Source organism: Aegilops tauschii, chromosome 4 (assembly GCF_002575655.3).
Source record: "Aegilops tauschii subsp. strangulata cultivar AL8/78 chromosome 4, Aet v6.0, whole genome shotgun sequence".
Classification (NCBI taxonomy): Eukaryota; Viridiplantae; Streptophyta; class Magnoliopsida; order Poales; family Poaceae; genus Aegilops; species Aegilops tauschii.
This window is the reverse complement of record NC_053038.3, coordinates 356,142,331-356,214,419: the sequence shown is the minus strand read 5'-3', so window position 1 is coordinate 356,214,419 and position 72,089 is coordinate 356,142,331. Positions and strand designations below refer to the sequence as shown.

Below are 72,089 nucleotides of genomic sequence, written 5' to 3'. Positions count from 1 at the left end.
TGCTCAAGAGCGTCATCAGCAAGATCGTCGTCACTTGACAGATCAATGGTGTCATTCTCGTTCCTCAGAACAGTAGCAGGGGTCAGAGCTGGACCAGTGGTGTGCATAGGCTTCTTTTTCTTCTTCTCAGACTTGGAGATGCATGAGTGATCTTCAGACTGCACACTTGGTGCAGGAGGAGCAGTGGCCAGAGGCTTCACTCGCGAAGCTTTTGGTGCAGGGGAAGGCCTTGAAGCTTTAGGTTTCTTCAGCTTCTTTGGCTTCGGTGGTGCAGGCGCTTCTTCAGAATCAGCGTCATCTGCAGGTTCATCCACGGCTGTCCCTTGAACCATAATATGAGTGATGAGACCTTCAAGGTTGTAGAATGGCCCAACAAGATTGGGTTCAGCTTCGCGTGTGCCATCGGCACGAGGAGCAGAGGGGCCTGGATTGAAGTCTAATCCCCGCGACTTCTTGTTTTCTTTGGCCGAGTTCTTGGCAAACTGGAAGTTGCGCTTGAACAGATTGTCGTCACGACACCGTAGCAATGAAGATGGGTCGGCATCTGCAGGCTGTGGTCCACGGACCATGCAAGGGTAGAAACCTTGTTCAATGGCTTCAGCTCTGGACCTGGGTGGAAGATTTTTGTAAGAGATGTCTCCCCAGGGTCGCTTGATGGCATTGTTCTCAGCATATTCCTGGGTCACGAACATGTACTTGTACCATTGTTCTGCCCAATATCTTTGAATCCATTGGATTCGGGTTTTTCGCTGATTGTAGTCCTCCTCTGGATCTGTCTTGTACAGCTCATAGAGGTCAGGAGGCAAATCTCTTGAGGTGTTCCCACGGAGCTGTCTGCCACCCTTCCTTGTAGACTTCTCTGTTGCCATCAGGTTCGGACTGAATGGCTTCAACACTGTCAAAGGCTTCCGTCTGCTGGTCAGACAGGAACTGGCTTCGGGAGAGTTGATGTGATGCTGTAAAAATTCTGCAAATGAATGCAGACTATGAGAACCAAGGGATTCTCCCACGGACATGTACATATGACAGCATTAGAGATGCGAGGGAAGGAGAAGAGGTCATATGCATTCTCAGAAGATTTTGAAGATAAATCAGTTTAGAAGACATTGACCTCATAGCGCGAAGACATTCACTTATATGTTGAGAGTTGGTTCCAGATTTGTACAAATCCAAGAATAAGTACAAGTGAGGAATCTAACTATGTGTGAAGCATAAGGGAATATACTGGGCATTATATGAGATGCATACAGGATAGATCCAAATTTGTGGAGGCAGAAACCACTTTTGGTAGAAAGGATGAATCTATAGGATCAAAAAGACGGTAAAAAGAGGGTTTTAATTTACCACACGATGAACTGCTAGACGAAGAAGAAGAGATCTTCCGTGCCCTAACTTGGCGACGAAGAACACCTACGGCGGCGGCGGAGAAGACGATGTCCGCGGCCGGCGTGAAGACGACGTCGGAGAGGTCGCGGCAGCTAAGCGCTTCGTCGCCGGCGTCGTTGAGAGCTAGCGGTGGCGCTAGGGTTTGTCGAGTTGGAGAGGTGGAAGAAGGATTTTGACCGCGATTGGACGGGTATTTATAGGGAAAGGGACGGCACAGCGCAATTACGCAGGTGCCCCTGGCGGTTCACATCTGAGGGACACGTGGCGAACATGCAACACTTCGGGAGTTGTCCCACGTTCCCACGCCCGCCTGGTCTGTCGGATGGTCGTTCCGGCTTCTCCGGATTTCAGGCAATAAGAATTGAACATTTAAAACAGATTTAATGTTTGTCTCTGTATCTTCTACTGACAAGGATGTAGAGAAGACATTCGACAGATTCAACAGAATGCATATGATTTGGATAGATAGAGTTTGAGATAGAAAGCATAGAGAGGTTAGGGTCCGATCACATTCACTTAGTTCAAAAGATTCAAACGAGAAGGCATAGCGATAAGTGAATGCTGTAGAGGATAAAGCACTAATATATGTATATATCAGAATACAACCAAATCAACATAGTGAAGATAAACATGAAGACAAGTTGAATTTGAAGACAAACCAAATGCGAAGACATAGCAAATGTAACGCCATGAGAAAACACTTCAAACAGAAGAATTTGGTGGTGGCGTTACCCACCGTATAGGAAGTATTAGACCCAGACACGATGCACAATTATCGTGGCGCTCCGAAGTCAAACTCCGCGTTAATGTATTCATACTTAGAATGTAAGTCTTCATTGATTGAAGATATACTTTACTTCGTGTGTTGCACATCTAAGTCATCAACATGCATAAGTGTTAGGATGTGTGCCTGATCACGGGACATTTGAGGATTCCAAGATATTTAGCTCACACCGCAACTTGCAAAACCTTTTCTCATACAAGGGCTTTGTGAAGATATCTGCCAGTTGCTCTTCAGTGTTGACGTGTATGAAATCAATATCTTCCTTCATGACATGATCTCTGAGAAAGTGATGACGAATTTCAATGTGCTTTGTCTTCGAGTGCTGAACTGGGTTGTTGGCAATCTTGATAGCGCTTTCGTTGTCGCAGTAGAGTGGTACTTGTTTCAGATGGATGCCATAGTCCTTGAGTGTTTGCTTCATCCATAGAAGCTGAGTGCAGCAAGATCCAGCAGCAATGTATTCAGATTCAGCAGTGGAGAGTGATACACAATTCTGTTTCTTTGAAGACCAACAAACAAGTGATCGTCCCAGAAAGTGACATGTGCTTGCGATCCACCTTGTAACCAGCATAATCAGCATCCGAGAATCCAACTAGATCAAATTCTGAGCCCTTTGGATACCATAATCCTAATGTTGTGGTGTAAGCCAAATATCAAAGAATTCGCTTCACAGCTAAGTGATGCGATTCCTTTGGTGCCGCTTGGAATCGAGCACACATGCAAACACTAAGCATAATATTTGGCCTAGATGCACATAAATAAAGTAAAGAACCAATCATAGAGCGGTATACCTTTTGATCAAACTCTTTACCATTGGCGTCAGGACCCAGATGACTCTTGGTTGGCATTGGCGTCGTGTAACCTTTGCAGTCTTGCATTCCAAACTTCTTCAGGCAATCTTTGAGGTATTTCTCTTGAGATATGAAGATGCCATTTCTTTGCTGACGAATTTTAAGACCAAGGAAGAACTTCAGCTCACCCATCATGGACATCTGATATTGCTCTTGCATCATGTGTCCAAACTCATCACTGTATTTCTGGTTGGTGCAGCCGAAGATAATGTCATCCACATATATTTGGCACACAAACAGTTCACCATCATATGTCTTCGTGAAGAGTGTGGGATCCAGGGAACCAGGTTTGAAGCCTTTGCTCTTCAGGAAGTCTTTGAGTGTGTCATACCAAGCGCAAGAGGCTTGTTTGAGGCCATACAGTGCCTTGTTTAGCTTGTACACCATATCAGGATGTTTTGGATCTTCAAAGCCAGGAGGTTGTGCAACATACACTTCTTCTTCAATCTTGCCATTGAGAAATGCACTCTTCACATACATTTGATACAGCAAGATGTTGTGATGGTTTGCATAGGCTAGCAATATGCGAATGGCTTCAAGCCTAGCCACAGGAGAAAATGTTTCATTGAAGTCAATCCCTTCAATTTGAGTGTATCCTTGAGCAACGAGACGAGCTTTGTTTCTGACAACTTGACCATGCTCATCTGGTTTGTTGCTATATATCCATTTTGTGCTTATTATGTTGTGCTTGCGGGGGTCAGGACGCTTGACAAGTTCCCAGACATTGTTCAGCTTGAACTGTTGAAGCTCTTCTTGCATAGCTTGAATCCATTCAGGTTCCATGAAGGCTTCAGCAACTTTCTTCGGTTCAGATATCGAGACGAAAGCAAAGTGCCCACAGAAAATTGCTAGTTGTGTTGCTCTTGAACGAGTGAGTGGACCAGGCGCATTGATGCTATCAATTATCTTCTCAATCTGGACTTCATTTGCAACACGAGGATGAACTGGACGAAGATTTTTCTCTTGCTGATCATTGTCATCGTTGGGAGGATTGTCTTCGGCTGAGCATTGTCTTCAGGTTGATGAGCTGCAGAAATGATAAGTTCCTCTTCGGGCTGTGCTTCAGACGGTATGATTTCTCCAGTTCCCATTAGCTTGATGGATTCACTGGGTGGAACTTCATCTAGCACACTTGGCAGGGGCTCTCTTTGCGAGCCGTTAGTCTCATCAAACCGCACATCCACAGTTTCAACCACTTTATAGTGAAAGAGGTTGAAGACTCTGTAGGAGTGCGAGTCCTTTCCATAACCGAGCATAAAACCTTCATGTGCTTTCGGTGCAAATTTTGAAGTGTGATGTGGATCCTTGATCCAGCACCTAGCACCAAATACTCTGAAGTAGCTGACATTTGGCTTCTTACCAGTGAGGAGTTCATAGGATGTTTTCTTCAGAAGCTTGTGAAGATAAACACGGTTGATGACATGGCATGCAGTATCAATAGCTTTAGGCCAGAACTTTCTTGGCGTCTTGTATTCATCGAGCATCGTCCGAGCCATCTCCATGAGTGTTCTGTTCTTGCGCTCCATGATGCCATTCTGCTGAGGGGTGTACGGAGCTGAGAACTCATGATTGATACCTAATGTATCCAAGTACAGATCGAGGCCAGTTTTCTTGAACTCTGTGCCGTTGTCACTCCTGATATGCTTGATCTTGACGCCATAGTTGTTCATGGCACGGTTGGCGAAGCGTCTGAAGACATCCTGCATTCACTCTTGTAGAGAATTATGTGAACCCATGTATATCTTGAATAATCATCAACAATGACGAAGCCATAGAGACAGGCAGTAGTAGTGAGAGTAGAGTAGTGACTAGGGCCAAATAAGTTCATGTGTAGCAGCTCGAAGGGTTGAGATGTCGTCATGATTGTCTTCGAGGGATGCTTGGCCCTAGTCATCTTTCCAGCTTCGCAGGCACCACACAAGTGATCCTTCTTGAACTTGACGCCCTCGATGCCTATGACATGCTTCTTCTTTGCGAGAGTGTGTAAGTTCCTCATGCCAGCATGCCCTAGCCTCCGATGCCAAAGCCAGCACTCTGAAGCTTTTGCAAGAAGGCATACGGCAAGCTGTGGCCCTGCTGAGAAATCTACCATGTATAGATCATCTTTCCGGTACCCTTCAAAGACTAGAGACTTGTCAGATTCCATTAGTACAAGGCAACAATATTTTCCAAATATCACAATCATGTTCAAGTCACAAAGCATTGAGACAGACATTAAGTTGAAACCAAGGGATTCAGCAAGCATCACTTTATCCATGTGCTGATCCTTTGAGATTGCAACTCTACCTAGACCCAATACCTTGCTTTTACCAGTGTCAGCAAATGTGATGTGACTCTTGTCAGATGGACGTAAGGTTGAGTCCATGAGAAGACTTCGATCACCGGTCATATGATTAGTGCATCTACTGTCCAATCCATTCTGAAGCATGAGGTGTCATACCCTACAGTACAGTTAGGGGGATAGGCTTCACCAAGAGTATTGTGAAGCATAAACATTTGACGGGCAAGAGATTATCAAAGCTCAGATCAAGATTAGGACTGATAGGGTGATTGGCAAACGATTCAGGAACAAAATACATAGTGAGACCATTTGGGCATTTGATCTTGCGCCCTACAAGATGTTTTAGGTCCCCTAGCAATAGCATCAGACGCCTTTGATTTCCGGCTGGAGACCTTTCCCTACAAAAGAAAGGTAATTCTTCTTAACCACCCACATCTTCAGGGGTGGCTTAGAAGCTATGAGTCTAAGTGCAGCATCTGAGAACTTCGGCTTTGGATCCCTAGCAAATAGCCTTGCAGGAGATGAATGATACTCATATGAATAAGCAGAAAAGTTCTTAGTCTTATGAACATAGCGGTTTGAAGAAACACGCTCATATTCATAAGTCTGAGTATGGTTTCCCTGCAAAACATTGGCGTTAGGGTGACTCGGGTGAGTCCTCTGTCTGTATGAAGCCTTTGGGCCATATGAAGCCTTTGGTCTGGGATTTTTCTTCTTCCCAGGTGGTGTCATGATGACATTCACAGGAAGATTCTCAAGACAACTTTTGGGAACCCAGATCTTCTTCATAGGTGGCCCATTCCTGCAGTTAGTAACAATATACCTGGCAAAAACTTCACCATTCTGATTCTTAAACAGTTTATAGTTTGCATCAAAGGATTCATCAATGATAATAGGATTAGCACAAGTGAAGCCAGATAAGGTGGATGGATCCACTGAAGGTCCCTTTGCAGCAACCCATGTGGTTTTGGGATACGGATCAGGCTTCCAGTAGGAGCCATCAACATTCCTTTTCCTCTCGAACCCAACACCCTCTTTCCTAGGGTTTCGGTTCAGAATCTGCTTTTTGAGGACATCGCACAGTGTCTGATGCCCGTTAGACTTTTGTACATCCCTGTTTCAAGCAATGTCTTCAACCTAGCATTTTCATCAGCAATAGTAGTGGTAACCTCAGCAGAGGGGTTAGTTACCACATCAGCAGTTGAAGATATTGCAACAGTAGCAGCAGTAGAACATTCAGCAACAGAAGTAGCGTTATCACGCTCAAGGCATTTTAGACATGGTGGTTCAAATCCTTCCTGAGCGGAACTGATCTGTTGAGCGCGAAGTGACTTATTCTCTTTTTGAAGATCTTCATGAGCCGCTCTCAATTTCTCAAGCTCTTGCATCCTTTGAAGATAATCATAGGAGAGCTTTTCATGAGTGGTTGAGAGCATTTCATGAGGACTTTCAAGTTCCTGGTACTTAACATGAAGATTTTTTATGCCTTCAATTAAGGACTGAGAACGGGTCATTTCAGTGTCCAACAGGTCATCGCTTTTGTCTAACAGTTTTTGAGTATGTTCCATAGCTTTCTATTGTTCAGTTGCAATTTTAGCAAGTGTTTTGTAGCTGGGTTTGGATTCACAATCAGAGTCATCTTCACTTGATGTTTGAAAGTAAGCATCGCGTGATTTTACCTTGGCACTACGTGCCATGAAGCAGTAAGTGGGAGCAGAGTCGTCCTTGTCATTAGCTTCAGCGTTGGTGGGGGAGCCATTGTCTTCAGTGTTGAAGATGGACTTGCCAACGTAGGTTGTAGCTAGAGCCAGACTTGCAACGCCAGGGTTAGACTCCTCCTCAGACTCCACTTCCGCCTCCTCAGAAGCAGACTCCTCCTCTGAATCCATCTCCTTGCCAACAAAAGCACGAGCCTTGCCAGATGAACTCTTCTCACGAGATGAAGATTTGGATGAGGACTTGGAAGAAGACTTTGAGGATTTCTTCTTCTTCTTGTCATCAGAATCATATTCCTTGCTCTTCTTCTTCTTCTTCTTGTTCTCATTGTCCCACTGTGGACACTCAGAGATGTAGTGTCCAGGTTTCTTGCACTTGTGACATGTTCTCTTCTTGTAGTCATGAGTGGAAGCTTCATCATTTCTTGAGCTGGATCGTGAAGACTTTCTGAAGCCCTTCTTCTTAGTGAACTTCTGGAACTTCTTCACAAGCATAGCAAGTTCCTTTCCAATGTCTTCAGGATCATCAGAACTACAATCAGATTCTTCTTCAGATGAGGAAACAGCTTTTGCCTTCAAAGCACGAGTTCGGCCGTAGTTGGGACCATAGATATCTCTTTTCTCAGATAGCTGGAACTCATGTGTGTTGAGCCTCTCAAGTATATTAGACGGATCGAGTGTCTTGAAGTCTGGGCGTTCTTGTATCACGAGGGCAAGGGTGTCGAACGAGCTGTCAAGTGATCTTAGTAGTGTCTTGACGATTTCATGCTTGGTGATCTCAGTGGCGCCGAGAGCACGAAGCTCATTTGTGATGTCAGTGAGGCGATCAAACGTGAGCTGGACATTCTCATTGTCGTTTCTCTTGAAGCGGTTGAAGAGGTTGCGAAGAACACTGATCCTTTGATCTCTCTGGGTTGAGACGCCTTCGTTGACCTTGGAGAGCCAGTCCCAGACTAGCTTCGACGTTTCCAGAGCACTCACACGGCCATACTGTCCTTTGGTCAGATGACCAAAGATGATGTTCTTGGCAGTAGAATCTAGTTGAACGAACTTCTTGACATCAGCAGGGGTGACACCTTCACCAGTCTTGGGAACACCATTCTTGACGACATACCAGAGGTCGACATCAATGGCTTCAAGATGCATGGGCATCTTATTCTTCCAGTAGGGATATTCAGTTCCATCGAAGATGGGGCAAGCAGCAGAGACTTTGATTATCCATGCAGTCGACATAGCTAAAACTCCAGGTGGTTAAACCGAATCACACAGAACAAGGGAGTACCTTGCTCTGATACCAACTGAAAGTGCTAGTTATCGACTAAAGGGGGGTGAATAGGCGATTTTTATGAAAGTCTTCAAAACATGAGAGTTCGAAGACAAACAATAGAAATGAACCTATTGATATGCAGCGGAAGGTAAACTACACTAAGCAACCCATAGTCAAGTATGCAATGAAGTGAAAGCACGAAGACTGATAGCAGCTAGGTAGTAAGGATCAGGATGGAAGATGGTATGAAGCCAAACAATGATAGTAGTCACACAGTGAAGACAAATAGGTAAAGCAAACAGGCAATGACTTCACGAAGACAAACTGTAAGTAAGGAGAGGGAGAGGATAGAGCCAGTCACTTGTTGAGGACACGGGATTTGCTGGACCAGTTCTAGTTGTTGTGACAACTGTACGTCTGGTTAGGGAGGCTGAGATTCAACTCAGAAGACTGCGTCTTCACCTTATTCCCCTTGAGCTAAGTACACCCAGTCCTCGCCCAATCACTCTGGTAAGTCTCCAAGGTAGACTTCCAAACCTTCACAGACTTCGTTCACCGGCGATCCACAATGACTCTTGGATGCTCAGAACGCGACGCCTAACCGGCTGGAGGATTCACAGTCCTCAAGTTTAACAAGTCTTCAGGTCACGCGGACAGAAAGACTTTAGTGATGCCTAACACTCTTTGGCTCTGGGTGTTGGGCTTTGTCCTCGCAAGGATTTCTCTCTCTCAAAAGCTTCGGAGGTGGGTTGCTCTCAAACGACAAAAGCCGTGCACTAACTCTAAGTAGCCACCAATTTATGGTGTAGGGGGAGGGCTATTTATAGCTACTAGGCAACCCGGCCTGATTTGTCCGAAATGACCCTGGGTCACTAAGGAACTGACACGTGTTCCAACGGTCAGATTTCAAACACACGCGGTAGCTTGACTTGGGCTACAAGTAAAGCTGACTCATCCAACTCCGGATAAGATTTGCTCTCATTGTCTTCGCTCGAAGACATAGGATTTGGTTGAGCATCACTTCAGTCACTCTGACTTTGTTCACTGGGACCCCACTTAACAGTACGGTGGTTCCTATGACTCAACAAAGAAGAAAAGGAAACAACGAAACAACTAAGTCTTCGCGCTCCATAGTCTTCATGCAATGTCTTCTCTTGTCATAGTCTTCAATGTGAATATCTTCACAGACCACCATTGCCTTGAATGTCTTCATACATTTTTAGGGGTCATCTCCGGTAGGTAAACCGAATCAATGAGGGACTATTACCTGTGTTATCCTGCAATTCTCACAAACACATTAGTCCCTCAACCAGGTTTGTCGACAATACTCCAAAACCAACTAGGGGTGGCATTAGATGCACTTACAAGTGGCTTAGAAGCAATGAGTCTAAGTGCAGCATCTGAGAACTTCGGCTTTGAAGCCCTAGCAAATAGCCTTGCAGGAGGTGAATAGTACTCATATGAATAAGCAGAAAAGTTCTTAGTTTTATGAACATAGCGGTTTGAAGAAACACGCTCATATTCATAAGTCTGAGTATGATTTCCCTGCAAAACATTGGCATTAGGGTGACTCAGGTGAGCCTCTGTCTGTATGAAGCCTTTGGACCATATGAAGCCTTTGGTCTGGGATTTGTCTTCTTCCCAGGCGGTGGCATGATGACATTCACAGGAAGATTCTCAAGACAACTTTTGGGAACCCAGATCTTCTTCATAGGTGGCCCATTCCTGCAGTTAGTAACAATATACCTGGCAAACACCTCACCATTCTGATTCTTAAACAGTTTATAGTTTGCATCAAAGGATTCATCAATGATAATAGGGTTAGCACAAGTGAAGCCAGATAAGGTGGATGGATCCACTGAAGGTCCCTTTGCAGCAACCCATGTGGTTTTGGGGTACTACTCAGGCTTCCAGTAGGAGCCATCAACATTCCTTTTCCTCTCGAACCCAACACCCTCTTTCCTAGGGTTTCGGTTCAAAATCTGCTTTTTGAGGACATCGCACAGTGTCTGATGCCCTTTGAGACTTTTGTACATCCCTGTTTCAAGCAATGTCTTCAACCTAGCATTTTCATCAGCAATAGTAGTGGTATCCTCAGCAGAGGGGTTAGTTACCACATCAATAGTTGAAGATGTTGCAACAGTAGCAGCAGTAGAACATTCAGCAACAGAAGTAGCGTTATCACGCTCAAGGCATTTTAGACATGGTGGTTCAAGTCCTTCCTAAGTGGGACTGGTCTGTTGAGCGCGAAGTGACTCATTCCCTTTTTGAAGATCTTCATGAGCCGCTCTCAATTTCTCAAGCTCTTGCTTCCTTTGAAGATAATCATAGGAAAGCTTTTCATGAGTGGTTGAGAGCGTTTCATGAGGACTTTCAAGTTCCTGGTACTTAACATGAAGATTTTTTATGTCTTCAATTAAGGACTGAGAACGGGTCATTTCCGCGTCCAACAGGTCATCGCTTTTTTCTAACAGTTTTTGAGTATGTTCCATAGCTTTCTGTTGTTCAGTTGCAATTTTAGCAAGTGTTTTGTAGCTGGGTTTGGATTCACAATCAGAGTCATCTTCACTTGATGTTTGAAAGTAAGCATCGCGTGATTTTACCTTGGCACCATGTGCGATGAAGCAGTAGGTGGGAGCAGAGTCGTCCTTGTCATTAGCATCGGCGTTGGTGACGGGGCCATTGTCTTCAGTGTGGAAGATAGACTTGGCAACGTAGGTTGTAGCTAGAGCCATACTTGCAACGCCAGGGTCGGACTCCTCCTCAGACTCCACCTCCGCCTCCTCAGAAGCAGACTCCTCCTCTGAATCCATCTCCTTGCCAACAAAAGCACGAGCCTTGCCAGATGAGCTCTTCTTATGAGATGAAGACTTGGATGAGGACTTGGAAGAAGCTTTGAGGATTTCATCTTCTTCTTGTCATCAGAATCATATTCCTTGTTCTTCTTCTTCTTCTTGTTCTCATTGTCCCACTGTGGACACTCAGAGATGTAGTGTCCAGGTTTCTTGCACTTGTGACATGTTCTCTTGTTGTAGTCAGGAGTGGAAGCTTCATCATTTCTTGAGCTGGATCGTGAAGACTTTCTGAAGTCCTTCTTCTTAGTGAACTTCCGGATCCAATGATGTGTTGCCATCCTATGATGTTTTGAGTAGATTTCCTTTGTCTTTTGGGTTGATTGATGATCTAGATTGGTTTAAGTTGTATGTTTTATTTCGTGCTGTCCTATGGTGCCCTCCATGTCGCGCACACGTGTGGGATTCCCGCTGTAGGGTGTTGCAATACGTTCATGATTTGCTTATAGTGGGTTGCTAGAGTGACAGAAGCTTAAACCCGAGTAAGGGGGTTATTGCGTATGGGATAAAGGGGACTTGATACTTTAATGCTATGGTTAGGTTTTACCTTAATGATCTTTAGTAGTTGCGGATGCTTGCTAGAGTTCCAATCATAAGTGCATATGATCCAAGGAGAGAAAGTATGTTAGCTTATGCCTCTTCCTCATATAAAATTGCAATGACGACTACCGATCTTGTTAACAATTGCCTAGGACAATTCCGCACACCGATCCATCATTATTCCACACTCGTTGTTTATAATATATAGTAATATATTCTAACTTTATGTTAACAGCACCTTTTTATATTTTAGATCTCCGATATCATGCAAAGTTATCCTCTTCATACCCACAACATAGTTTATTTCTCGTTTCTAGATGGAAGCAAACGTTCGGTGTACGTAGAGTCGTATCAGTGGCACATAGGACTTGAGAGAATATTGATCTTACCTTTAGCTCCTTGTGGGTTCGACACTCCATACTTGTCACTTCCACGTTTGGAAATTGCTACGATGATTCCTTGCACTTGGGGATTATCAAGCTCTTTTTCCGGCGCCGTTGCCGGGGAGCAATAGAGTGGGATTGATATTCTTGTTTGTGCTTGTTTGCTTTCTTCACTAAGTAGATTTTTGTTTTCCCTTTTGTTTTTGTTTTCTTTAGTTGTGGGTGAAACAAACAAAAAATTTACTTGCCCCTTATGCCTAAAAAGTTTTTCAAAAAGAGAAGTGATTGGAAAGTTATGCATTGGAGAAGTGAGGGTCGACCTTGAACACTTGTGTTCATGCTCATGGAAACAATGTAGAATTTTTCATGGAAGTTTCTCAAAAATAATTATCCCCTTGTATATATCCATTGTATTATAAAAATAATACGCCAAGATTTGGTTTTAGGATGCCTAGATTGCTTGTTTGCTATGTGCGGTGCATAAACAGAAACTTTTGCTGTAGCACGTGAATTTACATTTTTTACTGGTATATGCAAAAATTCTGAAATTTTTACACAGTACTTCTATGCAAAAAAAATAGGTTGTCCTAATTTTTTTAGAATATTTGGAGTTACAGAAGTATACGAAGTTTCCAGATTACTACAGACTGTCCTGTTTTGGACAGGTTCTGTTTTCTAGGTGTTGTTCGCTTATTTCGATGAATCTATGGGTAGTATCGGGGGGTATGAAGCATGGTGAAGTTGGAATACAATAGATATAATGCTAATATGAAATTGGAATGAGTTCACAACAGTACCTAAAGGTAGTGATTTGCTTTATTATACTAACGGATCTCACAAGATTTTTTTTTAGTTTTGTGTGGATGAAGTGTTCGAAGATCGAGGAGTTATCGATATGAGAAGAATAAGGAGAGGCAAGAGTTCAATCTTGGGGATGCCCAAGGCACCCCAAGTAAATATTTCAAGGTTACTCAAGCATCTAAGCTTGGGGATGCCCCGGTTGGCAACCCATCTTTCTTCTTCAACAATTATCGGTATACCTCGGTTTTTGTTTTGTTCACATGATATGCATCTTTTGTGTTTTGTTATTTTCCTTTATGCACCATGCTAGTATGAGATAGTCCTTCATTGATTTATAGAATGCTTCATGCGCTTGACTTAAATATTTTGAGTATGGCTTTATAGAATGCTCTTTGTGCTTCACTTAAATCTTTTGAGTATGGCTTTATAGAATGCTCTTTGTGCTTCACTTAAATCTTTTGAGTATGGATTTATAGAATGCTTCGTGTGCTTCACTTATATATTTTGAGCTTGGATATTGGTAAATATATATTAATTGTAGAGTGCTCCATGAACTTCACTTATATCTTTAGGAGTATGAGTAAAATTATCATTGGAATTGGGCTTGGAAGAGTATCATTAAAATATCATGCCTAGCTAAAAAGGCATTAAAGAAAAGCGCTTGTAGGGAGACAACCCAATATTTACCCCTACTATTTTTGTGTGTTATCATGACTATGCTACTGTAGTAATCATATTTTATAGCTTTTGGTTCAATAAAGTGCCAAGTAAGACCTTTGGGATGATCTCTGGTGGTAGTTGATTTGATCTTGCTGAAAACAGAAACTTTTGTGCTCATTGCCAGAATTTAAAAAATGACAAAAGCGTGCTTTTGATCTGAATTTTTTACAGAAGATTGATATACAAATTTGCTATGTTGTCCTAATTTTCTGAATTTTTGGAGTAGCAGAAGTATGGTTCTTATTCAAATCATTACAAACTGTTCTGTTTTTGGCAGATTCTATTTTCAATGCATAGTTTGCTTGTTTTCTAGTTTTTATGGCTTATATTTCTTAATATAAATTGTAGAAATGATATGGTACAGTAGGTATTGTGTGAGAAAAATTATGAATCTTATCTTGACAGTACCAAAGTGAATGATTTACTCTTTATCATACTGACCCATCTCACGAAGTTCCGTTAAGTTTTGTGTGATTGTAGTTTTCAAGTTTTGGGTGAGATATCGATATGAGGAGAATAAGGAGTGGAAATACCCTAAGCTTGGGGATGCCCAAGGCACCCCAAGGTAATATTCAAGGAAGACTCTAGCGCCTAAGCTTGGGGATGCCCCGGAAGGCATCCCCTCTTTCGTCTTCAAAACCAACGGTATACCTTACTCAGAGCTATATTTTTATTCGTCACATGATATGTGTTTTGCTTGGAGCGTATTTTCATTTTACTTGCTGTTTGAATAAAATCATTGGATCTGAAATCTTCAATGAGAAAGAGAGTCCTCCCATGGCTAGTTAATTATTTGACTACTCATTGATCTTCACTTATATCCTTTTGAAGTAGTTTTGTCATTTACTCTCGTGCTTCACTTGTATCCTATGAGCAAATAGTTGAATGAATTGAATATCATAAATCTAAAATTATATATGCTTCATATGCTTATCCCATGGGGAGTAATGAATTCACATATAAGAAGTATAGGTGGTAAAATTTATTGAAAGTTAGCAAACACAACATTGGTCACTTGAACAATTCATGAAAGAATATTGAAGGAAGAGAGATTTCACATATAAATATACTATATTGGACATCTTCTATGATTGTGAGCCCCATTAATTATTTTCAAACTTGAGCAAATTAGTTGAAGTTGGACAAGGAAGACAACGTAATGAGTTATGCTTGGGTATATTTGCATAGAAGTTATATTGTTATGGATCCTCTAACATGTGGTGCTTGCTTAGGATCTTTTGCTAGCCAAAATTTTGTACTAAGTAGAGATACTACTTGTGCATCCAAAACCCTTAAACCCCGTTTCATGCCATGAGTGTCCACCATATCTACCTATGGATTGAATAAGATCCTTCAAGTAAGTTGTCATCGGTGCAAAAAGCAATAAAAATTGCTCCTAAATATGTATGATCTTTTATTGTAAGGGAAAATAAGCGTTGTACGAACTTGTGATGGTAAAGAAATAAAAGCGACGAACTGCATAATAAAGGTTGCTATCACAAAGGGCAATACAACATGACGTTCCTTTGCATTAAGGGTTTGCAACGCATGAAACCTCTGCTTCCCTCTACGAAGGGCATATCTTTTACTTTCATGTATTTACTTTTATGCAAGAGTCAATAGTATTCCTTCTTATTTAAACCTCGATTATTCTTTAGTTGGCAAGCATCATGTGGTGGGGAATGATCCAAGCATATATAGCCATTCAAATATATTTGATCATGAATTATTATTGTTGACAATTATCTTTACAGTAAATAAGTTGGGAGGCGAAACATTAAACCCCTATCTTTCTCTGTGTTTGATGGATCCTATTTGTTCTCAAAATATGCTTTGAGTGTTAGCAATCATGGAATACTATATGATAGTTGAGTATGTGAAATTTGCTAAATCAAAGCTCTTACATAGACCCTTCCTGAAAATAAGATGAATTGCAATTGTTTGGTGACTGAAAGCCTAGTTTGTTAGTTTTCAAGAAACTTTATGGTCTATACTTTAACATGTGAATAGCTTGTTACTTGATCATGAGAAGTTTTATGAGATGAGATACTATTTATGATAAAGAATAATGCTAGAAAAAGTGTTTGGAACTATCATTGATCAAATTTATGCACTATGCTAGCATTCACACTTCATAAATTATTTCTTTTATCATTTACCTACTCGAGGACGAGCAGGAATTAAGCTTGGGGATGCAGATACGTCTCTGACGTATCTATAATTTATGAAGTAACCATGCCATGTTTACAACAATTTTATATGGTTTTGGTATGATTTTATTAGAACTAACTCAGACTGACGTTGTTCTCAGCATAACTACCCTGGTGTCGTTTTTTGTGCAGAAATAAAAGTTCTCGGGATGGGCTGAAAATTTACGATGACTTTTTATGGACCAAAAGAGAATCCCAAAGCACAAGAGTTGGACCAGAAGAGTCCCCAGGCGACGACAAGGTAGGGGGCGCACCCTATCCCCCAGGAGGGTGCTCCTACCTTGTCGCTGCCTCCTGGACCCCCTTGACATGAGACCGACGCCAAAAATTCCTATAAATACCGAAACCCCCAGAAATAAACCTAGATCGATAGTTCCACCTCCGCAAGCCTCCGTAGCCACGAAAATCAATCTAGGCCCTCTCCGGCACCCTGCCGGAGGGGGCCATCATCACTGGAGGCCATGGAGGAGGATCCCGTAGGGGGTGATGGTAGCTGGAACTACGTCGGTATTTCCCCGGAGAGGGAGGGATGATGTAGCACAGTGACGGTAGAGTATTTCCCTCAGTTATGAAACCAAGGTATCGAACCAGTAGGAGAAACAAGCAACACAACGTAAACAACACCTGCACGCAAATAACAACACCTCGCAACCCGACGTGTTAAAGGGGTTGTCAATCCCTTTCGGGTAACGGCGCCAGAAATTGGCAAGTTGACGGGAAAGAGTTGTAATAGATCGCAAATAAAATAAAGTGCAGCAAAGTATTTTTGGTTTAATATATCTGAACAAAAAGGCAAAGGAAAAGTAGATCGCAAGGCAAATATATGAGAAAGAAGACCCGGGGGCCGTAGGTTTCACTAGTGGCTTCTCTCGAGAAAAATAGCAAACGGTGGGTAAACAAATTACTGTTGGGCAATTGATAGAACTTCAAATAATTATGATGATATCCAGGCAATGATCATTACATAGGCATCACGTCCAAGATTAGTAGACCAACTCCTGCCTGCATCTACTACTATTACTCCACACATCGACCGCTATCCAGCATGCATCTAGTGTATTAAGTTCATGGAAAAACGGAGTAATGCAATAAAAACGATGACATGATGTAGACAAGATCCGTTTATCTATATGGCGGTAGATATAGATCCCATCTTTTTATCCTTAGTAGCAACGATACATACGTGTCGTTTCCCCTTCTGTCACTAGGATCGAGCACCGTAAGATCGAACCCACTACCGGGCACCTCTTCCCATTGCAATATAAATAGATCAAGTTGGCCAAACAAAACCCAAATATCGGCGAAGAAATACGAGGCTATAAGAGATCATGCATATAAGAGATCAAAGAAACTCAAATAACTTTCATGGATATAAAAAGATATGACTGATCATAAACTCGAAGTTCATCAGATCCCAACAAACACACCACAAAAGAGTTACATCATATGGATCTCCAAGTGACCATTGTATTGAGAATTCAGCGAGAGAGAGAGAGAGAAAGCCATCTAGCTACTAACTACGGACCCGAAGGTCTACAAAGAACTACTCACGCATCATCGGAGAGGTACCAATGGAAGTGGTGAACCCCTCCGTGATGGTGTCTAGATTGGATCTGGTGGTTCTGGACTCTGCGGCGGCTGGATGAATATTTCGACGCTTGTTCTAGGGTTTCTGGAATATTGTGGTATTCATAGAGAAAAGAGGCGGTCCGGGGGGCACCCGAGGTGGGCACAACAAACCAGGGCGCGCCAGGGCCTCCTGGCGCGCCCTGGTGGGTTGTGCCCCCCTCAGGGCACAACCAGGTGCAACCAGGGCCCATTGCCTTCCTTCTGGCCCATAAAAAATCATCGTGGAGTTTCGTGGCATTTATACTTCTTTTGATATTGATTTCCTGCGATGTAAAATACATGGAAAAAACAACAACTGGCACTTGGGCACTATGTCATTAGGTTAGTACCAAAAATTGATATAAAATGACTATAAAATGATTATAAAACATCCAAGATTGATAATAAAACAACATGGAACAATCAAAAATTATAGATACGTTGGAGACGTATCAGCATCCCCAAGCTTAACTCCTACTCGCCCTCGAGTAGGTAAATGGTAAAAACAGAAATTTTCATGTGGAGTGATGTTCATCAAGTCATATCATATTCTTTTCTTTATAGCATGGACATTTGGACTTTTATGTGATTCAAAGCAATAGTCTAGTTTTGACATAATAATTTAGATACTCAAGCATATCAACAAGCAACCATGTCTTTCGAAATATCAACGCTAAAATAAGTTATCCCTAGCCCATCATGCTCAAACATTGATCCATTCATGAAACACACTCGAATATTAACTACACCCAATACTTGAGCACGATCATATTGCCTCCTAGTTGGTCCTTTTTATGAGAGAAGATGGAGACCCAAATTTCAAAATAAAAATTGCATAAAGTAAAAGAAAGGCCCTTCGCAGAGGGAAGTAGGGATTTGTAGAGGTGCCAGAGCTCAAAGCGAAAAAATAGAGATAAAAACATTTTGGGAGGTGTATCCATCCCACCAACGAAAACGACTTAGAGTTCCCAACACTTTCCATGCTAGATATGCCATAGGCAGTTCCCAAACAGAAAATAAAGTTTATTCCTTTTTCCACCATTCTTTCACTTTCCATGGCTAGCCGTATCCATGGGTGCCCTCCATACCAACACTTTCCAAGGAATTTATAATTTGACAACATAAAGTAAATATTTTTTTGCATTTCGGGACTGGGCATCCCTAAAACCTTTGCCTTACTCTCGTGCAATGACAAGTGAATAAACACTCATCTTGAGAATAACACATCTAGCATGGAAAATATTAGCCACCCGTTACCGTTCCGCGAGCGGAACAAACACACAAAAGAGAAATTTATTTTGAAAATTAGAGATGGCACATGCAAATTTGCTTAGAACGGCAAAAGAGTACCACACGTAGGTAGATGTAGTGGACTCACGTGGCAAAACTGGTTTAAATGATTTTGGATGCACAAGTAGAGGTCATACTTAGTGCAAAATGAAGGCTAGTAAAAGATTGGGAAGCGACCAACCAAGAAACGAATAATCTCATAAGCAAGCATTAAGCATAATTAACACCGAATAATGCACCACAAGTAGGATATAATTTTCATTGCATGATTATTGACTTTCTTGCATGCATAGGGAATCACAAACCTTAACACCAATATTCTTACTAGAGCACAATTACTCATCAACATAACTCACATATCACATCATCATATCTCAAAACTATTACTAAGAATCAAGTTTATTTTGTCCAATGATCTTCATGACATTTTCTTTTACTTTATCCTTCTTGGATATCTATCACTTTGGGACTAATTTTTATGTGTTGCTTTTCATAAGCTCAAACAAATATAAGTGAAGATCATGAGCATAAAAAAAATTCTTTCTCTCAAAATAATTTAAGTGAAGCAAGAGAGAATTTCTTCAAAATTTTACTAACTCTCAAATAAATGTAAGTGAAGCAAGAGAGCATTTCTTCAAAAATAAAAAAGCACACCGTGCTCAAAAAGATATAAGTGAAGCACTAGAGCAAGTCCTAGCTCATAAAAGATTTAAGTGAAGCAAAGAGAGCAATTCTAACAAGTCATGATATAATTTTGGCTCTCTAAAAAAAGGTGCGTCCAGCAAGGATTGATGACTTCAAACACAAAATAAAACAAGCAAAGACACATATCATACAAGACACTCCAAGCAAAACACATATCATGTGAAGAATAAAAATATAGCCTCGAGTAAAATACCGATAGTTGTTGGAAGAAAGCGGGGATTCCACTCGGGGGCATCCCCAAGCTTAGTTGGTTGCTCATTTTTGGATAATAGCTTGGGATTCCAGGGCATCCCCAAGCTTACACTCTTACATACTTCCTTCATCCATCGTAAGATAACCCAAAACTTGAAAACTTCAATCACACAAAACTCAACAAAACCTTCGTGAGATCCGTTAGTGTAAGAAAAATAAACAACTACTATAAGTGATGTTTCAAACCAATTCATATTTTGTTTTTGTATTATATCTACTGTATTTCAACTTTTCTATGGCAAAAACTCATCAAAGAAAACCATAGAGCCATCAAAATAAGCACACAACACAAAGAAAACAGAATCTGTCAAAACAGAACAGTCTGTAGCAATCTGATTTGTTCGAATACTTATGGAACTCCAAAAATTCTGAAAAACTAGGACAACCTGGATAATTTGTATATTGATCTTCTGCAAAACTAAATAGCATTTTATCACGTTCTGGTGAATTTTAACAATTATTTTCGTGAGCACACAGTTTCTGTCTTTTTCAGCAAGATCAAACAATTATCACCCAAGAAGATCCTATTGGTTCTACTTGGCACAAACACTAATCAAACATTAAAAACACAATCATAACAGTAGCATGATTGTGCTAACACTCAAGAATAGAAAGCAAAAAGCAAAAATAAATTTTATTCATTGGGTTGCCTCCCAACAAGCACTATAGTTTTACGCCCTTAGCTAGGCATATAGTAAGGATCTAAGTTTTGTCATCCTTCTTCTTAATTTTCTTGGGGGTATTCTTATCAGGAGGCTTTGTAAACACAACATAAAACATATTATCCATAGAAACTTTAGCATTCCTTAGTTGATTTTCATCATAACCCCTTTGATTTCCCGCTACAATCCAAGAATAGTGTTGATTAACATTATTAAAAACTTGCTGGATTATATCTAGAACGGGGACCTCCTTTTTAATATTCTCATCAAAGATCTTATTATCCCCAAGTAAATGCCTTAGAGCATAGTCACTATTGTAAAGAATTTCGTCTATCACGGGTTTTTCACGATTCATACCATAAAAATCAAAGATTTCCCTAGCTTCCCGAATTATGCAGTCTAACTCGTTCATAAGAACGAGAGTGGCCTACTTTTTGGCTCTAGGATTCTTTATTTTGGGAAGCTCAAAAAACAATCTTTGCAAAGTAGGATGGGTATGGATAAATTTGCTTTCAAGTTTCACAACTAGTGCTGAAATAGCATCCGCGTAGGATCTAGTAGTTTTAAGTATAGGAGCATCATTAAGACTTAGATTCCCAATACAATTGAAAAATTATTGGATACGTTATTTTCCCATAACGTCCCCTTGCCCCCAAGATAAAAGTTTTAGCATCTAGATTGCGTATACGTCCCATCTAAGGAGTCAGGCCATCATCTGTTGGTGCGATACCGAAATCACTCATGATTGCAAGCAAAGGATAGATCCGACGAGAAAACGGCGAATGGAAAAAAGAGAGGCGAATAAAACGACAAAATTTTGTGAAGTGGGGGAGAGGAAAACGAGAGGCAAATGGCAAATAATGTAAATTGCAAGGAGATGAGATTTGTGATTAGGAACCTGGTTATGTTGAAGATCCTCCCCAGCAACGACGCTAGAAATTCTCCTTGATGGTAGCTGGAACAACGTCGGTATTTCCCCGGAGAGGGAGGGATGATGTAGCACAGCGACGGTAGAGTATTTCCCTCAGTTATGAAACCAAGGTATCGAACCAGTAGGAGAACCAAGCAACACAACGTAAACAAAACCTGCACGCAAATAACAACACCTCGCAACCCGACGTGTTAGAGGGGTTGTCAATCCCTTTCGGGTAATGGTGCCAGAAATTGGCAATTTGACGGGAGAAAGTTGTAATAGATCGCAAATAAAATAAAGTGCAGCAAAGTATTTTTGTATTTTTGGTTTAATAGATCTGAAAAAAAATGCAAAGGAAAAGTAGATCGCAAGGCAAATATATGAGAAAGAAGACCCGGGGGCCGTAGGTTTCACTAGTGGCTTCTCTCAAGAAAAATAGCAAATGGTGGGTAAACAAATTGCTGTTGGGCAATTGATAGAACTTCAAATAATTATGACGATATCCAGGCAATGATCATTACATAGGCATCACGTCCAAGATTAGTAGATCGACTCCTGCCTGCATCTACTACTATTACTCCACACATCGACCGCTATGCAGCATGCATCTAGTGTATTAAGTTCATGGAAAACGGAGTAATGCAATAAGAACGATGACATGATGTAGACAAGATCCGTTTATCTATATGGCGGTAGATATAGATCCCATCTTTTTATCCTTAGTAGCAACGATACATACGTGTCGTTTCCCCTTCTGTCACTGGGATCGAGCACCGTAAGATCGAACCCACTACCGGGCACCTCTTCCCATTGCAAGATAAATAGATCAAGTTGGCCAAACAAAACCCAAATATCGGAGAAGAAATACGAGGCTATAAGAGATCATGCATATAAGAGATCAAAGAAACTCAAATAACTTTCATGGATATAAAAATATATGACTGATCATAAACTCGAAGTTCATCAGATCCCAACAAACACACGGCAAAAGAGTTACATCATATGGATCTCCAAGAGACCATTGTATTGAGAATTCAGCGAGAGAGAGAAAGCCATCTAGCTACTAAGTACGGACCCGAAGGTCTACAAAGAACTACTCACGCATCATCGGAGAGGCACCAATGGAAGTGGTGAACCCCTCCGTGATGGTGTCTAGATTGGATCTGGTGGTTCTGGACTCTGCGGCGGATGGATGAATATTTCGACGCTTGTTCTAGGGTTTCTGGAATATTGTGGTATTTATAGAGCAAAGAGGCGGTCCGGGGGCACCCAAGGTGGGCACAACCCACCAGGTGGCGCCTGGGCCTCCTGGCGCGCCCTTGTGGGCTGTGCCCCCCTCGGGGCACCCCCCACGTGCAACCAGGGCCCATTGCCTTCCTTCTGGCCCATAAAAAATCATCGTGGAGTTTCGTGGCATTTGGACTTCGTTTGATATTGATTTCCTGCGATGTAAAAAACATGGAAAAAACATCAACTGGCACTTGGCACTATGTCAATAGGTTAGTACCAAAAAATGATATAAAATGACTATAAAATGATTATAAAACATCCAAGATTGATAATAAAACATCATGGAACAATCAAAAATTATAGATACGTTGGAGACGTATCAGGGGGCCATCATCACAATGGAGGCCAAGGACCAGTGGGAGAACCTCTCCCTATCTAGGGGGGAGGCCATGGAGGAGGAAGCAAAAGGGGGAGACATCTCGGTGGCGCCGGAGTGCCGCCGGGGGAACCATCGCCGCAGTGATCGTCTTCATCAACATCACCTTCCTCATCTCTTTTACACGGTCCATTCTCCCGCACCCCACTGTAATCCCCTACTTGAACACGGTCCTTTATGCCACATATTATGATCCAATGATGTGTTGCCATCCTATGATGTTTTGAGTAGATTTCCTTTGTCTTTTGGGTTGATTGATGATCTAGATTGGTTTGAGTTGTATGTTTTATTTTGGTGCTATCCTATGGTGCCCTCTGTGTCGCGCACACGTGTGGAATTCCCGTTGTAGGGTGTTGCCATACTTTCACGATTCTCTTATAGTGGGTTGCTTGAGTGACAGAAGCTTAAACCCGAGTAAGGGGGTTGTTGCGTATGGGATAAAGTGGACTTGATACTTTAATTCTATGGTTGGGTTTTACCTTAATGATCTTTAGTAGTTGCGGATGCTTGCTAGAGTTCCAATCATAAGTGCATATGATCCAAGGAGAGAAAGTATGTTAGCTTATGCCTCTCCCTCATATAAAATTGCAATGACGACTACTGATCTTGTTAACAATTGCCTAGGACAATTCCGCACACCGATCCATCATTATTCCACACTCGCTATTTATAATATATAGTAATATATTCTAAATTTATGTTAAGAGCACCTATTTTTGTATTTTAGCTCTCTGATATCATGCAAAGTTATCCTCTTCATACCCACAACGTAGTTTATTTCTCGTTTCTAGATGGAAGCAAACGTTCAGTGTACGTAGAATCGTATCAGTGGCAGATAGGACTTGAGAGAATATTGATCTTACCTTTAGCTGCTTGTGGGTTTGACACTCCATACTTATCACTTCCACATTTGGAAATTGCTACGATGATTCCTTGCACTTGGGGATTATCACCCTCCTCGCCTACTACATCACATTCGATTCGAGTTTTGATTCGATCCACGTTAGGGGAACGGGGAATCGGGGTAAACACCATAGAAGCGACCATAACATCGTCATGACTTCCAGTACATATGTGAGGTTCCAGATCCGGATTGAGTACAATAGTAAAGGGGATTAGGGTTCATCTTACATAGTACGCAGATATCTTAGCCTCGGGCACCCTAGAGGCGATTGGAGTGGCGGGCGGCCTTGGTCTTCTCCTGCACCACTATTTCTTCTTCCTCGCTGGAGTCCACCTCGATTGGCATGCTTCAGTTTCCTAGCTCCGGTGCCCTCACAATCATCGCCACCGCATCCTCTTCTTCCCCTTCCATAGGCATAGTGTTGGAAACATAGAATTTCAAAAAAAATCCTACGATATGGCAAGATCTATCTAGGAGAAGCATAGCAACGAGCAGGGAGAGTGTGTCCACGTACCCTCGTAGATTGAAGGCGGAAGCGTTTAGTAACGCAGTTGATGTAGTCGAACATCTTCGCGATCCAACCGATCAAGTACCGAACGCACGGCACCTCGGAGATCTGCACACGTTCAGCTCGGTGACGTCCCTCAAACTCTAGATCCAGCGGAGGCCGAGGGAGAGTTTCGTCAGCACGACAGCGTGTTGACGATGATGATGAAGTTACCGACGCAGGGCTTCGCCTAAGCACTACGACAATATGACCGAGGTGGAAAACTGTGGAGGGGGGCACCGCACACAGCTAAGAAATCAACTTGTGTGTCTATGGGGTGCCCCCCTACCCCGTATATAAAGGAGGGGAGGAGGGGGCCGACCGGCCTCAAGGGTCGCGCCCAAGGGTGGGATCCTACTCCTACTAGGAGTAGGTTCCCCCTTTTCCTAGTCCAACAAGGAGGGGGAGGAAGGGGAGAGAAGGAAGGAGGGGGTGCCACCCCCACCCCTTGTCCAATTCAGACTGGGGGAGCACGTGCCACCTCCTAGCCAGCCCTCTCTCCTTTAAGGCCCATGGTGGCCCATTAACTTCCCGGGGGGTTCCGGTAACCCTCCGACACTCCGGTTTTATCCGAAACTCTACAGGACACTTCCGGTGTCCGAACAACATCGTCCAATATATCAATCTTTATGTCTCGACCATTTCGAGACTCCTCGTCATGTCCGTGATCTCATCCGGGACTCCGAACAACCTTCGGTACATCAAATCACATAAACTCATAATACCAATCGTCATCGGACATTAAGCATGCGGACCGTACGGGTTCGAGAACTATGTAGAATTGACGGAGACACTTCTCTGGTCAATAACCAACAACGGAACCTGGATGCTCATATTGGTTCCTACATATTCTACGAAGATCTTTATCGGTCAAACCGCACAACAACATACGTTGTTCCCTTTGTCATCGGTATGTTACTTGCCCGAGATTCAATCGTCCGTATCATCATACCTAGTTCAATCTTGTTACCGGCAAGTCTCTTTACTCGTTCCATAGTGCATCATCCCACAACTAACTCATTAGTCAGATTGCTTGCAAGGCTTATAGTGATGTGCATTACCGAGAGGGCCCAGAGATACCTCTCCGACAATCGGAGTGACAAATCCTAATCTCGATCTATGCCAACTCAACAAACACCATCCGAGACACCTATAGAGCATCTTTATAATCACCCAGTTACATTGTGATGTTTGATAGCACACTAAGTGTTCCTCCGGTATTCGGGAGTTGCATAATCTCATAGTCATAGGAACATGTATAAGTCATGAAGAAAGTAATAGCAATAAACTAAACGATCATAGTGCTAAGCTAACGGATGGGTCTTGTCCATAACATCATTCTCTAATGATGTGATCCCGTTCATCAAATGACAACACATGTCTATGGCTAGGAAACTTAACCATCTTTGATTAACGAGCTAGTCTAGTAGAGGCATACTAGGGACACTCTGTTTGTCTATGTATTCACACATGAACTATGTTTCCGGTTAATACAATTCTAGCATGAATAATAAACATTTATCATGATATAAGGAAATATAAATAACAACTTTATTATTGCCTCTAGGGCATATTTCCTTCAGTCTCCCACTGCACCAACTGATAGCTCCACCATTCAATATAAATACGTATCCGGTTTGTGACTTAGAGTCATCTGGATCAGTGTCAAAGCTTGCATCGACGTAAACATTTACGACGAGCTCTTTGTCACCTCCATAAACGAGAAACATATCCTTAGTCCTTTTTAGGTATTTCAGGATGTTCTTGACCGCTGTCCATTGATCCACTCCTGGATTACTTTGGTACCTCCCAACTAAACTAATAGCAAGGCACACATCAGGTCTGGCACACATCACTGCATACATGATAGAACCTATGGCTGAAGCATAGGGAATGACCTTCATTTTCTCTCTATCTTCTGCAGTGGCCAGGCATTGAGTCTGACTCAACTTCACACCTTGCAACACAGGCAAGAACCCTTTCTTTGTTTGATCCATTTTGAACTTCTTCAAAACTTTATCAAGGTATGTGCTTTGTGAAAGTCCAATTAAGCGTCTTGATCTATCTCTATAGATCTTGATGCCCAATATATAAGCAACTTCACCGAGGTCTTTCGTTGAAAAATTCTTATTCAAGTATCCTTTTATGCCATTCAGAAATTCAGTATCATTTCCGATCAACAATATGTCATCCACATATAATATCAGAAATTCTACAAAGCTCCCACTCAGTTTCTTGTAAATACAGGCTTCTCCAAAAGTTTGTATAAAACCATATGCTTTGATCACACTATCAAAGCGTATATTCCAACTCCGAGAGGCTTGCACCAGTCCATAAATGGATCGTTGGAGCTTGCACACTTTGTTAGCACCTTTTGGATCAACAAAACCTTCTAGTTGCATCATATACAACTCTTCTTTAAGATATCCATTAAGGAATGCAGTTTTGACATCCGTTTGCCAAATTTCATAATCATAAAAGGCGACAATTGCTAACATGATTCGGACGGACTTAAGCCTCGCTACAGGTGAGAAAGTCTCATCGTAGTCAACTCCTTGAACTTGTCGAAAACCTTTCGCAACAAGTCGAGCTTTGTAGACAGTAACATTACCGTCAGCGTCAGTCTTCTTCTTAAAGATCCATTTATTCTCTATGGCTTGCCGATCATCGGGCAAGTCAACCAAAGTCCATACTTTGTTCTCATACATGGATCCCATCTCAGATTTCATGGCCTCAAGCCATTACGCGGAATCTGGGCTCATCATCGCTTCCTCATAGTTCGTAGGTTCGTCATGGTCAAGTAACATGACTTCCAGAACAGGATTACCATACCACTCTGGTGCGGATCTTACTCTGGTTGACCTACAAGGTTGGGTAGTAACTTGATCAGAAGTTTCATGATCATCATCATTAGCTTCCTCACTAATTGGTGTAGGAATCACAGGAACTGATTTCTGTGATGAACTACTTTCCAATAAGGGAGCAGGTACAATTACCTCATCAAGTTCTACTTTCCTCCCACTCACTTCTTTCGAGAGAAACTCCTTCTCTAGAAAGGATACATTCTTAGCAACAAATATCTTGCCTTCGGATCTGTGATAGAAGGTGTACCCAACAGTTTCCTTTGGGTATCCTACGAAGACACATTTCTCCGATTTGGGTTCGAGCTTATCAGGTTGAAGCTTTTTCACATAAGCATCTGATACGTCTGCAACGTATCTACTTTTCCAAACACCTTTGCCCTTGTTTTGGACTCTAACTTGCATGATTTGAAAGGAACTAACCCGGACTGGCGTTGTTTTCAGCAGAACTGTCATGGTGTTATTTTTGTGCAGAAATAGAAGTTCTCAGAATGACCTGAAAATCCACGGAGACACGTTTTGGAATTAATAAAAAATACTGGCAAAAGAATCAACACCAAGGGGCCCAAACCCTATCCACGAGGGTGGAGGGCGCGCCCACCCCGCGGGAGGCGCCCCCTGCCTCATGGGCCCCCTGAGGCTCCACCGACGTCAACTCCAACTCTATCTATTCACGTTCGGGGAGAAAAAAATCAGAGAGAAGGATCCATCGCGTTTTACAATACGGAGCCACCGCCAAGCCCTAATCTTCCTCGGGAGGGCTGATCTGGAGTCCGTTAGGGGCTCCGGAGAGGGGCATCCGTCGCCGTCGTCATCATCAACCATCCTCCATCACCAATTTCATGATCCTCACCATCGTGTGTGAGTATTCTCATCGTAGGCTTGCTGGACGGTGATGGGTTGGATGAGATTTACCATGTAATCGAGTTAGTTTTGTTAGGGTTTGATCCCTAGTATCCATTATGTTCTAAGATTGATGTTGATATGACCTTGCTATGCTTAATGCTTGTCACTAGGGCCTGAGTGCCATGATTTCAGATATGAACCTATTATGTTTTCATGAATATATGTGAGTTCTTGATCCTATCTTGCAAGTCAATAGTCACATACTATGTGTTATGATCCGGCAACCCCGAAGTGACAATAAACGGGACCACTCCCGGTGATGACCGTAGTTTGAGGAGTTCATGTATTCACTAAGTGTTAATGCTTTGGTCCGGTACTCTATTAAAAGGAGGCCTTAATATCCCTTAGTTTCCAATAGGACCCCGCTGCCACGGGAGGGTAGGACAAAAGATGTCATGCAAGTTCTTTTCCATAAGCACGTATGACTATATTCGAAATACATGCCTACATTACATTGATGAACTGGAGCTAGTTCTGTGTCACCCTATGTTATAACTGTTGCATGAGGAATCGCATCCGACATAATTATCCATCATTGATCCATTGCCTACGAGCTTTTTACATATTGATCTTTGCTTAGTTACTTTTCCGTTGCCACTGTTACGATTACTACAAAAATTGCTACTGTTACTTTTGCCACTGTTACCGTTACTTCCATACTACTTTGCTACTAAATACTTTGCTGCAGATATTAAGTCTTTCAGGTGTGGTTGAATTGAAAACTCAATTGCTAATACTTGAGAATATTCTTTGGCTCCCCTTGTGTCGAATCAATAAATTTGGGTTGAATACTCTACCCTCGAAAACTATTGCGATCCACTATACTTGTGGGTTATCAAGACTATTTTCTGGCGCCGTTGCCGGGGAGCATAGCTCTATTCTTTGAGTCACTTGGGATTTATATCGGTTGATCACTATGAGGATCTTGAAAGATGAAAGAAGCAAGATTTATCCCTCAACTACGAGGGGAGGTAAGGAACTGCCATCTAGCTCTGCACTTGATTCACCTTCCGTTATGAGTAAATTTGCGACACCTACACCTGCTATTGATTCTGATATGTCGCGTGTTATCGATGATGCCACTTCTGCCATGCATGATGCTTATGATGAAACTACTTCTATGCTTGATAATACTGTGCCACTAGGTGAATTTCTTGATAAACAACTTGCTAGGGTTAGAGAGAATGAAATTATTGAAACAGATAATATTGATGAAAGTGATGATGAAGATTCTCCCCCTAGATATGAATTGCCTGATGTGCCTAATGGTTATGTTATGGATGAAGAAACTGCTAGAGACCTTTTTGCTTGCAAAGATAGATATGATCTTAAGAAACTGTTAGCTAAGCTGAAAGAAAAGTCTTTGAATGCTAGAATGAAATATGACCCTGCTTTTGCCACTTCACCTATCTGTATTTCTGATAAGGATTATGATTTCTCTGTCGATCCTGAGTTAATTACTTTGGTTGAATCTGGTCCTTTTTATGGCTATGAATCTGAAACTGTTGTGGCACATCTTACTAAATTGAATGATATAGCCACCCTATTCATTCATGAGGAAAAAATTCGTTACTACTATATCCTTAACTTATTTCCGTTCTCATTAAAGGGTGATGATAAAACATGGTTTAATTCTCTTGCTCCTGGTTGTGTGCATAGTCCCCAGGATATGATTTAGTACTTCTCTGCTAAATATTTCCCCGCTCATAAGAAACAAGCTGCCTTAAGGGAAATATATAATTTTGTGCAAATTGAAGAAGAGAGTCTCCCACAAGCTTGGGGGAGGCTTCTCCGATTACTTAATGCTTTGCCTGATCATCCTCTCAAGAAAAATGAAATACTTGATATCTTTTATAATGGACTAACCGATGCTTCCAGAGACCACCTGGATAGTTGTGCTGGTTGTGTTTTTAGGGAAAGAACTGTTGAGCAAGCTGAATTGCTATTGAATAATATATTGAGTAATGATAATGATTGGACACTTCCTGAACCAACTCCTAAGCCAACTCCGAAGAAAAGGGGTATTCTATTTCTCAGTCCTGAAGATATGCAAGAGGCAAAGAAATCTATGAAAGAAAAGGGTATTAAAGCTGAAGATGTTAAGAATTTACCACCTATTGAGGAAATACATGGTCTTGATAACCCGACACAGGTAGTAAAGGTAAATTCTCTCTATAGATTTGATGAAGGTGATATTCCTCGTAATAAGTCTGCTAGCCAATGCTTGGATGAGTTCGATAATTTTATTGTTAAACAAGAAAATTTTAATGCCTATGTTGGTAGACAATTGAAACGTAATGCTTATATGATTGAACGCTTGAGTGATTATATGACTAGAGTTAATGGTGACCTTAAACTTATTAGTAAACATGCTTCTATGGTTACCACTCAAGTAGAACAAGTGCTTAAAGCACAAGATGATTTGCTCAATGAATTAAATAATAAGAAAAATGATAATGTTGTTAGAGTTGTTACTAGAGGGGGTAGAATGACTCAGGAACCTTTGTATCCTGAGGGCCACCTTAAGAGAGTTGAGCAAGATTCTCAGAGAACTAATGTTGATACACCTACTCCTTCTAAGAAGAAGAAAAAGAAAAATGATAGGATTTTGCATGCTTCTAGTGAACCTGTTGTTGACACACCTGAGAATCCCAATGATATTTCTATTTCTGATGCTGAAACACAATCTGGTAATGAACATGAACCTAGTGATAATTTTAATGATGATGTTCACATTGATTCTCAACCTAGCAATAACAATGATGTAGAGATTGAACCTGTTGTTGATCTTGATAACCCACAATCAAAGAATCAACGTTATGATAAGAGAGACTTCGTTGCTAGGAAGCACGGTAAAGAAAGAGAACCATGGGTTCAGAAACCCATGCCTTTTCCTCCTAAACCATCCAAGAAAAAGGATGATGAGGATTCTGAGCGCTTTGCTGAAATGATTAGACCTATCTTCTTGCGTATGCGTTTGACCGATATGCTTAAAATGAATACTTATGCTAAGTATATGAAAGATATTGTTACAAATAAAAGAAAGATACCGGAAGCTGAAATTTCCACCATGCTCGCCAATTATACTTTTAAAGGTGGAATACCTAAGAAACTAGGAGATCCAGGAGTACCAACTATACCATGCTCCATTAAAAGAAACTATGTTAAAAATGCTTTATGTGATCTTGGAGCCGGTGTTAGTGTTATGCCTCTCTCTTTATATCGTAGACTTGATTTGAATAAGTTGACACCTACTGAAATATCTTTGCAAATGGCCGATAAATCAACTGCCATACCTGTCGGTATTTGTGAGGACGTGCCTGTTCTGGTTGCGAACGTTACTATTTTAACGGATTTTGTTATTCTTGATATTCCCGAGGATGATAGTATGTCTATTATCCTTGGTAGACCCTTTTTGAATACTGCAGGGGCTGTTATTGATTGCAACGAAGGCAATGTCACTTTTCATGTGAATGCTAATGAGCATACGGTACACTTTCCGAGGAAACAATCTCAAGTCCATAGTATCAATTCTATTGGAAAAATTTCAATGATTACTATTGGAGGTTTTGAATGCCCTCTTCCTACTGTCAAGAAGAAATATGATATTCTTATTGTTGGGGACATACATATCCCTGTTGAGGTAACCTAGTGTTATTCGAAAATTCTCGGGTTTCATGCGATTCGGAAAGAGTTTGTTAACAATACTTGATCAACCTTGTTAGTGGATTCCTTTTGATGAGCATGAAATGGATGAAGTTAGAAAGCACAACTCTCTATACCCTCCTTTTAATTTTTGTTATTTAGATTAAATAAAGCAAAAATAGTATTTTCTGTCTGTTTTCTGAATTATCCTTGCAATAAAAAATACCCTGAAAATAAAAGTTCTCCAAATGTCCTAAAAATGAAATATAATTTTTGTAGAATATTTAAGAATATCAGGCACTGAGAACACACTAGGGGGGCCCACCATCTGGCCACGACGGTCCAGGGCGCGCCCACCCCCCTGGGGCGCGCCCCCTGCCTCGTGGACCCCTCCACTTATTCCAGCACCCACTCACTTCGTCTTCCTCCAGAAAAAATCCTCCCATAGCTCAAACCTGTGTTCTAGCTCATCTTGCTGCCATTTTCGATCTCTTTGCTCAAAGCTCCATTCACAAAACTGTTTGGGGAGATTGTTCTTCGGTATGTGACTCCTCCAATGGTAGTTGCTATCAATCTTGTTGAGTTTGGTTCACTTTTATTTTGAGTCACTAAATTTTTCAAAAAAAATTCAGAGAAGGAAAAGTGTTTAGGAAAATGTACCAAGGTGGTTCCTCAAGGAAGCAAGGACCAAGGCTCGCGATACGTGAGCCGGATGATGAACCACCGAGGGAAGCTCAAGTGCGTCCTTGTGAATGGCCGTCAGAGGAGTTTATGGTCCAAGCAGGTATTAAGGATGAATTTGACGCGTATGTGCGTAATGCTGATCTTGAGGACTTCATGTCAGATAAGTGCTTACAATACTACTACCTAACTGATTCCTTTGTGAGAAGGTTTAAATTTACATCCTCGCGTAATTCTCACACTGTTTTATTTGATCTTTATGATAAATCATATACCATGGACTTAGAAGATTTTAATACTACTTGTAAACTCCCGCAGTGGGGCTATGTTAGTGAACCTCGCAAATCTGAATATAAGGACTTTCTTGCTAGTATCACCGTGGGGGAATCTAGAGAAATCACACAAGCTACCATAGGGAGCATTCATTTCTGTTCCATGCATTATTTTTCTCTCTTTATAGGTAGATGCATTAACGGTAAAGATGAGGCTTGTCACATGTGCGTTCCAGATCTTTGTGTCCTCAAGAGTGCGGTATTAGGTGATAAACAATATAACTTGGGAGCCATTATTGCATGAAGTTTGCATCTTAACGGTACAAGTGGAGATTTGTTTGGTGGAATTTATGCAACTCGTGTAGCTAATTATCTTGGTGTACCCATACATGAAAATGATATGAAGTTGCCTCCTGCTTATTTAAATTATAGGGCTATGGTTCGCCATCAGTTTCTTGAGAGGAATGAACAATTCCTCTAGTACCGACTAATCTTTGACAGAAGGCGCAGTGTCCATGTTGCCCTCCCTGCTCCTACTTTCTTTAACTTTCAGGCAAAAAAGAGATATGTTATAACCATGGAGGAGGCGAACGAGCATGAGAGGATGATGGAGGCAGCTCGCCTCCAAGCTGCAGCTCTTGAGGCAGTAGCTGCTGCATCTTAGTACGACCCCAGCTACAACTTTGGATATCCGCCAGGCCAACAGTGGCCATAGACCAACTTAGGCCAAAAGCCTAAGCTTGGGGGAGTACGTATTTCTCACCGACATTACATTCATGTTCACACACTCATGACAGTTGTCGGTGCTCATACTTTTTCATTGTACTATCCATGCTAGTCTATTTTCTTTTCTAGGCCTTCTTCTTGTTTGTTTGAAAAACCTTAAGAAAAACAAAAAAAATTAGTTATAGCTTTTAGCTAGTTTACTTTCCGTGCCTGTAGTAGTAGTAGTAACTAAAAAGAAAACCCAAAAAGATTTCTCGTTCTTCTTTTGCTTGTTGGGAGCTTTCCCGTGTAAATAGTTTTATTTCTTTTCTTTTCTTTGGGGGTCGAGAGGAGAAGACCATGATGAAAATGTTGAATGGCTCTCATATGCATTATTGTTGATTTAACCAAGAGCCCATATTACCTTGTCTTCTCCCTTGTATTAAATGCTTGCAGATTCCAGCTTAGTCCAATCCACGTGCACTATTATTATTATCCATACCGTTCGGTCGTGCGAGTGAAAGGCAATAATGACGATATATGATGGACTAATCGAGATGAGAGAAGCTGGTATGAACTCGACCTATCTTGTTTTTGTAAATATGATTAGTTCATCGTTCCTGATTCAACCTATTATGAATGAAACATGTTTGCAATGACAATTAGAGATTATAGTTGCTTATGCCATGCTTAATTAGCTAGGAGTTTATAATGGTTTACCTTTCGTGCCAACATGCTATAAAATGGTTGTGATGTGGTATGATAGGGTGGTATCCTCCTTTGAACGATTTTAGTGGCTTGACTTGGCACATGTTCACGCATGTAGTTGAAACAAAATCAACATAGCCTCCACGATATTTATGTTCATGGTGATTTATATCCCACTCATGCTTGCACTCATTGTTGATTAATCTTAATGCATGTTCATGACTGTTGTCGCTCTCTAGTTGGTCGCTTCCTAGTCTTTTTCTAGCCTTCACTTGTACTAAACGGGAATACTGCTTGTGCATCCACTTCCATAAACCCCAAAGTTATTCCATATGAGTCCACCATACCTTCCTATATGCGGTATTTACCTGCCGTTCCAAGTAAATCTGTATGTGCCAAACTCTAAACCTTCAAATGAAATTCTGTTTTGTATGCTCGAATAGCTCATGTATCAACCAGGGATGTCTATATCTTCCATGCTAGGTGGGTTATTCTCACGATGAGTGGACTCCGCTCATCATTCATGAGAAAATGGCCTGTAACCGGGATGCCTAGTCCCATGCTCAAATCAAAATAATTGCAAACAAAAGTCCTCCGGGATTGTTGTTAGTTGGAGGCACCCGTTGTTTCAGACAAGCCATGGATTGATGTTTGTTGGTGGTACGGGAGTATAAACTTTACCATTCTGTTTGGGAACCGCCTATAATGTGTGTAGCATGGAAGATATCGAGATCTCTTGGTTGTTATGTTGACAATGAAAGTATGCCACTTAAAATATTATTTATCTTTGTTTCAAAACTCGAGCTCTAGCACCTCTGCAAATCCCCGCTTCCCTCTGCGAAGGGCCTATCTATTTACTTTTATGTTGAGTCATCATCCTCTTATTAAAAAGCACCAGTTGGAGAGCACCATTGTCATTTGCATGCATTGCTATTAATCTACATTGAGTATGACTGTGACTGGATCTCTTTTACCATGAATTACAATGTCTAGTCAATCCTTGATCTTCAGGGATGCTCTGCATTTATGTTTTGCGGTCTTAGAAAGGGCTGGCGAGATACCATCTTGTTATATCATGTTATGATTGTTTTGAGAAAGTGTTGTCATCCAAGATTTATTATTATTGCTCGCTAGTTGATTATGCCATTGATATGAGTAAACATGAGACCTAAATGTTATTGTGAATATGGTTAGTTCATAATCATTGTTGAAAACTTGAATGCTGGCTTTACATATTTGCAACAACAAGATAAAATAGAGTTTGTAAAAGTTTTTCTTTATGACTTTCAGTTTGTCAACTGAATTGCTTGAGGACAAGCAAAGGTTTAAGCTTGGGGAGTTGATACGTCTCCAACGTATCTACTTTTCCAAACACTTTTGCCCTTGTTTTGGACTCTAACTTGCATGATTTGAAAGGAACTAACCCGGATTGACGTTGTTTTCAGTAGAACTGCCATGGTGTTTTTTTTGTGCAGAAATAGAAGTTCTCGGAATGACCTGAAAATCCACGGAGACACGTTTTTTAATTAATAAAAAATACTGACGAAAGAATCAGCATCAGGGGGCCCACACCCTATCCACGAGGGTGCAGGGCGCGCCCCCTGCCTCGTGGCCCCCCTGGGACTCCACCGACCTCAACCCCAACTCCATATATTCATGTTTGGGGAGAAAAAAATCAGAGAGAAGGATTCATCGCGTTTTACAATATGGAGCCGCCGCCAAGCCCTAATCTTCCTCGGGAGGGCTGATCTGGAGTCTGTTAGGGGATCCGGAGAGGGGAATCCGTTGCCGTCATCATCATCAACCATCCTCCATCGCCAATTTCATGATGTTCACCGCCGTGTGTGAGTAATATCATCGTAGGCTTGCTGGACGGTGATGGGTTGGATGAGATTTACCATGTAATCGAGTTAGTTTTGTTAGGGTTTGATCCCTAGTATCCATTATGTTCTAAGATTGATGTTGCTATGACTTTGCTATGCTTAATGCTTGTCACTAGGGCCCGAGTGCCATGATTTCAGATCTGAACCTATTATGTTTTCATGAATATATGTGAGTTCTTGATCCTATCTTGCAAGTCAATAGTCACCTACTATGTGTTATGATCCAGCAACCCGAAGTGACAATAATCGGGACCACTCCCGGTGATGACCGTAGTTTGAGGAGTTCATTTATTCACTAAGTGTTAATGCTTTGGTCCGGTACTCTATTAAAAGGAGGCCTTAATATCCCTTAGTTTCCAATAGGACCCCGTTGCCACGGGAGGGTAGGACAAAAGATGTCATGCAAGTTCTTTTCCATAAGCACGTATGACTATATTCGAAATACATGCCTACATTACATTGATGAACTGGAGCTAGTTCTGTGTCACCCTATGTTATAACTATTGCATGAGGAATCACATCTGACATAATTATCCATCATTGATCCATTACCTACGAGCTTTTCACATATTGATCTTTGCTTAGTTACTTTTCCGTTGCCACTGTTACGATTACTACAAAAACTGCTACTGTTACTTTTGCCACTGTTACCGTTACTTCCATACTACTTTGCTACTAAATACTTTGCTGCAGATATTAAGTCTTTCAGGTGTGGTTGAATTGACAACTCAACTGCTAATACTTGAGAATATTCTTTGGCTCCCCTTGTGTCGAATCAATAAATTTGGGTTGAATACTCTACCCTCGAAAACTGTTGCGATCCCCTATACTTGTGGGTTATCAGCATCGCAGCCCCAAACTTTAAGAAACGACAACTTGGATTTCTTGCCAAACCACAGTTCATATGGCGTCGTCTCAACGGATTTAGATGGTGCCCTATTTAACGTGAATGCAGCCGTCTCTAAAGCATAACCCCAAAACGATAGCGGTAAATCAGTAAGAGACAGCATACATCGCACCATATCTAATAAAGTACGATTACGACGTCCGGACACACCATTACGCTGTGGTGTTCCGGCTGGCGTGAGTTGTGAAATTATTCCGCATTGTTTCAAATGAAGACCAAACTCGTAACTCAAATATTCTCCTCCATGATCAGATCGTAGAAACTATATTTTCTTTTTATGATGATTTTACACTTCACTCTGAAATTCTTTGAACTTTTCAAATGTTTCAGACTTATGTTTCATCAAGTAGATATACCCATATGTACTCAAATCATCTATGAAGGTTAGAAAATAACGATACCCGCCGCGAGCATCAACACTCATCGGACCGCATACATCAGTATGTATTATTTCCAACAATTCTGTTGCTCGCTCCATTGTTCTGGAGAACGGAGTCTTAGTCATCTTGCCCATGAGGCATGGTTCGCAAGCATCAAGTGATTCATAATCAAGTGATTCCAAAAGCCCATCGGCATGGAGTTTCTTCATGCGCTTTACACCAATATGACCTAAACGACAGTGCCACAAATAAGTTGCACTATCATTATTAAACTTATATCTTTTGGCTTCAATACTATGAATATGTGTATCACTACTATCGAGATTCAATAAAAATAGACCACTCATCAAGGGTGCATGACCATAAAAGATATTACTCATATAAATAGAACAACCATTATTCTCTGATTTAAATGAATAACCGTCTCGCATCAAACAAGATCCAGATATAATGTTCATGCTTAACGCTGGCACCAAATAACAATTATTCAGGTCTAAAACTAATCCCGAAGGTAGAGGTAGCATGCCGACGGCGATCACATCGACTTTGGAACCATTTCCCACGCACATCGTCACCTCGTCCTTAGCCAATCTTTGCTTAATCCGTAGCCCCTGTTTCGAGTTGCAAATATGAGCAACAGAACCAGTATCAAATACCCAGGCGCTACTACGAGCATTAGTAAGGTACACATCAATAACATGTATATCAAATATACCTTTCACTTTGCCATCCTTCTTATCTGCCAAATACTTGGGGCGGTTCTGCTTCCAGTGACCAGTCCCTTTGCAGTAGAAGCACTCAGTCTCAGGCTTAGGTCCAGACTTGGGCTTCTTCACTTGAGCAGCAACTTGCTTGCCGTTCTTCTTGAAGTTCCCCTTCTTCCCTTTGCCCTTCTTCTTGAAACTAGTGGTCTTGTTGACCATCAACACTTGATGCTCCTTCTTGATTTCTACCTCCGCGACCTTTAGCATTGCGAAGAGCTCGGGAATTGTCTTCCATCCCTTGCATGTTATAGTACATCACGAAGCCTTTGTAGCTTGGTGGCAGTGATTGAAGAACTCGGTCAATGACACTATCAACTGGAAGATTAACTCTCAGCTGAGTCAAGTGATTATGGTACCCACACATTCTGAGTATATGCTCACTGACAGAACTATTCTCCTCCATTTTGCAGCTGTAGAACTTATTGGAGACTTCATATCTCTCAATCCGGGCATTTGATTGAAATATTAACTTCAACTCCTGGAACATCTCATATGCTCCATGACGTTCAAAACGTCGTTGAAGTCCCGGTTCTAAGCCGTAAAGCATGGCACACTGAACTATCGAGTAGTCATCAGCTTTGCTTTGCCAGACGTTCATAACATCTGGTATTGCTCCTGCAGCGGGTTTGGCACCTAGCGGTGCTTCCACGACGTAATTCTTCCGTGCAGCAATGAGGATAATCCTCAAGTTACGGACCCAGTCCGTGTAGTTGGTACCATCATCTTTCAACTTAGCTTTCTCTAGGAACGCATTAAAATTCAATGAAACAGTAGCACGGGCCATTTATCTACAACAACGTAGACATGCAAAATACTATCAGGTACTAAGTTCATGATAAATTAAAGTTCAATTAATCATATTACTTAAGAACTCCCACTTAGATAGACATCCCTCTAATCATCTAAGTGATCACGTGATCCATATCAACTAAACCATGTTCGATCATCACGTGAGATGGAGTAGTTTCCAATGGTGAACATCACTATGTTGATCATATCTACTATATGATTCACGCTCAACCTTTCGGTCTCAGTGTTCCGAGGCCATATCTGCATAGGCTACGCTCGTCAAGTTTAACCTGAGTATTTTGCGTGTGCAAAGCTGGCTTGCACACGTTGTATGTGAACGTAGAGCTTATCACACCCGATCATCGTGTAGTGTCTCGGCATGACAAACTGTAGCAACGGTGCATACTCAGGGAGAACACTTATACCTTGAAATTTAGTGAGAGATCATCTTATAATGCTACCGCCGTACTAAGCAAAATAAGTTTCATAAAGGATAAACATCACATGCAATCAATATAAGTGATATGATATGGCCATCATCATCTTGTGCCTTTGATCTCCATATCCAAAGCACCGTCATGATCACCATCGTCACCGACTTTACACCTTGATCTCCATCGATGCATCGTTGTCGTCTCGCCAACTATTGCTTCCATGACTATCGCTAGCGCTTAGTGATAAAGTAAAGCAATTACATGGCGAATGCATTTCATACAATAAAGCGACAACCATATGGCTCCTGCCAGTTGCCGATAACTGTTACAAAACATGATCATCTCATACAACAATTTATATATCATCACGTCTTGACCATATCACATCACAGCAAGCCCTGCAAAAACAAGTTAGACGTCCTCTACTTTGTTGTTGCAAGTTTTACGTGGCTGCTACAGGCTTAGCAAGAACCGTTCTTACCTACGCATCAAAAACCACAACGTTTTTCGTCAAGTGTGTTGTTTTAACCTTCAACAAGGACCGGGCGTAGTCACACTCGATTTAACTAAAGTTGGAGAAACAGACACCCACTAGCCAACTGTGTGCAAAGCATGGTGGTAGAACCAGTCTCATGAACGCGGTCATGTAATGTCGATCTGGGGCGCTTCATCCAACAATACCGCTGAATCAAAGTATGGCATGCTGGTAAGCAGTATGACTATTATCGCCCACAACTCTTTGTGTTCTACTCGTGCATATAACATCTACGCATAGACCTGGCTATGATACCACTAATGGAAACATAGTATTTCAAAAAAATCCTACGATCACGCAAGATCTATCTAGGAGAAGGATAGAAATGAGCGGGGAGAGTGTGTCCACGTACCCTCGTAGACCGAAAGCGGAAGCGTTTAGTAACGCGGTTGATGTAGTTGAACGTCTTCGCGATCCAACCGAACGCACGGCACCTCCGTGATCTGCACACGTTCAGCTCGGTGACGTCCCTCGAACTCTAGATCCAGCTGAGGCCGAGGGAGAGTTTCATCAGCACGACGGCGTGGTGACGGTGATGATGAAGTTACCGACGCAGGGCTTCGCCTAAGCACTACGACAATATGACCGAGGTGGAAAACTGTGGAGGGGGGCACCGCACACGGCTAAGAAATCAACTTGTGTGTCTATGGGGTGCCCCCCTCCCCCGTATATAAAGGAGGGGAGGAGGGGAACAGCCGGCCTCAAGGGGCGCGCCCAAGGGGGGGGATAGGAGTAGGTTCCCCCTTTTCCTAGTCCAACAAGGAGGGGAAGGAAGGAGGAAGGGGAGAGAAGGAAGGAGGGGGCGCCGCCCCCACCCCTTGTCCAATTAGGACTTAGGGGGGCGCCACCTCCTGGCCGGCCCTCTCTCCTCTAAGGCCCATGGTGGCCCATTAACTTCCCGGGGGGGTTCCGGTAACCCTCCGGCACTCCGGTTTTAGCCGAAACTCTCCGGAACACTTCGGGTGTCTGAACAACATGGTCCAATATATCAATCTTTATGTCTCGGCCATTTCAAGACTCCTTGTCATGTCTGTGATCTCATCCGGGACTCCGAACAACCTTCGGTACATCAAATCACATAAACTCATAATACCAATTGTCATCGAACGTTAAGCGTGCGGACCCTACGGGTTCGAGAACTATGTAGACATGACTGAGACACTTCTCCGGTCAATAACCAACAGCTGAACCTAGATGCTCATATTGGTTCCTACATATTCTACGAAGATCTTTATCGGTTAAACCGCACAACAACATACGTTGTTCCCTTTGTCATCGGTATGTTACTTGCCCGAGATTCAATCGTCGGTATCATCATACCTAGTTCAATCTCATTACCGGTAAGTCTCTTTACTCGTTTCGTAGTGCATCATCCCGCAACTAACTCATTAGTCAGATTGCTTGCAAGGCTTATAGTGATGTGCATTACCGAGAGGGCCCAGAGATACCTCTCCGACAATCGGAGTGACAAATCCTAATCTCGATCTATGCCAACTCAACAAACACCATCGGAGACACCTGTAGAGTCTCTTTATAATCACCCGGTTACGTTGTGACATTTGATAGCACACTAAGTGTTCCTCCGGTATTCGGGAGTTGCATAATCTCATAGTCATAGGAACATGTATAAGTCATGAAGAAAGCAATAGCAATAAACTAAACGATCATAGTGCTAAGCTAATGGATGGGTCTTGTCCATCACATCATTCTCTAATGATGTGATCCCGTTCATCAAATGACAACTCATGTCTATGGCTAGGAAACTTAACCATCTTTGATTAACGATCTAGTCTAGTAGAGGCATACTAGGGACACTCTGTTTGTCTATGTATTCACACATGTACTAAGTTTTCGGTTAATACAATTTTTGCATGAATAATAAACATTTATCATGATATAAGGAAATATAAATAACAACTTTATTATTGCCTCTAGGGTATATTTCCTTCACATAGTATTTGTGGTGAAGTACACGACGGCACGATGGTCATGAGGACGCCGGCACTGTCTGTACTTGGCCCACCTTGCTCTCTGTCCAGCATTGTCGGATTCAGCCTGATTCATGGCCGAGCGAAGTATGTCGACTGACATAGCGCCCTTCGCTGGGTCAGGAATCAGTGTCTTCAACTCCTCCGACGTAGCCTTCTTCACCACAACATCTGACTCTTTGTGCAGCTCTTCCATGCAGCTGAAGTTTGAGCACACTTCCATGGTGTTCTCGAACTTGGTGCGGTCACCCAGCGAGCACCCTAGGAAGAAAGCCCTCCATCCAATGCCCCAAGGGAAGGGGTTGCGTTGGGGTTGGGGTCCATGGCGTTAGGTTGGAGGAAGAGTGAGATACTGGGTAAGTGGTGACCGGCAAGGTGGGTTAATAAAGGGGCACACGAGCATATGTTTTAATGGTGATGTTGCAACGTTCATAATGCATATGCTGACCCAGCCTTTGAACCTCTTCATAATGCAGTTCGACACGGAGAACAAGGGAAAGGAGGTGGTGTCATCGAAGGAGCAGGACAAGGGCAAGGACGAGGTGCCGCCCTCAGAGATGACGCCCGTCCAGAGCCCGGGCACGGACGACGACATGCTCGAGGTGCCCCCCACCGACAAGCGCCGGAATTACGACCACTACCATGAGGTGGGAGGGCCAACCACCTTCTGCAAGGTGATCATGCCCCCCCCCCCGCTTGAGGCCATACCTATGTCGTTGGACATCACGAGGCACTTCCCGTCTATGCCGCAGGAGTTCAAGCTGAAGACGAACACCGGCTACTTTTGGAGGGTCACTGTCCGACTGTTGAACGGTAGGGTCACCCTTGATCAGGGTTGCTCCACCTTCGCTGCCATCCATCAGATCAAGATAGGCTTCATGATGACCTTCAAGCTACTGACTCCTGACATGCTGAAGGTCATCGTCTTCAATGACGATGGCATTGAAGCAGTGACAAGGTGCGGGAGGCACGACGACGCCTTCACCGTAAACGCCTAGGACATCCCCTCGTATGCTCCAGTTGCTTTAGTTTAATATCGAACTGATTTACGTTTGAACTTGTCCGTTTATGTGTGCACAATATTTATAACTACTAGTACTACTATGTTTTGTTGTGTCTATTCTTCCTGACGCCGATGTGTGTTGGTAATCACAACCACACCGAGGAGGTTATCAGACAACAGGCGTTGCATGCAACCAAACAGCGAGCTTATGTGTGAGTTCAGACAATGTGGACAACCAAACACCGCGCGCTAAGCTAGCCCTAATGCCTGAGAACTAAATGCGGGCAACCAAACAAGTTGCAGATGTTGGTTTAGAGATTGCATTTGCTCAACCAGGCTCATGTCAGCCTGACTTGAGCTAGCCAGGCCCAGTGAGTACGGCTGCCAAACACGCCCCGTTGGAGATGCCCTAACATTCGTAGTAAATAAAAATGAAGAGAACAGTGTACCGAAGACACCGTATTCTCTATTCTGCAGAGAGACAAAATTCTTGGGCCACCGAGGACGAGTTGACCTTGCAGAACATCGTTGCAGGCGCACAGCTGCTACGGCTTCTTTCGTCTGCCAGAACGGTCTCGAGCGGACACACGTAAAGCCTGCCCCTCCCGTCTCTAGCAGCGCCCTTGCGGACACACTTCTCCATCGGTGGCCCTACGCATCGGTATACACAAAAGTCGAGCAAAAAAGTAAGCACTCTCTCTGGGCAAATTTGACAATTTTGACCTGGAAACGAAATAAATTCACAGAATGAACTGGGTGCGAAACTATTTCACACCCCTAACCCTTTTGTGTAGCGCCCGCCACGCCGGCGCCACACCCTACGGTGCAGCGCCTAGCTCCGGGGCGTTGCACCTCTGTCCACCGTGGCAGCCCATGGGCCCGCACCCAGCAGTGCAACGCCTCCGAGCTAGGTGCCGCACGTGTAATGTGCAGCGCCTGGCCGCTAGGCGCTACGCGTGTAATGTGCAGCGCCTAGCCGCTAGGCGCTGCACTGTGACTTATCTGCAAACGCGCCAGCCCTCTCCTCCCCCACCCTCCCCATTGGCAGTTACAGAAAAACAGGGCGGCGGCCATCTGCACTCCCCCTCTCAATCCCCTCTCCCAAATCCTTCCGGTCCGACGATTTGGTCCGTGCATTTCTTCACCAATCCATCGTAGAAGGTACTCTCCTCCGATCCCCTTCTTTCTATCCATAGAAAATATTATATTTTGAAGATTTGGGGAACCCTTGTTTGAATCTTGCATGTATTAGATTTGGGCAACTTTTGTTTGAATCTTGCATATATTAGATTTGGGGAACCCTTGTTAGATTAGAATGTGGTTTGGATAGATAGGTTGACATGTTATTTATATAGTTTGGATACATAGATTGGCATGTTATTTCTATGGAGAAGTTATTTGTATGAAGTAGGCCTAGTTTAGTTTATTTGTACTAAAATTATACTCGTATTGAGCAAAATGCTTTGGATACATATGCTTTGAATCTTGCATGTAGTAGGCCTACTTTAGTTTTTTTGAATTGAAAAGATAATCGTGTTGACAAGAATGCTTTGTTGAAATTGTTAGGATGGTTTGGCTTCTCGATGATCATTGGGACAAACAACACCGGTCGTACGCTATGACACAAATTTCCCTTTGAGCGGGTAACACCTTCGTCCTCAAAAGATGCAGAAACCACTCCCAGTTGTCATTGTTTTCCACCTCAACCAAAGCAAATGCCAATGGCAACACCCGGTTATTGGCATCACTTGCTATCGCAACCAACAAGGTGCCCTTGTATTGTCCGGTCAAGAACGTGCCATCAATTGCGATGACCGGCCTACAATGTTCGAAAGCCCTCACACATTGCTCGAACGCCCAAAAAGCACGGCCAAATACTCTGACTTTCCTTCCTTCATGAACCGTTGTTTGGTGCCCATGAGGCTCGACCACATGAACCATGCCCGGGTTTGTCGCGGCCATGGCTAACAACAACCTAGGGATTCGGTTGTATGCTTCCTCCCATGTACCATACAACATCTTAAATGCGGCTTGCTTCGCCTTCCATGCCTTGCCGTATTTCACCTTGTAATGAAAGATGGCTTTCACAAGGTCAATGACATGTTGGACGCTCATTGTTGGAAGTGTGGATATTGAGTTGGAGAGCCTGTAAGCGATGAACTCGGACGTGAGTTGCTTGTGGTCTTCGGACACAATCTTGCCATCCACCCTTTTGCCTTGGCACATGTGAGTTGGCACACAACTCACTACATGCCAAGTAGGACCTCCTTTCCATGGTCTTGCACGCACAATCCACGGACAACCGCCATGGCGTCTTGCCACTCCTTGTTGGACCTCCTTTCCACGACCTCTACCACCACCACGGCCTCTTGTAAGTCCAAGTTGGACCTCCTTTTCATCTTCACATGCACATGCAACCGTGTAGCGCACATTGACGTCCGAGTGCACCACCTTGTGTGGACGATAATGCGTAACCGAGTAGTTGTCGAGCCACATCTTCAAATCCAACAAGCTGTCGAACTTAGAACCTTTAGCAATCCGGTTCTTGTCGTCTACCAAATCACGGTGAGAGCTTGGCCTAACCCCAAGAGGTACACATTGGCCACCATCTACCACGGCTTCATCCGCGAGACTAACATCCTTGAACAATGTAGTCCGATGATCCCGACCAAATACCTTCTCGAAAGCTTCGGCCTCCTTCACCGTGAACCCCTCCGCATCAACTTGTTCATCGGGACCATCGTCATCCGAGTCCGATGCATATGCACGGGAAAAAGGGATGGAATGGTCCATTGTCTCTTGCAAATGATATTTGTCGAGATCACCCACATTGTTGTCATGGAGATCAACTTCATTGTCATCGTCCGCATACTCATCATTGTCCTCTTGCAAAGATTCATCTTGGTTGTTTCTATAAGGGCTCAATGTTGGCCTCACTTCTTGGGTCAAAAGAGGTTCAACAATTTCATCTCGCTTCAAGGATGGGGGGCTACTAGCAACCAAAGGGGAGGGGTTCCGGTTCAAGTCCAAATGCAAACTTGAATCAACCTTCTTCGTTGCAAATAACTCAAGAGCCTTGTCTAGTGATTCGGCCACCGTCTCCTTGTATGCAACCCAACGTTGCTCCGAGTTTACACGCATTGTCTTCCAACGGATGTGCATTCCAAAACCAACATTATGCCTTCCCTCCAACTCAATGATATCACTAGGGTCCATCCAATTCAAATCTTTCCTAACTTGTTGCAAGAGCTCCGCATAGCTAGGACTACTACCAAACACCATGTCAAACTCATCCGGGTCCGGTTCTTTATTGCCTTTCAAAAAGGCGTCTTTGTCCCCATGATGAACAAACACACATGTTCTTCCCATCCCTATAAGCAATGAACACAAGGTAACATTGCTTCCATGAGTACTAATCCATGGATTAACACCGAATACAAACCCTAATATATATATGAAACAACAACCCTAACCCTAACCATAACCCTAACCATAACCATAACCCTAACCATAACCCTAGCCCTAAACCTAACCCTAGCACCAACATAAGAACACCCATAAGAATAACCCTAGCATACTAACAAATCCTAATCATAGAAATTGGCAAACAAACATCTCACATCTTCATGCAAATCTCTAGATCCAAACAAAACTAGGGTTTCCCCAAACTACCAACAAATGAGCAATGGGAGAACTTTATTTCGATCAAAAAAAGGGATCGGAGATTATTACCTTGAGGGAGGGTTTGACTTCGAAATCCACGGACAAATTCTTCAAATTTGCAAGATTTGAAAGAAGATTTGAGAGGGGGGAGAGGGGGCAAAGCTCGGGGAGAGAGTGAGAGAGTGTGTGGTGGGGGGGGGGAGGGGGCCCCGGCCAAGTAGCTGCATAAGTCACAGTGCAGCGCCTAGCGGCTAGGCGCTGCACATTACACGTGCGGCGCCTAGCTCGGAGGCGTTGCACTGCTGGGTGCGGCCCCATGGGCTGCCACGGTGGACAGAGGTGCAACGCCCCGGAGCTAGGCGCTGCACCGTAGGGTGTGTCGCCGGCGTGGCGGGCGCTACACAAAAGGGTCAGGGGTGTGAAATAGTTTCGCACCCAGTTCAGTCTGTGAATTTATTTCGTTTCCAGGTTAAAATTGTCAAATTTGCCCTCTCTCTGCGCCGGGAGTAAAATCTTGTAATTTTACGCCGTCGTCCAGTTGCCATCGCCTTTGTTTCAGCACAGGCTGTGGAAAACAGTGAAAGGTGTTGACGTGCATACCCATGCGTGCATGCATGCATGCATGCACACACGCAAACACCACACGCTACGCTCGCAACCAGGGTCGGGCCTAGGGGCCGTGTCGTCTCATCTCTATCACAAAACCAAAAGTTGCCATGATAGCCAGCCGCTACTGTTTTTCCACCGAGCCGAGCTCATCTCGTATCCTCATCACGTGGACGTGGCGCCCTAAGCTAAGCAAAGGCCTTTTGAATTTCGCTCTCTTTTGCGGCCGCGCTCCGAGTGCCTGGAGAAAACAGCGGGGCGGGGAGGAGAGCCCGCCAAGTTGCCGACGTAAAAGAAGCTTTCCCGGCCTCGCCTCCAAAGCTAGCAATAGCATTGCCTTTGGCGATTCTTGTTCTACCACGTGCTCCTGGCTGCAACATCGGCCTAGGTTGTAGGATAGGATAGGGTGGAGGGTGGGAGAGATAACCATGGACTCTAATTTCTTTCTTTAGTTGATTGCTCGAGAGACCGGACGTGTCGAGCCTTGCTTGGCATAATCGTGGTGCGCTAGACAGCGCCCTAACACTCACTCGCACGCCTACGTTTGAAAATTGGTACTACAAAATAATTAATACTAGATGGGAAATGCAACGGAGCAGGGGAGGAAGACACCACCAAACCGTTGGTGTCGTCGCATCGCATGGCATGGCATCGCATCAGGGGAGGAGGTCAAAGCAAGAATGAAGACCAGCAGCTCGTAGGAGTGGTACTGCCTGCCTGCCTGCTGCTGGTACCAACCAGATTTCCCTGCCGGTAAGGTAAGACCAAAACCGGCGGTCGAGTCGTGTCCTGTGCGCGCCCCCACCCGGCCACCCCCACCCCCACGACACAGCAGGAGGCTCGCGAGTGCGGGTGGTTGCGCACCTTCACTCACACTCGTCTCACCTCGCGCGCCCCCTTTTGGCCTTTAATGATGCCGACCTTGGCTCGCTCTCGCCGGCCTATCGAATCCCGGGCTTTTCCCTCCTCCGATCGCCCGCGCGCCCATCATGCCTTCAATCAGCCCACCCCGGCCGCATCATCCGCGGCGAGATACTCCAACACATCGATCCATTTTTTTTAAGGAAACCGGGAGGTTTTGTTTTGGCGTCACAGCAGATCAGCAGCACATATCGACGTACAGATCAGCACCACATATCGCAATACAGCTCGTGTTCCCGGTTTTTTTTTTTGGATTTGAGGGCGTGTTGCCGGTGTTGGTGGGCAGCGCGCTCTGCTGGGTTCAGGGGTGGATGGCAGCCTCCTTAATCACCACTAAATGAGCGACCGGCCCCTCCAAAAAAAATGAGCGACCGGCACTTGACCAGAAAACAATTCTGGGCGGTCATAATTTGGCCGACCAAACGGGCTGGCCGCCGTCTTTGTCTCGGATTGGTGTTTTTTGTTTCTATGAAACAAATACTCCCCCATTTCAAAATAACTGTCTCAATTTTATGCTGCTTTGTATAAAGTTGAGACAATTATTTTGAGACGGATAGACACGCGAAGAAGAGGAAACATATATAATTGACGCCGATAATGCAATACGTAGAATGAAAGCGACACTTGACACTATTATCATATTATGATCAGTCATTTTTCATGCACACGTACTACACAGCTCTGACGGGAAGGAATTGGGCTACAGGAGGAGGACTAGGAAGGGGCACGGAAGGAGCAGAGGGCGGCGTCGCTGACGCTCTTCCTGGCGAGGAGCACGCGCTGCTGCTGCGACCGCTTGCAGTAGGCGATGGCGCCCTGGATCAGCCCCTCCGACTCCGACCGGCAGCTGCTGCTCCTCTTCAGGGCCGGGGCGCTCCCGCACGAGTTCCTCCGCGCCGACGACGCCGCTGTCGTCGGTCGCCACTTGATCACGCCGGAGAAGGACTTGCGTTGCCGGACGTGCTCCTCCTCTTCCATCAGCTTCTCCCGCTCAATGCTGCTCCTCAGCGTCGTCGGGGCCGCGCTGCCGCTCACGTAGCTCTTGTTGATTTGCCCAAACGCCGACTTGCCGCTGACGCCGACGCCCTTGTCCCTGTCATGCGTGGCCCTGCTCCCGGACCGAACGCCGCGGCACCGTTCGTCGGAGCACCAGGTCCTGGCGAACAGGGACCGGAGGAAGGCCCGCGACGCCTGCAGCCTCGCCTGCATGGCCTTGCCGGGCTTCCTGCGCCGGCCCGCGTGCGGTGGAGCATGCGAGGAGTGCTGCAATGGCGCGACCGTGGCGGTGCCCCTTCTGCCGCAGCCGCCTGCGGCGCCGGCGTCCGCGTCAAGCAGCTTGCCCCCCGGCCTCGGCGCCACCTTGTGCTGCCTGGCCCGCCGGACCAGCTCGTCCGGGCACGGGCAGGGCGCCGCGGGTTTGCTCCGGCACACCCGGAACTGGTACTCCCCGCAGGAGCTGAGATCCAGGTCGATGTACTCCTCCTCCGCAAACGAGTGCGCGCTAGCAGCACTGCTCGCTCTCGCTCTCACCATCGCAGCGCCGCCGTGCGCTCTAGGGCACATTGGGGGGTAAATTCAACAAGCTGGTCAAGCAATGGCTTGGCTTGCTCCGACGGTCGCAAGGAGGGGGGAGAAGGGGGAGTGAGTTAATAGAGGACGGGGGAGAAGGGGGGCAGTGTCAGGAGTTTGAACAAAAATTATGGGCAAGGCGATGGCAGGGGCAGTGGCAGTGGCAGGGCAGGGAGGAATCCAAGAAAACAGAATGGGGTTGGGGGTGGTGGCCCCCTTGTCTTGGAGGCTGATTGATTCCAGCCAGTCCCAGGGATTGTCTTTGTGCAGTTGTGCTCACTCACTCTCCCTCCCTCCTACTCCTAGTAGATCAGATGACCTTCGTCCGTGGTTGTATGTGTGCTGTACTGTTATGTGGGTGTGTATTGAAGTTGTAGTACACTTGCTGGTACTCCTGTGCAGTATCATGTACGTAGTAGAGTACAATTCACGCTTCACACGGAGCAAAGCAAACAGTAACTAGATGTCAAAAAAAAAAAACAGTAACTAGATGTATGTACTCGTGCCTGCGTATATTGCCAAAGGTAGTAGGGTAGAGAGATTTGAGCAGGTTCTGGATCAAAGTGTGCATGAATAAAGCTACCAGTGCCTTGGCCCTTGCCGCAAACGGTGTCAGGAACTCAACTCAGGATGAAGCATAGTAAACTGAGGAGACGAATTATTACCTACGTACGTACTCCCTTTGTTCCTAAATATAAGTCTTTGTAGAGATTTCACTATAAACTACATACGGAGCAAAATGAATGAATCTACACTCTAAAATGCATCTATATACATCCGTATGTGGTCTATAGTGGAATTGCTACAAAGACTTATATTTAGGAACGGAGGGAGTACTATTTACTCTTTGAAGAAAAAGAGCACGTATGGATGAATAACAACACAAAAGTGAGTCGAGAGAGGTTGACAAAGCAAAAGCAGCGCCTTTGCGCAGGCAGCGAAAGGGTGGAGAGCTTCTTTTCTTCTTTCCATTATCTTCGGCATCTTTGGTCTTTCCGCTGTCAACTAAAGCTGGTGAAAAGAACAAAGCCTTGAAAGGAGGAGGAAGACGCAGACGGGTAAAAGAGGGGGAGGTTGACTTTTCACTGGAGATGTACGTACTACAAGTATGGTCAATTTCACTGGAGATGTGGACGCATCAAACATCGTAAACGGCTCTTCTCCCAACATATGTGCAGTGCAGTGCAGATGGCAACGCGACCTTCACAGGGTGCAGCGAACAAGTCTTCGAGGAGAAAATGAAGCAGATCATAATGTACACGACAACTATGTGCTACACATCACATACATACCCCGATCTTCAGTGCTAATGATTGTACATCAACTATTCGGGCCTTTGCTAGAAGCCAGACCGCAGCTCGCCTTCAAGATCATCAAACTCCCATCCGCCGATGTCGTCCGCCCCGTATTCCCTGTAATCTTGGTCGAACTTCCCCGGCTCCGAGTCCGACTCCGACGGTAGCCGCGTCCTGAGCTGAGCGGCGATCGGGGACTCGGTTCTTGAATGGGTTGGCGTGCCGCCGCCGCCCTTGGAGGAGGGCGATCGGGTTCGTCTCGATCCCTCTTCTTTTTCGTTGATCTCGATCTGCAGTACTGGCCGTGGAACCGACTCGAATTCGACCCGCAGCCTGTCGATGCTGGCAAACAGATTTTTCACCTCAGGATCATCTAGCCTGCATACATGTTTGGCACTGCTTTTTTTAGTGTGGTTGCAGGAGTGAAGTTGAAGACATGTTTAGAGAGCCGGGCTTTTTTCGATTCTGAGAACAAGGTCATTATCTTGATTCTTGATGAACATCAATTACCTGGTTTTACGCTCTGGATCTGAAAATGCCAATGCTCTGATATTATCAGCTAAACTGAATGCAGCTACCACCTGAAGCAAAAGCACAAGGGAATGAAATTTTTATAAACGTAAAGACACTGTTCTGGATGTCAGCTGTAACTAGAGATCTTGTTGTCCTCTGTTAGAATCTTCTGTCTCAGGAAGCAGGGTAAAGAATGGTCACCTTTTTCTCAGTTTCCAAATATTCTTCCTCGAGGTATTTACGTGGGTTTGATTGCTTTGACAGAGCTCCATCATCCGTTGATACTGATCTGTTCACGCAACTAATAGCATAAGCAAAACAGGTATCTTCACCCTTGTACAACAAAACTAGATTAACGAATGACAACTATACCTGTCACTGAAAATTTTCAAGTTGTCAACAAAGGTCTTTATACAATCTACAGAGGTATTCAGCTCGTCCTATATAGAGAACCAAAAGAAACAACCAGTTGAGACACAATATGAAATGAAAAAAGTAGTAGCAAAAGGCCCTTTTCCATTGCATATCACTTCTTTTCAAAGTAAAAGTCAAGAGTACCACGCATGCGGAAACATGGTGCTTAATCAAATTCACAAAGCAGACTCCACATCTATCCAGTTCATCACTGCAATCAGCAAATATTCAAAGCAACAAACTTGTGTCAATAAATGTTTGTACACACAAATCATCAATTGGGATTTTCAGTGAAAGAGCCGACATACTTGGCCTGTTTTTCCTTTATTTCTTCATATAAGGACTGCACCTTCCATGTATCTTCTAAAAAGTTGATCCAAGCTCGGACAGTGCTTGCTTCTACTTTGGAGGAAGCAACAGATCTTGATAGTTCATCTTCCTAAAGTAAGCGTATAGCAGAAACACTGAGCAAGTGAAAAGCCTTACTTCCCTAAAGCATTTTCTAGTCTAGAAACTCACAAAGAAAAAGTTGCCAAACCTTTGCTTTCAAGTGTAGCACTATCTGATTGCTGGCTTCATCAAATTGGTCTTTCTCCTCTCTAGTTTTTTTAAGCTTCACGATAGTCGCATTCAGTTTTGTATTTACCTGTAATCTGAGTTTCAGAATCACTCTTAAAAATAAGCTTCTCATGGAATCAGAGCCTAAGCCTCTACAGAACAGTAAGAGTAAACCTAATAAGCAAAGACGAAAAACTGTGGAGCCTTCAATCAGCCTAGAATTTGAACATTAAACTTTACTTCTAAATAAGGTAAACGAGAGCTAAAATACATATGATTATTGTGTAATTATTAATATTTATTGAATATAAGCAGCATAATACAACTAAAACATTGAGCATTTTTTCATGCATAGCTGCATGTTATGGTGGGCTTTTTCCCATGCATGGTTGTCTATTGAGGTGGCATAGCTGCATGTTGAGATAAATATGTTTGTGGGGACCACCTACTTAGTTATATAAGAGAAATAGGACCCTAGATGTATTATTTATACTTAACGTATTGTATAAGGAGCACAATCATTAGATAGATCCACCAATTATGTTGCTCATTATTATGTCTGAGATGCCAGAAAATAATTACATTTGTGGGATACTACTAAGATAGCAAGTCATAATTCAAAGCTGCAATCCAATTGTAGCTCATTTTTAAGCCCTAAAAATCTCCTCGTGATATCTTCTCATAAAAGATCTGTACAGTATAAAGGTACAATTAACTTTATCTCTAATGTATCATCACAGAATAATTAAAATAGTTTAATGTGATCCATTTTGAGTTGATGCAGCTTCTGGTGCAATAGGTCAACGTGAATAGACAATTCCAGACCCAACAGACTCTGCCAGGTGAATTACATATTCGTTTACCTCTCCAAAATGAAACAAAAATTACTGAATTCCAAACTTAAGCAAGATATTACCAGAATTTTTTGTTCCGCAAATTACTGAAATGGATCGAAAGAACTGGATTGCGACTATTATTTTATTAAAGTGGAAAAGGAAAGGGCGGTCATACTTTGCTTAGTTCTACCTCAAGTTGACCCCGTCGCTTCTGGAGTCCAGAGATTTCACCTTCTAATTCCTTTTACAAAAATACAAAAAAATAAATCAGACAAGGCCATCCATATGACCAGAACAAGACTATTGAAGACAAATATTAGAGCTTGTGAGATGTCCTTCTTTGTTTATCCTTAGCAAGAACAGTTTGATGTATATTAATGGTGAAGTTAAAATATTACTTTTGGTACTTGGGAGGAAATCAGAGAACTTTGTTCATCAGGATGCACAATAAATTCCTTCTTGGCTCGTTTAAACAGTTCATTGTACACGAAGTACCATAATAGTTTAAATGATGACTAACGAAGTTACCTTTTCAGTTATACTAACTTCATTTGTTTTCGTAACTTTGAAGGTAAGAGATTCTTCCCTCTGCAGCCTGCATTGTGAATCATAGGGCGACAAATTTTCACTATAAAGCAGACAGGCTCATTTCAAAGAAGTACAATGAAGTAATATAACTGTGTCTTTAACATGAAGAAAAATATTGTAATAAATGAAGAAGGTAAAAATGCGCCTTGATTACTACAGCAATGTTACTAGATTTTTCCAAATAACTTTTCAGTGCACCCGCATTCTGAATTTATCTTCTAGTGTTTGACATATCTTTTCAAGTAATAGCAATTATGGCTTACTAGATTAGTCAAATATACTTTCACTGCATTCGCATTCTGCCAAATGAATATGTGCTAAGTTGCTGAAAATAAATAAATATAAAACACAGATAATGCTCAAGACCCAAACCTATTTTCCATTATACGCTTTTCTGCTTTGGTGCACGAATTTGCAAGGGATTCTGACAAAACCTTCAGCTTATCGACCTGCAATGTTTTGTGGAAAGAATATTGGGACACTAACCATGTGTCATTCAAAAAGGAGCACAAGGAGAGATGTTTTGCCTTCAGACAAATAAAAAAAGCTCAAATATTCTACTGTGTTAAATCTGAATTCCAGATTTATGAAACTGAAGCAAAAATAGAAAGGGAAAAAACAAAAACAGGAAGGCAAATTAATTGAAGTATCATACCTTCTGAAAATGAGTCTCCAATGAGTCGCCAGGGTGTATTGATTTCTTCTTTAATACAAGGTCTTCCATTCTGGAGCATAGACGAACCTCAGCAACTGCAGTTTTGAAGTCCTATGAAGAGTATCAGAATTTAGAAACGAATCACTGAATCTAGTCCTATGAAGAGTATATAATTGAGGAATGGAAATAGTATAAGACAACCTGTACTTAATGGGATGAAAGTATGGAACACATAACTTCAGTGAGCTGCTGAAGACTTGAGGGCCTAGGATTTCGGAATTTATGCACAAAAGACTATATGCACTTCTTTAAGAAAACATGCACTTAATATGTGATCATACATTGCCTACACCAGAAACTGTATTCTTGCTGAGGAATGGTTAATATTTCATCCAATAGGCAATTATCTCAATTTTCGTATGCCATATTCTCACATACATGGTTTTAGAAGGAACCAAAGAACAAGCGAACATGAATTTACCAATGGTCATAATAATAAAAGGTTACGTGTTTGCGCAAATATAAGATTTATCATCTTTGAACATTCCATTTCAACCACATGAAAAATTTAACAGAAAAAAGTCCACCTTACGAATCAACCACATGAAAAATTTAGGCTATATTTCTCTTGTTTTCACGGGCCAGATGAGTTGAGCACACACACTAAAAAGAATCAGCTAGCACAACTGAAAGGTAGCCATATCAATTGCTTTCTTAAAACATAATGCTAATATTAGCAACATAAGTACAACGGGAAAGTGCTCAAAATTAAGGCCTACCTCAGGGTCCCTCGGAGATGCTTTATTACGGTTCCTGGTTGTGTTAGCTCGCACAGCATCAATTGCATTTATCTCTTGTTGCAGCTGCATGATCTCATTATCCAATCTGGAATTAAGAACAAATTAAGATTAGGGAGCACGTATATGTTGAGACCGAAACAGCCCCTTCCTCAATTTCCCCAAACAAATTTGTTAACCTTGCTATTTCGGAATTTATTTTTACTCCTGAGATAGCACATTGAGCAAACTGAAGCAGTTCATCACGTTTTGCCTGAAAAGAAGATAACAGAGAAGTACATATCATTCAAACATGAACTCGTAATGCACATATGTTCTTTTTTCCGCATAAATTACTTATTATATGAACCCATATGTGACACAAACCACTAATTAACAAAGAGATTCTTAGTCAAAACTTGTCTTAAGAAACAAAGTTTGCCTTATATTTTGAAATGAGGTACTATGTCGAATTGCGACTGTAAGGTCTACTATTGTACTAGTTTAATGCCCGAGTCTATGGTCTAATATTTGAGAGGAATAAGACAGGAACGCACCAATACTTCATCACTGTAACATGAAAATAAGTCTGCCAAGTCACATATGCTGCTCAGAAGTGTATTGTGCACATCCTCCCCTCCGTTAAGACACATTCTGCAGGGAGCATCCACAGACCATAATAGTATGTGAGTGAAAACTTCCAGATTATCCTTCAAGCCCCAAAAAAGGACAGAGTTGAGTAGTATGTATAACAAGTAACTAGTCAAGAACATGCCCGAAAATTTCCGAGAGTAGTGAAACTTCTTCCTCAGTTGGAACTTCATGAATCTGATCCATAGAAATGAGTTAATTGCCTGAAATTACTGTACTAACCCATGTAAGCTACATGGCAGAAACTGACACATTGGCGTAATCGAACTGCGCAAAACGGAACCCACCATGGACGGAACAATGCACTCGAGCGCTTGACTGTAGAGGAAGACATGGAAAAAAGTCATGGGCTCATCCGCTTTCTCGTAATCCACGTACAGATCCTGCAGCGCGCACAGTTTCCTACGCGATCACGCAATGCAGTCCAAAACGTGGGGTCAAACTCAAAGCAGAGCAGAGATTCTCACCAAGACTGGCGCGGTTTGATTGGGACCATCGGCAGGCATCGACGAGGCGGCGCGCTCCGTCTCCTTGAGATCGACGAGCCACTGACGCAGCAGCTGCACCCTCTCCTCCCCTCTGCAGGAGAGCGCGTCCTCCTCCAGCCTCTTGGCCGTCAGCTTCAAGCTCTTGTAGTAGCGATTCCCCTGCGTCGCAGGCACGACAATAAATAATCACGATGACCAGAAGCGGCTGATTCGCGAGCAAGGCGGGGGTATTGGTGTTACGGGGCCGTACGATGCCGTTGATGAGCCTGGCGCCGCCGACGACGGCCTGCCCGGCGTAGCCGAGACCGGTCCGGACGGTGCGGGTGGTGAGGGAGATGCCGCCGCCGCCCGCCTCGACGGCGCGGTGCACCGCATTACGGAGCCACGACATGGGTCCCGGTCGCCTTCCCTCCGCCTCCTCCTCGGGTCGATCGGGGGTGCGGGCGTGCGGCGGAGAGGAAACCCGCCGATGCGTGCGGTCCGGTGCGCCGCGGTGTTTTCCCCCAGCGGCCGACGAATGCGCCCGCCCGTGCCCTCGCCCTCGCGGTTGACTCGAATCGAATTTGGAGGAGAAAGCTTGCCGCCGTGCTGCGCATGCCTCTGGTTGTGGTCGGCTTTTGACCCGGGCTGCGCCCCAGCCGGACCAGGCGAACGCTTCCCAAAACGAATGATTTTTTTTTCTGGAAATGTTAAAGCGCGAACGTCAGTTTTCTGACCTCCTCGCGCGAATGCGTTGCTAGCCGTCCCATGACGAGCACGGATCTTGGATCCGCGTCACGTTCCTTGAATTGTTCGCCCCCTATGCGGACAACGCGAAGGTCTTTCTTTTAACCCACCGCCCCTCACCCACTTGTCTCATTCCCCTCTATCCATTCGCGAGCGAGAGACCTCTGAAGAAGATGACAGCATGTCGGGGTTGATGTGGCGTCGCGAATGCAGGGGATGTGGCGACGGGAGGACCTCATCAGAGAACTAGAAGGGGGGCTTTGGTTGGTCTGTTCAGATGGCCCACGTCGGCGAAGCAGCGAAGGGTGACGCTGTGCGTCCTACTCGCGTGTGGCAAGGCCTCCTCCCCTCACCCCAATCGTGGGAGGAGGCACGGGGGAACAAGCTGGGCCTGGAGCTGCGCCTCTGCGGGCTACAGTGATCGTTGACCGCCCCATCACAGGCCAACACGTCGGTCGCTGCCTCAGCTGTGTGCCCATTCATGGGAGGGGTCGCAAGGGGTCATCTGGTGCTTCGCCGAGAGAGTGGGAGACAAATGTGGGTGGGGTGGGTGATGGTTGCCGTCACCGGAGCCCGGGGAGGCGACGAGTTGCTGCTGCAGCGCCCACAGTCATGGTGGAAGCGGCTACCCATCACCAACCTCTCCTCCGTCACCCTCGTCATCACCCGCACAAGTCGAAGCCCTAGCCCTAGCCCTACACGAACCCCAATACCAGCACAAGCAACACTGACTCCTCCACCGCCCCCTGCATACTCACACCTTCTCCACCTGCGGCCCTCTCCGATGAGCACACTCTCTCTTGCTTGTAAGTAAGAGCTTGCTAGGGGTTTCGGGGGTTTCGCCTTCCGTTGCTCAATGTTACCGGGTTGTTTTGCAGCATAACAAGGTAAGTTTTCTGGCCTGTTGTTCTCTGCAACATTAGTATTTTGTTTTGTGTGATGTCAAAACTAGTCTTTCCCGTTACCAGCTTCACTGCAAGTTTATTGGATAGTAGCTTTGTTGGTAAATTTAGTCTCGATTAGATCATAATTAATTGTTGATTCAATTTCCTAAATTCTCCATCTTTTTTCAAAAGAACAAAATCCTCATATTTGCCATGATGTGTACTTTTTAGAGCATGATGGTACGTATTGTATGCACATCATGGTAAATCTTACACACAAATTCCATGTTCTGTTCTCTCAATGTCATGTCAAATCCCCATGCCAGTTTTTGCGCAAAACCGACACTATCAAGCCTGGACATAGCCTGAAATCTCTAGGCCTTTTTTTGCCTAAAATAGTTGCATGTTATTCCTAAGCAACCTCCGCCTTTGATTTTTATGCATGCCAAAAGTTATCGGCATACAAAGTTTTTCTATAAACACAGTACGAACATAAACGCTCACAAACATGCATATATTTATGAGATATCAAAGCGAAAGACCTTAATCTTATCCTTGACGGAATGGGGTACCATAACAGTCTTGATCATCCAATTACATGTTGGTTGTCGTGTACAGACATTATAGATTAAGATGATCCAAATATCTAATATCTAAGTTGTTCGGCTCCAAAGATTCACAACTTTATTGCACTTTTTTCTATTGGGGTATGCTACGTGTTGGTCCGCTGTTTTTTTAAGTATTAGTTGGGTCGCGAGCCATCATATCTGACGCCATCAAGCGACCAAGCGCCCATGATAATCACAACAAAGGCGATGTTGCATAAACCTTTGCAACAGAGGTGACGTTGCAAAAACATCGTCGTCTGCTGAGCACCACTTCGCAACATGGATGATATTGCAGAAATCTTTCTTTGCAACAAAGGTTATACTGCAAAAAAGTCACCTCTGTGAGCACTCCGTCGTTCACCGCCGTTGTTACAGAGAGACTCGTCTGCGTCTATTGTCGCAGCTCGGGATCCAGGCGACGGCTAGGGGTCTCAAGGTTCATTGGCGACGGAGACAAATGTTGGGCGCGAGCGATGTTGGGGTTGCTAACGACGACGCAGAGTCTCGCAAGGACAGTGACGCTGGGTGGAGAAGAAGCATGGCAGAGGAAGTGTTTCGGTAGCTGATGAGTGGTGGCAAAGTGTGGCCTCCCGCGCGAGTTCAGATAGAGTGGGCACCATGGGCGCGACCTACAAAGGGGCAGAGGGGGCTGCGAGGTTAGAGGGAGAGGGAGGAGAAGAGGAAGATGAGGCGGGCGCGGGGTGTCACCATCGGACGGTGGCACGTGCACGGGGTGGCGCTCAAGATTATGCATCGGGGACGAACTGATGGCGGCTCGACCCTTGTTGCGGTTGAATGGATTGCAATAGGGTCCGAGTTGCAATAGAATGGCAATGACGGCCAACCGTCCGATAAAAAACAAATCCGACGCCCGCGGAGACGATCAAACGCGTGTAACTTCATTCGTCGGGCGGATTGTGTTTTCGTTTTTTATTTGTGATCATCTTAAAGACAATTTAAATATGGAAGCCAAAATAAGGCAATGTGGTCGTTTACGGGTTGCTCCGACGGCGGTCATCGTTCAATTCCCTTGCGGCTGGTCAAATCAACCAAATTATTAAGCTACTACTTGCCTAATTTCAAACTAAGTGTCGCTGATTTTGTATAATTTATTTTCTTTTTTTGAAAGTGGCCATTTCTGGCTTTCATTTCATAGCAGGAGAGAGCGGGAAAAATACATAGTCTAATCAAGTGATCCGTGGAATGGAGGAGAGATTACATAGTCAGCCTAACGAGTGTGTAAGCTGGCGAGGAGGGTCTGATTTCGCTATTTTCACGGCACGTCCCCGAAGGGGTGCGCTATGCATTTGGCTCCGGCGATCCTCCACTGCTCCATGTCGCGGCGGCAGGCCACAGTGATGCTAACCAGATTTGCCAGACCATCAATGTGAGCAGCGATCTGGTGCCCTTCCTCGTGCCTGGGTTGGCTCCGTCGATGATCACACGAACCCTCTCGGCGGTGGATCTCCCCGTGCTCCAGGTGGACTGGCTGAAGGAATGACAGCCGAGCCAGGTTGCCACCTCGTTCCAGGCCTGAATGGCAACGGTGCACTCCCAAAACAGATGTGACGAAGTCTCGAGGTTGCGGAGACATAGCTGGCAGAAGTAGTTGTTGGTCCATCCACGTCTCTGGAGTCTGTCGTTGCACCATAGGCGATCTAAGTGCAGCAGCCAGAAAAGGACTTTCATCTTGTCAGGGGCCCAAGCCTTCCAGATGATTGCTGTGAAGTCAAGCGCCGGGTGGTCTTCGAACTGGACGTCGTAGGCGAAGCGCGTGGAGTAGTTGCCGGAGTATTTTCTAAGACTAGGCACTACGCACTAGTGTTTGTATTGTCAAAGATATGGCCATAATCTTGAAAAAAGAGCGGAATGTCAGATTTTTGGGCATGGCAATTCAATGTTTTTTATGGCAATTTATGTTGAGGTGAAGATGATAAATTTAGCTGGCAAACATAACAATTTCGTGCCATGATAATGAACTGAGGCAGATTCAGGTCAAAGGTGCCAATCATGGAACGTGAATCTAATTTGGCTCCGTGGCAAGCACGGTGATGGGTAGAATGGTTTGTGTGTCTTTTCGCCATAGCACCAAGTCAAAGTCCAGATGAGACTGCGACAGCTTTGGTATTGTCGTATTGATAGTGAAGGTGATAGCATTATTCTCTTGCTAGTCAAATGATGTTGATGGCGCACATGTGCAGCTCCATCCATCTATATATATAACCTCATGCCTATACCGTGCATTATGTGCAGCATCACATCAGCTTCCATTACTGGGTTTCTTCGCCCGAGTCGAGACTTGAGAGCTATGGTTCTTGGAGCGTTCTTTGCAACTGCAGCCTCGGTGCCATGGAGACGGAGCCTCCTCCTGCTCCCGACCCTTGCGCTCCTGTGGCAGCTCTGCCGGTTGCTGCACCGGCTGTGGTGGCGGCCGCGGTGCCTCGAGCGGGAGCTCCGGTCCAAGGGCCTCCGCGGCACGTCCTACCGCTTCCTCACCGGCGACCTCAGGGAACAGGGCCGGCGGAACAAGGACGCCTGGTCGAGGCCGCTGCCGCTGCGGTGCCACGACATCGCCCCTCGCGTGGCACCACTCCTCTGCGATTCCGTCCGGGAGCACGGCAAGGTGAGCCTCTCGTGGTTCGGCCCGATCCCCAAGGTAACCATCGCCGACCCCGAGCTTGCCAAGAGCGTGCTGTCCGACAAGTCCGGGCACTTCGAGAAGCCCAAGTTCCCGGCGCTGTGGAAGCTGCTCGCCAACGGCCTCTTGAACCACGAGGGCGAGAAGTGGGTCAAGCACCGGCGGCTCCTCAACCCTGCCTTCCATCTGGAGAAGATCAAGGTACCAGTCTCAGTTTCAGTTTCAGTTTCAGTGCATATTCTCCGAGAACCATTTACTGCTATACAATTGACATGTGGAATGGAATACGACTCTGCAGTGCATGCTGCCAGAGTTTTCGGCGTGCTGCGAAGAGTTGGTGGGCAGATGGACGGAGTCCATCGGCTCCAGTGGAGGTATGCACGAGCTGGATATTTGGCCAGAGCTCAAAAACCTGGCCGGAGATGTCATTTCCCGCACCGCATTCGGCAGCAGCTACCTTGAAGGAATGAAGATATTTCAGCTGCAAACCGAGCAAGCAGAGCGCCTCATCGCAAACATTCGGAGGATTCTTATTCCCGGCTACTTGTGAGTTACTACCAACTGAATTTACAGTTTTCTTTTTTCTTTATGCGGGGAACTGAAATTACAGTTACACTTGTACTCCCTCCGTCCGGAAATATTTGTCATCAAAATGGATAAAAGGGATGTATCTAGACATATTTTAATTCTAGATACATCTCTTTTTATTCATTTTGATGACAAGTATTTTCGGACGAAGGGAGTAATAACTTAACGAGGAACATTCTTTGTAACGGGTAGTGCATGCTATATTTCAGATCTTTGCCAACCCCAAACAATAAAAGGATGTATCAGGTCAACAACGAGGTTGAATCGATTCTACACGGTTTAATTGCGAAAAGAACTAAAGCGATCAAGGAAGGAGAAAGCACCAAAGATGACTTACTTGGGTTATTGCTAGAGTCAAACATGAGGCACACATATGACAATGGTCAATCCAGCATGGGGATGACAAATGAAGATGTCATCGAGGAGTGCAAGACGTTCTACTTTGCAGGAATGGAGACAACATCGGTACTACTCATGTGGACCATGATCGTTCTAAGCATGCATCCGGAGTGGCAGGACCGTGCAAGGGAGGAGGTCCTAAGTTTATTTGGGAAAAACAAACCTGGATATGAAGGTCTAAATCGACTTAAAACGGTAAATATTTAATTGCCAGAAGTACTTCATTTTTTGATCCTTTATATGATGACACCAACTTCCCTATTGAAGGTATAAGCCCCCCTAGTCTTATATGTTTGTAATTTGCATTCAGGTGACCATGATCCTCTATGAGGTTCTTCGGTTGTATCCTCCAAGCATTCATTTTAGCCGGAAGACATGCAAGAAGGTGCTAATCGGAGACAAAAGGTACCCAGCTGGCATGATGATTGAGCTCTCCGTACTACTCATGCACCATGACCCTGACATTTGGGGAAGCGATGTGCATGAATTCAAGCCGGAGAGGTTCGCTGAGGGGATCTCCAAAGCGTCCAGGAATTCAGGCGCGTTTCTTCCATTCGGCTGGGGACCACGGATTTGCATCGGCCAGAATTTTGCGCTTGCTGAGGCCAAGATGGCGATTTGCATGATCCTTCAACGTTTCGACTTCGTGCTTGCCCCGTCCTATACTCATGCGCCATATACCGTGGTAACACTACATCCAATGCATGGCGCACAAATTAGGCTTGGACTCATATAATTCCTTTCACATTTGGTGGTGTGTGCTTTGATTTTCTTTGATAAATGTATGTGTGTGGTGTAACTGAGTGCTAAAGCTATCAGATGTAATTCAATAATGAAATCCTGGTTGTCGTAAGACGGATATGAAATATATGGTGTGTCTTATAAGAAATATCAATTTGATTACTAAATGGATTATCAGTAATAAGCCAATTAGCTTGCTTATTGGGGCTTTCTATTGCAGACGGTTTCTCAGATAACACCGTGGGCGATGAACTCAAACAACCCACACGGTTTTTAGAAAGTAGGCGTGTTGGATCAATGAAGAATCACACACGACTTCGGCCAAAGAACTGTTTGTGTTAGGCCACCTTGCACAAACGTTTGCACATAAAAAATCATGTGTGATATACATACGAACGAAAATGTTTTTCTGGGATTCACTATGTGGGATGTACATATGAACGGAAACGATTGGACCTGCATAATTGTCTCTGATGCCTCGCCCGATCGCACACGAGCTCATTTTGCCCAGCGTGTGTGACCGGAGGACCTATCCCCGACGGTTTTTGGGTCATGTGGGAAGGACCCCCCCTATCGCCCACACCAGCAAAGCGACGGTTTAAAACTCTGTCACGGAAAGGGGGTTAAACCCGTTTGTATAGCACGTCTCTGCACCAGTGTATGATACGCTCTATCACACATAAATCTCCTTATATCTTCCTCAAAACAGCCATCATACCTACCTATTATGGCATTGCCATAGCTATTCCGAGATATATTGCCATGCATCTTCATTGTTCCATTATTATGACACACATCATCATTGTCATATTGCTTTGCATGATCATATAGCTGACATAGTATTTGTGGCGCAGCCACCGTACATCATTTTTTATACATGTTACGCTAGATCATTGCACATCCTGGTACACCGCTAGAGGCATTCATATAGAGTCATAATTTGTTCTAGTATCGAGTTGTAATTTTGAGTTGTAAGTAAATAGAAGTGTGATGATCATCATTATTCATTATTATAGCATTGTCCCAAGTGAGGACATAATAATAATAATAATAATAATAATAGGCCAAAAAGAGTCCGCCAAAAAACTGAGAGAAAAAGAAAGAAGGGCAATGTTACTATCTTTTTCCACACTTGTACTTCAAAGTAGCACGATGTTTTTCATATAGAGAGTCTCCTATGTAGCCACTTTCATGTAACAAATGGGATTTTTTTATTATAGAACTTTGCTTGTATATTCGAATGATGGGCTTCCTCAAATGCCCGAGGTATTCTAGAGCAAACAAGTTGGATGCACACCCACTTAGTTTTCTTTTTGAGCTTTCATACACTTATAGCTCTTAGTGCATCGGTTTCATGGCAATCCCTACTCCTTGCAATAACATCAGTTGATGGGCATCTCCATAGCCCATTGATTAGCCGCGTCAATGTGAGACTTTCTCATCTTTTGTCTTCTCCATATCATCTCTACCACCATACTCTATTCCACTCATAGTTCTACATCCATGGCTTGCGCTCATGTATTGTGTGGGGGTTGAAAAAGCTGAAGCACATTAAAAAGTATGAACTAATCGCTTGGCTGACACTGGGTAGTGCATGATTTATACTTTGTGTTAAGAAGATGGAGCATGAAAAGTCTATATGATTTTGTAGGGATAGCGTTCTTTAGCATTGATATTTTTAAAGGCATAACTGTTTGTTGGCATGCCTGAGTATTGATGTTTTTATGTCAAATATAGACTATTGATTTGAATCATTCGGATATAAATATTTGTGACATAAAAGAAAGATTACATGATGAACATGTTAGGTAGCATTCCACATCAAAAATCCTATTTTTATCATTTACCTACTCAAGGAAGAGAAGGAAGTAAGCTTGGGGATGCTTGATACGTCTCCAATGTATCTATAATTTTTTATTATTCCATGCTATTATAGTATCAATCTTGTATGTTTTATATGCAATTATATATCATTTTTTGGGACTAACCTATTAACTTAGTGCCAAGTGCCAGTTCCTGTTTTTTGCCCGCTTTTGGTTTTCCAGGAAATTAGTACCAAATGAAGTCCAAATGCCATGAAACTTTTTGATGATTTTTTTCTAGACAAAAGAGATCTAGAAGCTTCGGGAGGAAACCGGATGAGAAACAAGGAGACGGCAAGGCACTTAGGCGCGCCCTAGTGCCTTGTGGGCCCGTCGTGGATCCGTTTGACCTAATTCCACCACTATAAATTCTCTAAAATCAGGAAACCAACAGAGATCAACCCAAAATACTTTTCCATCGCCGCAAGTTTTTGTTCTTCGGAGATCCCATGTGGAGACCTTTTTCGATACTCTGCCGGAGGGGAATCAATCATGGAGGGCCTCTACATCAATCTTGCCGCCCTTTCGATGATGTGTGAGTAGTTTACTGAAGGAAATATGCCCTAGAGGCAATAATAAAGTTATTATTTTATTTACTTATATCATGCATAAATGTTTATTATTCATGCTAGAATTGTATTAATCGGAAACTTAATACATGTGTGAATACATAGACAAAACAAAGTGTCCCTAGTATGCCTCTACTAGACTAGCTCGTTAATCAAGGATGGTTAAGTTTCCTGACCATAGACATGTGTTATCATTTGATGAACGGGATCACATCATTAGAGAATGATGTGATGGACAAGACCCATTCATTAGCTTAGCATTATGATCATGGAGTTTTATTGCCACTGCTTTCTTCATGACTTATACATGTTCCTCTGACTATGAGATTATGCAACTCCTGAATACCGGAGGAACACCTTGTGTGCTATCAAACGTCACAACGTAACTGGGTGATTATAAAGATGCTCTACAGGTGTCTCCGAAAGGTGTTTGTTGGGTTGGCATAGATCGAGATTAGGATTTGTCACTCCATGTATCAAAGAGGTATCTCTGGGCCCTCTCGGTAATGCACATCACTATAAGCCTTGCAAGCAATGTGACTAATGAGTTAGTTGCGGGATGATGCATTACGGAATGAGTAAAGAGACTTGCCGGTAACGAGATTAAACTAGGTATGATGATACCGACGATCGAATCTCGGGTAAGTAACATACCGATGACAAAGGGAATGACGTATGTTGTTATGCGGTTTGACCGATAAAGATCTTCGTAGAATATGTAGGAGCCAATATGAGCATCCAGGTTCCGCTATTGGTTATTGACCGGAGATGTGTCTCGGTCATGTCTACATAGTTCTCGAACCCGTAGGGTCCGCAAGCTTAACGTTCGATGACGATGTGTATTATGAGTTATGTGATTTGATGACTGAAGTTTGTTCGGAATCTTGGATGAGATCACAGACATGACGAGGAGTCTCGAAATGGTCGAGAGGTAAAGATTCATATGTAGGACGATGGTATTTGGACACCGGAAGTGTTCTGGGTGATACCTGGTCACCGGAAGGGGTTCCGGGCAACCCCCGGCAAAGATATGGGCTTAATGGGCCAAGTAAGGGAACACACCAGCCCACAAGGGGATGGTGTAGGGGCAGCCACGTGGGGAGAAAGGAAAAGGAGAGGAGGAAAAGGAAAGTATGAAGTAGGACTCCTACTTCCTTCCCCTCCCCCTCCTTCCTTTCCCCCTTGTCCAAATATGGTAGGGGGCGAATTGGACTAGGGGCCCAAGTAGGATTACTCCTACTTGGGCGCGCCCAAGGCCGCCTCCCTCCCTCTCCCTCCTTTATATATGTGGGGAGGGCACCCCTAGAACACACATCAATTGTTCCTAGCCGTGTGCGGCGCCCCCCCTCCACAGTTAACACCTCGGTCATATTGTCGTATTGCTTAGGCGAAGCCCTGCGCCGGTAACTTCATCATCACCGTCACCACGCCGTCGTGCTGACGGAACTCTCCCTCGTCCTCAATTGGATCAAGAGCTCGAGGGACGTCATCATGCTGAACGTGTGCTGAACACGGAGGTGCCGTACGTTCGGTACTTGGATCGGTTGGATCGTGAAGACGTTCGACTACATCAACCGCGTTACTAAACGCTTCTGCTTTCGGTCTACGAGGGTACGTGGACACACTCTCCCCGCTCGTTGCTATGCTTCTCCTAGATAGATCTTGCGTGATCGTAGGATTTTTTTTGAAATACTACATTCCCCAACATTTACCACAGACCTACGGGTCCATAGATAGTAGCTAGATGGCTTCTTCTCTCTCTTTGATCTTCAATACAATGTTCTCCTCGATGTCCTTGGAAATCTATTCGATGTAATCTTATTTCACGGTGTATTTGTTGGGATCCGATGAATTATGGGTTTATGATTAGATTATCTATGAATATTATTTGAGTCTTCTCTGAACTCTTTTATGCATGATTATTATAGCTTTGTATTTCTCTCTGATCTATCTGTTTGGTTTGGCCAACTAGCTTAATTTATATTGCAATGGGAGAGGTGCTCTGTAATGTGTTCAATCTTGTGGTGATCTATATCCTAGTGACAGAAAGGGACAAGACACGTATTTGTATTGTTGCCACTAAGGATAAAACGATGGGGTTTATTCATATTGCTTGAGTTTACTTTGTGTGCATCATATCATCTTGCTTAAGGCGTTACTCCGTTCTTTATGAACTTAATACTCTAGATGCATGCTGGATAACGGTCGATGTGTGGAGTAATAGTAGTAGATGCAGGCAGGAGTAGGTCGACTTGTCTCGGACGTGATGCCTATTTACATGATCATTGCCTTGGATATCGTCATAACTATGCGCTTTTCTATCAATTGCCCAACAACAATTTGTTTACCCACTATATGCTTTTTGTTCGAGAGAAGCATGTATGAAAACTATGGCCCCGGGCCTATTTTTATCATATATTAAAATCCAAAAATACCTTGCTACAATTTATTTACCGTTATTTTATTTTGTGTTTTTTGTTTATCTATCTACCATTATCACACTTGATCCTTGCAATTAACCGCCAAGGGGATTGACAACCCCCTTGATCACGTTGGGTGAAAGTATTTCTTCTTTTGTGTAGGTGATGTTCACGAGGTCTTGCGTGATTCTCCTACTGGATTGATAACCTTGATTCTTAACAGAGGGAAATACTTATCTCTGTTGTATTGCATCATCCTCTCATCTTCGCGGAAATCCCAACGCAGCTCATAAGTAGCAACATATGCCTTGAAATCCATACAAGTTCATAGTACATAGGCCATTTTGTGAAGGTATGTTTTTCAAACTTGTGGTATTGCAAGTCTACGATTTTTCCTAGTAACTAGTTCACACAAAAGGGCTCCATGCACAAGAATTTCATTTTTTAGGTTTTTTCCATTTTCATTGATTTTTTTCAAAATTTGGTCAAACTTGCTAGGTTGACCAATCCTGCCAGATGGTTGGGAATTTCAACTTTGGTTGTGCCCAGTGCCTACACCACCAATTCAAAAGCTAAACATGATTTTGCCAATTTTCAAGACCAAGATACATGCCACATGTAGTTCAAATTTGAGCAAGTTCTGATCAATCTCTAAAAATTCAGTAAATGGAAGAAATATAGAAATAAAACTAGGTAATTCATGAAACTTGGGCAGTGTGCATCCAATGTGGTCTACTTTGGATGAAAAATGGCAGGACCCAATTTTATAACTTATTTCAGGCACTTACTTCACAACCAGGGGGTTATTTGAAAAGTAACCAGTCTATCTAGGCTCTTGTTATGTATTGTTTAGTCAACAAGGGGTCTTTTGCAAAAGTTGCAGCTCTCTCTACTCCGCCGCCGCCCGTATGCCTGCCATTAAGAGGGCAAAGCCACGCGGCGGTGCCCTATTGCCACCACCGCTACCCTTCCCGCCACCGGGCAGTCTCGCCAATTCTAGATGTCGTGAAAACAATCTCCCGCCACTGACACTTCACTCCCTGCACTCCCTTGATTAAATACCGGTGTCCGACATCGTTTCACCGACACGTCACTCCATTGCTTCCACGCGTCGCGCAATCCAAATCTGGTTCAGCCGCCATGGCGAGGCAGCAATAGACCGCAAGGATCTCCACGGGAGGTCTTTGCCCCAGGGTGCCGGTGCTCGGCACCAGCAGCGGCTACAACTCCGGAGCGGCGACGGGCTCCAACTTCGGGGTGGGCTCCAACTCTGGCGTGGTCTTGCCTCGGTGGGCTCGGGCTCCAACTCCAACTACTCTGAGCTCGAGCCCACGCTGTCCGAGCTATCTCGTAACCGCAGGGAGCCTGAGGAGGAGGTGGCTTTCGAGGCGATGCATGAGCACCTCGACATCCACGGTGTGGAGGATGAGGCCGAGGAAGACGTTCCGGCTCCTGTGTACGATGCTGGCGTGCTCACTCCCTAGGTCGAGGAGGCCCTACGCGCGATGCAGCAGCAGCTCGACCAGGTGGTACTAGCCGCGTCTATCCACGGCGCAGTCAGAGGCTGTCAGGTGACGGGCGGCTGAAGAAGAGGCCGCAGCTCGAGAGCAGAGGAGGGCGGTGACTCTGTGTGCAGAGAACGCCGTTGAGGCGGAAGGCGAGGGACTGTACGTCGTTGTCCTATCCTCCTCTGACGACGAAGGTCACAACAACGTGTTGGGAATCGTTGCATGGAAAACAAAAAAAAATTCTACGCACACGCACTGATCTATCCATGGAGATGCATAGCAACGAGGGGGAGAGTGTGTCTATGTACCCTCGTAGACCGTAAGCGGAAGCGTTTAACAACGCGGTTGATGTAGTTGAACTTTTTCTAGCTCCGACCGATCAAGTACCAAACGTACAACACCTCCGAGTTCTGCACACGTTCAGCTTGTTGATTTCCCTCGCCTTCTTGATCCAGCAAGACGTCAAGGTAGTAGATGAGTTCCGTCAGCACGACAGTGTGGTGACGGTGATGGTGAAGTGATCTCCGCAGGGCTTCGCCTAAGCACTACGAAAATATGACCGGGGGTGTAAACGATGGAGGGGGGCGCTGCACACGGCTAGGCAATTGTCTGGTGTGTGCTAGGGGCGCCCCCACATATATATAGGTGGGAGGGGGAGGGGAGAGGCTAGGAGGCGCCCCAAGTAGGACCAAATCCTACTTGGGTTCCCCCTTGACCGCGCCCCCCTTTCCATATTAGCCGGAGGGGGAAGGAAAGAGGAGGGGGGAGAAAGGGAAGGGAAAGGCCGAATCCCCCCTTTCCTTTCTCTTCCCCTCTTTCCTTCTCCCCTGGTTCAGCCCATATGGGGGGCGCACCACCCTTGGTGGCTGGTACGTTTTCCCTCTTGGCCCATAAGGCCCATATCTTTTGCCGGGGTTGCCCGGAACCCCTTTCGGTGGCCCGATATGTACCCGGTACCCTTTGGAACACTTCCGGTGTCCGAATATTATCGTCCTATATATCAATATTTGCCCCTCGACCATTTCGAGACTCCTCGTCATGTCCATGATCTCATGCGGGACTCTGAACAACATTCGGTCGCCGAATCACATAACTCATATAATACTATATCATCGTCGAATGTTAAGCGTGCGGACCCTACGGGTTCGAGAACTATGTAGACATGACCGAGACACCTCTTCGGTCAATAGCCAATAGCGGAATATGGATGCTCATATTGTCTCCCACATATTCTACGAAGTTCTTTATCGGTCGAACCGTTATGACAACATACGTAATTCCCTTTGTCCATCAGCATGTTACTTGCCCGAGATTCGATCATCGGTATCTTCATACCTAGTTAAATCTCGTTACCAACAAGTATCTTTACTCATTCCATAATACATCACCTAGTGACTAACTCCTTAGTCGTTTGCTTGCAAGCTTATGATGTGTATTACCGAGAGGGCCCAGAGATACCTCTCCGATAATCGGAGTGACAAATCCTAATCTCGATCTATGCCAACTCAACAAACACCTTCGGAGATACCTGTAGAGGATCTTCGTGATCACCCAGTTACTTTGTGACATTTGATAGCACACAAGGCATTCCTCCGGTATTCGGGAGTTGCATAATCTCATAGTCAAAGGAATATGTATTTGACATGAAGAAAGCAATAGCAATAAAACTTAACGATCATTATGCTAAGCTAACGGGTCTTGTCCATCACATCATTCTCCTAATGATGTGATCTCGTTGTCAAATGACAACTCATGTCCATGGTTAGGAAAACTTAACCATCTTCGATCAACGAGCTAGTCTAGTAGAGGCTCACTAGGGACACGTTGTTTGCTTATGTATTCACACATGTATTAAGGTTTCCGATTAATACAATTCTAGCATGAATAATAAACCTTTATCATGGCATAAGGAAATATAAAATAACAATTTTATTATTGCCTCAAGGGCATATTTCCTTTAGTCTCCCACTTGCACTAGAGTCAATAATCTAGATTACATTGCAATGAATCTAACACCCATGGAGTCTTGGTGCTGATCATGTTTTGCTCGCGGAAGAGGCTTAGTCAATGGGTCTGCTACATTCAGATCCGTATGTATTTTGCAAATCTCTATGTCTCCTTCCTTGACTTGTTCACTGATGGAGTTGAAGCGTCTCTTGATGTGTTTGGTTCTCTTGTGAAATCTGGATTCCTTTGCCAAGGCAATTGCTCCAGTATTGTCACGAAAGATTTTCATTGGACCCGATGCACTAGGTATTACACCTGATCGGATATGAACTCCTTCATCCAGACTCCTTCATTTGCTGCTTCTGAAGTAGCTATGTACTCCGCTTCACATGTAGATCCCGCCACGACGCTCTGCTTGGAACAGCACCAACTGATAGCTCCACCATTTAATATAAATATGTATCTGGTTTGTGACTTAGAGTCACCCGGGTCAGTGTCAAAGCTAGATTCGACGTAACCATTTACGACGAGCTCTTTGTCACCTCCATAAATGAGAAACATATCCTTTGTCCTTTTTAGGTACTTTAGGATGTTCTTGACCGCTGTCCAGTGATCCACTCCTGGATTACTTTGGTACCTCTCTGCCAGACTTATGGAAAGGCACACATCAGGTCTAGTACACAGCATAGCATACATGATAGAAACTTATGGCTGAGGCATAGGAAATGACTTTCATTTTCTCTCTATCTTCTGCAGTGGTCGGGCTTTGAGTCTGACTCAACTTCACACCTTGCAACACAGGCCAGAACCCTTTCTTTGACTGATCCATTTTGAACTTCTTCAAAACTTTGTCAAGGTATGTGCTTTG

At 43.9% G+C, this 72,089-nt stretch overlaps 3 protein-coding genes across 6 annotated transcripts; 1 reads left to right on the top strand and 2 right to left on the bottom strand.

Moving 5' to 3' along the window:
* Nucleotides 1–48,544: 48,544 nt before the first annotated feature.
* Nucleotides 48,545–49,677, bottom strand: LOC109780261 (probable membrane-associated kinase regulator 4). Its single transcript, XM_020338852.4, has one exon. The coding sequence runs from the start codon at nucleotides 49,549–49,551 to the stop codon at nucleotides 48,703–48,705; it is 849 nt and encodes a 282-aa protein (XP_020194441.1). The 5' UTR covers nucleotides 49,552–49,677; the 3' UTR covers nucleotides 48,545–48,702.
* A 1,020-nt stretch (nucleotides 49,678–50,697) lies between these two features.
* LOC109780259 (uncharacterized) lies at nucleotides 50,698–57,001 on the bottom strand. 4 transcript variants are annotated; one of them, XM_073496728.1, is made up of 18 exons: nucleotides 56,582–57,001; nucleotides 56,311–56,490; nucleotides 56,131–56,161; nucleotides 55,968–56,020; nucleotides 55,750–55,846; nucleotides 55,393–55,466; nucleotides 55,196–55,301; nucleotides 54,417–54,527; nucleotides 54,134–54,210; nucleotides 53,702–53,768; nucleotides 53,364–53,414; nucleotides 52,318–52,425; nucleotides 52,088–52,218; nucleotides 51,924–51,990; nucleotides 51,738–51,805; nucleotides 51,567–51,654; nucleotides 51,363–51,433; nucleotides 50,698–51,230 (listed from the first exon to the last, which is right to left on the bottom strand). In XM_073496728.1, exons 2-18 carry the CDS (start codon nucleotides 56,337–56,339, stop codon nucleotides 50,897–50,899), a joined length of 1,563 nt encoding a protein of 520 aa, XP_073352829.1. In that variant the 5' UTR covers nucleotides 56,340–56,490; nucleotides 56,582–57,001; the 3' UTR covers nucleotides 50,698–50,896. The 4 variants fall into 4 exon arrangements, with proteins under 4 accessions (XP_073352829.1, XP_020194438.1, XP_020194439.1 ...); XM_020338849.4 differs by having other exon boundaries at nucleotides 53,349–53,414; nucleotides 56,131–56,226; nucleotides 56,582–56,975; XM_020338850.4 differs by having other exon boundaries at nucleotides 56,131–56,226; nucleotides 56,582–56,956.
* Nucleotides 57,002–60,802: 3,801 nt separating this feature from the next.
* On the top strand, nucleotides 60,803–63,065 carry LOC109780258 (cytochrome P450 CYP72A616). The gene is made up of 4 exons (XM_020338848.4): nucleotides 60,803–61,388; nucleotides 61,486–61,733; nucleotides 61,985–62,369; nucleotides 62,485–63,065. Exons 1-4 carry the CDS (start codon nucleotides 60,858–60,860, stop codon nucleotides 62,908–62,910), a joined length of 1,590 nt encoding a protein of 529 aa, XP_020194437.1. The 5' UTR covers nucleotides 60,803–60,857; the 3' UTR covers nucleotides 62,911–63,065.
* The last annotated feature ends 9,024 nt before the right edge of the window (nucleotides 63,066–72,089 follow it).

Bases quoted from the DNA above. Each gene is read 5' to 3' on its own strand.
- LOC109780261 (XM_020338852.4), bottom strand. From the start codon at position 49,551: ATGTGCCCTAGAGCGCACGGCGGCGCTGCGATGGTGAGAGCGAGAGCG.
- LOC109780259 (XM_020338849.4), bottom strand. From the start codon at position 56,722: ATGTCGTGGCTCCGTAATGCGGTGCACCGCGCCGTCGAGGCGGGCGGC. The intron at 55,467-55,749 runs GTGCGTTCCTGT...TCTTCTTTTCAG, and splicing joins GTTACAGTGATGAAGTATTG to GCAAAACGTGATGAACTGCT. The intron at 51,434-51,566 runs GTGACCATTCTT...CTTTTGCTTCAG, and splicing joins ATTTGGAAACTGAGAAAAAG to GTGGTAGCTGCATTCAGTTT.
- LOC109780258 (XM_020338848.4), top strand. From the start codon at position 60,858: ATGGTTCTTGGAGCGTTCTTTGCAACTGCAGCCTCGGTGCCATGGAGA. The intron at 61,389-61,485 runs GTACCAGTCTCA...ACGACTCTGCAG, and splicing joins TCCATCTGGAGAAGATCAAG to TGCATGCTGCCAGAGTTTTC. The intron at 62,370-62,484 runs GTAAATATTTAA...ATTTGCATTCAG, and splicing joins GTCTAAATCGACTTAAAACG to GTGACCATGATCCTCTATGA.